Below are 72,089 nucleotides of genomic sequence, written 5' to 3' on the forward strand. Positions count from 1 at the left end.
GTTCCAGCCAGCCCATACGCTCACGGCCTACTCCGACACTGCAGCGGGTCGATGCGCTCGAGGTAATTCTTGTTTTACTCGTCGTAAATTAATATTCTCACACTTGAGTTAGATTTGCATTACTGAAATATTGGAGTGCAATATTGCAGGCCCAGAACAACGAGAAGACGGCGCAGATCACGGCCCTCACTGCTCGGCTGGAGGCTGAGCAGGCCGCTCGGGAGGCCCAGGAGGTCAGGATTGCAGAAATGATGCAAATCATGCAAGCTCTTGGGCAGAAGACGGGTGTGCCTGTGCAGATGTCAGCTCCTCCGCCTCAGGTGCCGCACGCGTTTGCAGCTACTCCTGTAAGCGTTAAAGTTCACTTCTCGCTTGTGTGACATAGAAACCCAGAGAACACTAGCTACTGATTTGCTTGTATGACATAGAAACCCAGACAACACTAGCTATAAAAAATTTGATAGGTTTCTGTCTAAATACTAAAACTGTAGTCCTAGAATAATTACTGCAATCTCACATAAGCATATAATTGTTTGTGCAGCCTCAGTCGGCGGGTTCCAATAACCCCCCTCGTGCGTCACCTGATTCTGGAGGCTTCGTTACACCACCCTCGATGCAGAGGCCAGACGGTTGGGAAGGTTGGTGACGCAGAGGCCAGACGGTTGGAGAGGTTGGCCAGCCTCAGTCGGATTTGAACTTGTGGACTTGACACTTGAGTTAGATTGTGGACTTATGGAATTGTTGAATTTGGACTTGTGATGATACATGTGATGATCTATGTGATATCTGTGAGATATATGTGATATTTGTGAGATATATGTGATGATTGTGATATTTGTGAGATATTTCTGCTGTTGAATATATATATATATTTTTTGTCTGCATGGAAAGCAAGAAACAGGTGGAATGTTGAAAATTTTCACTGGTCTTTGCCGAGGGCCTTGACCATAGCCCTCGGCAAAGAAATTCCCAGGAAAAATTAAAAACAGGTCTTTGCCGAGGGCCTTAACCATAGCCCTCGGCAAAGAAATTCCCAGGAAAAATTAAAAAGTAGGTCTTTGCCGAGGGTTTTGAACACAGCCCTCGGTAAAGAAATTCCGAGACAAAAATAAAAACGTAGGTCTTTGCCGAGGGCCTTCGATATAGCTCTCGGCAAAGAAATTCCGAGAAAAAAAAAGAAAATAGGTCTTTGCCGAGGGCCCTGCGGTATAGCTCTCGGCAAATAAATTCCAAAAAAAAAGCTCTTTGCCGAGGGCCTGTATGTCAGCCCTCGGCAAAGACGCCGTGGAAAATAACCGCGTACCTAACGGCTACTTTACTTTGCCGAGGGCCGCCGTTAGCCCTCGGCAAATACTTTGCCGAGTGCCCGATAAAAGGCCCTCGGCAAAGACTCCTTCGCCGACGTTTTTTTTCCCGAGGGTTCTTCACCGAGGGCTGCCCTCGGCAAATCCTTCGCCGACGGCTGAAGAGCCTTTCCCGAGGGCTTCAGGCCCTCGGCAAAGACCCTGCGTCCAGTAGTGCGTACATTGTACGGTTGTGATAGGCTACGTCATATGTATATATTTTGATTGAAAACGACGTCATATGTATATATGAGACTGTTCTAAACGATCATAGTCCCGTTCGTCAGTTGCTAAGTCCTCTCGTCTCTTCTCCTTTCCTCACTTCTCTTCTTCTATCTTCTACTACAAAGTCCAATTTGTCTCCCTCAATTACCATGGTCATCCGATTTTTCATCCTAAACTACAAAACCAATTTTTTTTACCCCTTCAACTTTTATAACCGTTTATTTTTGCATATGGGTGGTTTTGCTGATGTGGCGACACATCAAAGGGGGTAAATCAGACTAAGTTGAAATTTCAGGGAGGTAAATCGGACTATAATTTTTTTAAAAAATGTCCAAAACTTCATAAAAATACATTTGAAAAATTAGCTAAATATTTTTACATGAAAAATAATGCAATTAAAAATCCTATGTTTGGTTGGTTAATTGGTTCTTATATTTTATAGTTTAGTTGTGCAATTTGTAGGTCTTTGTAGCTTTGAAATGTTTCTGCATAAATGAATAATGACTATAAATAATTATGGAAATGTGCGTTCCACATGGTCTATAGTATTTTGTTTTTCTTTCCTTCTGGCCATTCATGACCAATTGATAAGGTTTGCTAAAAACCAGTGTGAATATATGATCAAAGGATTCACCAAGTGTGTGATACATTTTTCGTATAAAATAGGAGTGTTACTAATTGATTGAGCAAATTGATGAACTGAACCTCGGCATTTGCATCTGCATAAACATAGGTACGCTTTATTGTTGACCAAATACAAACTTCTATATCTTTTTTGCCTCCATTTTCCATAGAGAAGCACAGGTGAAAATTTCCGAACCTCTGGATTTTTCACAGCTACTCACTACTACATGAATGGTTTCTAGGGGCGGCTGGTGAGGCTTTGTAGAGGCGGCTCGGCCAGCCGCCTCTACCATACCATCTCTACAAATCATGTATTTGTAGGGACGGTTCCTAGACCGCCCTTACAAATCGATTTGTAGAGACGACTGGTGTTATCAGCCGCCCCTACAAATCAATTTATAGGGACGGCCGTAGTACCAGCCGCCCCTATAATACCTATTTGTAGGGGCGGTTCAGTCTAGAACCGCACCTACAGTACATTTTTCTGCAAAAAAAAATTAAATTTACAATTCAATTTCGACCAGAACATATATATATAATTCAAATCTGACCACAAGCACAAGAGCACAATGTGTTGGTACTGAGGATTTCTACCTAAGTGAATGTTACAAGTATGTATACAAACATATAAACTATTGAGGATTGTCGTATACGTCTTGATAATCGATATGAAGTAACTGGGCTTATGCACACTGGACAGCTCATGCACACCTGCAAAAATATAATTAACTGATTAACTTTACTTGTTAGTAAGCACACCTCCAAAATAACTGGGCTCATAACTTTTCTCATTTGCGGGATAGTTATGGCATTGTTGCCGAAAACACAAAATGTCCATGAGCTGTAGAAGCAAAAGGCATCAAAGCCCCTACATCATTTTAACTAATCCATCTGGGCACTTAAGTTTACACTACTCCCTAACCAATATGTAAAACAACAGGAAAGATAATAAACAAATGGTAGAATGGAATAATATGAATCCTTGACAAAAAAAAATATCATTCCTTTCCAAGCACTAATTTTATAATATATCATCATAATTTAATTATCAATAGTTGACATCTGAGGAGTGAGGCATTCGCATTTCCAAGATACAAAAGGATATGGTGCTGAGTGCCTTACCAGCTTAGCCAGCAACTGGGAGATGGCATGCACTGGCTGAGCACCATTATGGTCACTGACATAGAGTTCAATTCAGAGTCTAGGTATATCATCTCTTCAATCTGCAAGAAGGCAAGTTAAAGTAGTCATAGTGTAAGGTAGGATTTCTGAAACATAGTATAGCTAGAGTTCAATTCACAGAGTCCATTATATAAGTATCATTTCAAAGAGTAGTAAAACAATCCATTGCTGGCCGGATTTTAAAATAGTATCATGTGCATAGATATTTGAGATGTCTCAGATAGGGAAGTTCTAACAATCTTGAAATAGGATAGGAGATGTCATCCCAAGCATTATATTTGTTAAACCACTCATAAACATTTGTGCATGTACTCATTCACGCGACAACAGGATAAAAAATAAATCATGATCCGGATAAAAAAAATAAAGCATGACATTAGAATAAAAAAATTAAACAGTATAGCATATTTGGATGTTGCAGTCTAATGGATGAATCAAGAAACAAGGAACAAAATAGTAAGATTAAAAGTTGCAACTGAAAAACAAAGTTGCCAGGAGATCCTAAACTGAAAAACACATATATATTTCAATGATTAAAGAGCCAAGCAGAGTACATACATGTGCTATTTCAATGATTAAAGAGCCATGACATCTTTTTGGCTGTTGTATGCTGTCATTAAACTGAAAATGATACAAAAAGAAGATGAGACAGTTTAGGTGGGTAATTTTAGTCAGACTAAGGATGTAACAACAAAATGCAAACGAATTCAGTTTCAAAACCAATGTTCTTTTCTCCTTAAATCAACAAAATAAAATGACATGCACCATTGGTGGCCGGTCTGATTGTTAGTATGAAATAATAAGACTTAGATAGTACATAACTATTATCTCTCAATAAACATGCCATTAAGGAACATGACTGGTGCAATATAAAAATATTTAAGAATTAGTTTTCCCTAAACCTAGCTAGCAGACATGCGCTACATGAAGCTGTGGCAACCTGTCATACTCAATCAAATACCTTATGTTTCATGGGAGTGGGAAGAATGTGCAAATACTGCACAAGCAAGCAAGAGGAGCCACAAGAACCGACCAAAATGCTATCTCTGAACTTAGCCGAACCCCTCTCCTTTGTTCAGAAGCTCAGGACCTCGAACCTGCAATGGGACAACAAATAGTTAAGGTCAGTGCTCACATCAGCTAACAAAGCTAAATAGAAGTTCATACATATGACAACAGCTATATATATGAAAAAAAATATTCATTAGTGAGAGCCCACAACAGTTGGCAAGGCTAAATAAAAGTTCATACATGGTGGTAGGCTTAGAACCACATATGACAAGGCTCTCAAGTACTCTGTCTATACCAATCCAAAAGACAGAGAACCTAATATATTTACGGAGGTGGGGATGGTACATATTGGAAATATTTGGGATAAATATAGCATGCACCACCACTATACTATTTTGCTAAGCTATAAGAGTTATAAACATATATAGCTAATTAACTATAGAAAAGATATTTCCAGAAGAATGATGAGTGTAGGAAAAAACATTTAGACTATGGTTGTCTTAAAAAATATCAGAATAATACCATAGTTATTATTCAATAACACCGAGCGCCTAAGCAGGTGTGCACATGTGTCCCATCCTGCAAACACGAAGACAACCCCATAGAGGATCAGAACCATGCAAGCATTAGTTTACCAAGAACTCATACTGGATAACTAAGATCAATCCACCCACGAGCATATCCCCATTTGGAATCCAGCTGCGTTCCCATCAATAGTTTCCTTTTTTTTTTGCTTCTGATTTTACTATCAATCAGAAACTTTAAACTTCGGTGTCACTCAAGCTACCATGGAGTAAGTTTAACAAAATAAAAACGACAAAGAAGTATATCAGGTATGAGCATAGGTGAACCAACTTAACAATATTCGGAACCCAATTAACAACAGAAGGGGAAGAAGAGGGTAAGGTACCCGCCGAGGAAGAGGCCATGCGCAGACGGAGGCGTCGAAGACAGGCACCTAGGGTTTTGACGTTTCGTCGAGCCTAGGAACGCACGCGGACCGGTGGGAGGAAGTCGTGTCATGGTGGCAGCCACGGCAACGGCCACCTGCGGGGGCTCGCTAGCGCCCGTGCGCCGCCATCCCGCCCGCGCCGTTCGTTGGCCGGCGCGTCGCGGCATCGAGAGAGAGGGGGGGGAAGGTGAAAGCAGAGACGGAGGAGGGGGCCAGCACGCCGCCACATCAGGAGAGAGGGAGAGGGAGAGGAAGGGACGATGGGGGCGGAGGCGGCGAGAGCGGGAGCGATGTTGGCGGGGGTTGCGGGAGGCGCAGCCGCGCCTCATGAGAGAGCGAGAGAGGGAGAGGATGGGAGTTTTTTTTTTGCGGTGATGAGGGGGAGAGATGGCAGATATTTTTGTGGTCGGGGATTTTCGGACGACGTGGACGAACGGTGGCCATGGAAGGGAATTCCAGCGACGTGGCTCACTGGTGAATTCAGGGTGACGTGGGCGGTGGGAGCTGCGGGGGTGAAACATGGACACAGCAGGGGCGGTCGGTAATAGCCACCTCTACATACCAGCCGCCCCTATAAATCGACACATTTGTAGGGGCCCCTATAATTCAGGGTCTCGATCTTTATAAATAAAGAGAGATGCATCACTAGCAGAGGGCGTGAAGTCGAGCTGGCGAAGATACGTGGCAAACCGTTGGTGCCACGCATGAGGAGCTTTCTTCAGGCCGTAGTGGGACTTCTACAACAAACAAACATGATCAGGTATAGAGGGGCCGACGAAGCTAGGACGCTACTGGTAGTATACGGTCTCCTCAAGACTACCATGAAGAAAGACATTCTTGACGTCAAGCCGGTGAATCGGCCACGACCGTAAGGCTGCGATGCTAAGCACAAAGCGGATCGTGACTGGTTTGACAACTTGACGTAGTACACGCCGTGCTGCTGGGAGGAACCGTGAACGACCCAACGAGCCTTATGGCGGGCGAGCGACCTGTCGTTGTGATACTTATGCCTGTAGATCCACTTGCCGGTGATGACATTGGCGCGAGGAGGCCGGGGAATGAGACACCAAGTCCCGTTATTGATGTAGGCCCAATAGTCATCGGCCATGGTCGCACGCCACTGCGGGTTAGCTGGAGCAGTGAGATAGTTGGTGGGCAGGGGCGAGGCGACGGCGGTGGAGATGAAGGCGTTGCTATAGTCGATCGGCTAGATGGCGCTTATCTGGAGCCTCGCCACAGCCCGTCCCACTACCGGAGCTACAGAAGGCATAGGTGGCAGTGGTGGCGTCCCCAGCAGCACTGGGGGGCGCCAGTGGCGCACCCAAAGCCCTAACCGCTGGTGGTGTTGAAGGTGCTAGAGGTGTGGCGGCGATGTACGACGATGGTGCCGTGCCACATGTAGACATGGCCGAAATGACCCAGCGGTGGCTGCAGGGGCGGTGTTGGTGGTGCAAGCACAGTGGGAGGACCACTGGCGATCACTCTGGGGTCATCCCTGGGAGACACGCCATGGGGGAACCAAACAGGGGCATGAGACCATGCCCGCTGGGTGGGCATGGCACCCGTGAAGGGTGGGCGACCACGTCGTTGTCATTGAAAGTTAAGCGAAGCTAAGGTAGATGGGCCTATAAAGTTAGAGGAGAAGGGAAACGACATCTCATCGAACTCATAGCGAGAAATGATGATGCGGCGTGATGAGAGATCAAGGCAGCGATAGCCTTTGTGGGAAGAGGGGCGGTCGAGGAATACATGGGCAACTGATCGTGGAGCGAGCTTATGTGCGGAAGTGGCACTAAGGTTCAAGTAGCAGATGCACTCGAAGACACAAAGATGGGACAGGTCAGACTGTTGACCTAGAGGCGAGAGAAGGGGATCTCATTGTGTATGGCGGAGCATGGGCGACAATTAAGAAGATAGGTGGCTGTGGTCAAAGCTCGGGCCGAGTAGGCAGAAGACATGGAAGAATGGAGAAAGAGTGTGCACACTATATTGTTGATGGCGGTGCGTAGGCTGAGCTCGGCCTTGCCGTTATGAGCCCAGGTGTATGGACAGGAGAGACACAACAGGATGCCATTGTCTGCGAGGAAGCTAGCAGTGGCGTTGTGCACAAACTCAGTACCATTGTCAGCTTGAAGGCACTTGACGGGAAATGCGTGCTGCATGCGGCCAAAGGCACAAAATTGCATAAAGGTGCTAATGGACATCAGATTTCCGCCAAAGTGGAAAGGTCCAGCAACAATGAGTGTAGTCATCTAGGATAACCAAATAGTAAGAGTTGCAAATACTCAAAATGAGGGATGTCCACACATCACAATGTAGAAGTTCAAATGGAGCAGAAGTACATGATGATGATCTAGAGAAAGGTAGATGAACATGTTTGTACATGCATGATAGACATGAGTGACAACTTTATTACATGCATCCACCACCACTGCGCGAGGACGCTGACATGAGGACGTGGCCACATGAGGACGAAGAGGAGCTTGAGGTTCAAGGGCGCCTCCATGGTGCGCTCCTACGACCACGGCTCGCTCCAGCCCCACCGCACTTGCGTCGATGACACGGTGCAGCTCCACCCTCATCGGCCATGGACGCAAGTGGCAGGCTTTGACTCCTGTGGCTTACAAAACTAGCAAGGTTAGGATAGGTCAGGCAACCAAACTAGCCAGATTAGGACAGGCCATTATAAAAGTTTGTAATTGCCCACAAACCATTAAAAAAAGTTGAGTGGTCATATGTCTCGTTGGTCCGAACTTTTTTTTTCCTCTATGCCATTCCGTCCACTTTTGACTATAGTAGTATCAAACTGTTCTGGAAAAAGTCTAAAATACCCTCAGGCCTGCGGGTAGAAGTGTATGAGATCTTTTAATTAATCTTGGTCACAAATCAAGAGATGAACGGTGGAGATTTATTGCCACTATAAGTGTATTTCTAAAGTATTTCTGAATTTATTTTCCTAAAGGAAAACGGCTGTATAAGATTTGAGCATGACCTCACGGTGAGGTCATCAAGCTAGATCACATAGCTTGCCGAGCTCGGCGTTGCGGAGGCCTAGTGCGACGCGGAACACGCTGCCGACTGCGTCCGACAAGTGGTCCAGCCATGGCGCGAGCTCCTCGGTGCACCTCTCCACCTCCTGCGCCGCGCCGCGCACGGCCGCCTCGTCGTCGGTCCCGGCGTCCACCGCCGACGCGAGCCTCCGGAAGGCCGCCAGCCGCAAGTGACTCGTCGTGCGCAGGCGCACCGCCCCCGGGCGGACAGCGGCGCACCATTCCCCGGCGAGCAAAACCTTACCCAGGAGTCCGGAGACAGGGAGCCTCCGCCGCGGCGATAACCCAAATCCACCCCAGTACTGCCTCCTCCTTGCCGCCGTCGCCTTGCGCCCCCGCGCTAGCTCGTTCGCTGCGCCGTTGCGCACGTCAACGGCCGGACCTTCCGGTCCTTCGACGACGAAACGGCACCGTGCCACTGACGCGTCCGCCGCACGCGAAGTCGCGTTTCTATCTTCCTCCGCCGCCCCGCAGTTAGTGGCGCAGTTCCTAGCCGGAGGGAGGCCACTGGTCCATGTCCGTCGCGAAGCGGTTGGTGCTCAGCATGACAGCATCCCTCTCAGTTGGACCAAATAGGCGGTAGAGATCGACGAGTGTGTAACTTGGGCCGGCAAAGTTACGCGGGCAAGAATTGCAGTACGGCCCACGGGCCTCCATGCTGCGGCTTTCGCTGGCGCGGCTTCTCTCTACCATGCATGAGTTGCTAAAAAAAAAGCATGTCAGCATGTTCCTCATCAAAGAAGAAGAAAAAAAAAAGGGAGTGACTACACAACAATCGATTGATTATGTTTCATTCTATCAACCAGATTTTGAACCAATGAAAAACTGACACGTCACAACGCAATCAGAATAAAAATCTGGAAGATACGATGGAAAAAAAACAACCAGATTGCAGCGTTCAGGTTCTCTAGATTTCCTAGCGCTCAATAATTGGAGCCTGCAACCTTTGAACAAAACAAGAAAAGTTCATATCTCTATCCAAACCCCAGCAAGTTAGCAAATTCTAAAGCAGGAGCACTGAAAACAATCACAAGAAACGGAACCAAGAACATACTCAACCTGACTATTGAATGGACACAAATGTCCAATGTTCCATCAAATCGGCAAAAAAACGAACCAAACGTTACTCTAAATTACAGTCCCCACATTCCCCACCTCCTCTCTTCCAAATGAAGGCACCAAATCAAAATCAAAGAACTACTAGAACACCACACAATAGGGGTAATTACCACATAAAAGTAAGAGAATGAATACCCATTATGAAACAAAGAAAGCATTGCAGAATTCAGGCCCTCTAGATCTCCTAGCGCTCAATAATTGGAGCCAACAACCTTTGAACAAACAAGACTAGTTTGGATCTCTATTTATAGCAAGCTAGCAAAATAATTCGAAGTAGGGTCACCGGAAACAGAAGAGTAAAACAATTAGTAGACCGACGAGAGCAGGAACCAACAACATACTGAACCAAAAGGCATACACGCTGAATTACAGTTCACATTAGTACATTACCCACCCATGCACGCTGAATTACAGTTCACATTAGTACATTACCCACCCTCTCTCTTCGAAAATTGTAAGAGATGGATTTGGGAAGAATGACAGCAGCGCAGCTTCTATTACACTCGGTAGAGGTACAAATACAAATACAAAAACAAGAGCAGAGCTCTGGCCTGGCCAGCCAATCGTTAGTAAAATAGATCCTACAAACTAGGAGAGGTGGAGAACGTTGGCTGGCCTGTTATTACAACTGATAAACCGAAACTCTGAACTCACATAACTGATAACTGAAACACATGCAGTACAGAAAAAAAATAGTGGAAATTTCAGGTGGACTATGAAATGTGAGTCACACAAACACTGAATCTCTGAACTCATTAAACTGAAACTAATGAAAACATTTTAACTGAAACAAAGTTAATAAAAATAAAAAAAAACATAAATTGTAGGAGTGTGAAGCAGTTACCTCCTTTACTGTATTAAGATTTTTCTTGGAGAGATGATGTAGCTTGTTATCCTGAATCGATATCTATAAAAGGATAATAAGATAAAGATTGTGTGAACATATGTAAAAAAACATCTAAATGTTCTGACAATTATCGTTTTAAAAAATAACTTGACACACCTTCGATTTATAGAACTCAATAAATTCCTCCATTAGCTTCATATGTGCAGCAGAAAGAAAATCCTGCAAAAAAAAAGTAAATACTCATTTGAAAAAAAAAATGAAATCAAACATAGATTATTACTCAACATTACTGGAAAATACATTCTACTAAACTAAACTTGAACTTAAACTGTGAACCTCATTGCAAAACTGAACCAGAACCTTAACCCAAAAAACTAGACTAACACTACTAAACCAACACAAATTGGACCTCTCAGAAGCACTGTCACAAAAAGAAGAGTTGGAGCTGAATCTGAACTCTCTCAGTGAGCAGCATGGTGAATCCAAAAGCTTTTGGAGAAAATGAAAAACAGAAGATTCTCGAGCTTAAAAAACAAATACAGCCAATGCATGCAGCTGAAGAGACAAATCAACTTACAGCTAAAAGAAGCTGAGGCAAATGTCAAAGCTGCTGAGAAGAAAGGCTCGGACCTTGAGCAACAACTCAGTGAGATTGACAATAAAATAGTTGCATCAAGTGAAGCAATAGAGTTGCTGAAAAAAAGCGTACACAACAAGAAGCTGTTGTATTCAACAGAGAGAGGAATGCACCTTGAAGACACAATGACCAGTGTAGAGGGATACAAAAAAAAATAACAAGCTAAAAATCCTCCCTAGATTCCTCGGTGTCTAAAAAACAGCTACTTGAAAAAGAACTCAAGAAGCTGACTGAAAAAGGATGTAGCAATTACTCGGAGTCTAAAGAGCTGACTCAAATTAGCTCTTACTATGCGGCTTAACTGCTACTAACAAACAACAGAGAGGGCTGACAACATGCAGCGCATGATCAAATGGATCAGACTATTGGAGCTTCATCCTTCATGGACTCAAGAAAAGCCAAATAAAACGAAATGCTAGGAATAATGTATGTCTAATTTAAGAGCCCATATATAGATGAAGGTGACATGAGTATGAATCTACCAGCATGACCATGCATGCGACTAAAGCACAAAACAATTGATATATTTGCGAACGCTCAGCATGCAATTCTGTAGCAACAGCTAGCGATCATCCATGTGCATACAGTCTACTACTAGGTATTACTATATCACAGCACAGGCAGAGCAGAAACTGAAAACTGAAACTGATAATAAAATGAAAAAAAAACATGAATGACAACTATAACTGAGTACACGCAATCAAATAGCAATAATACTGAAACTGACTGCAATCTGTAACATGAGAAGACATCAACAATAAACTTAACCTGAAACTGAAATTCAACTGAAAATAGGGAGCAATAAAATTAAGCTGAACTTGAACAAATAACTGAAACTAATAGTACCATTTTAACTGAAACATCAGATAATGAGAACACAACACAATGAATTTCACACTAAATAAATAATCAATAATATCACAACTGAGGTGAGGGCGACGACCAAGCAGGCCCGTAGCTGCTACGAGTACCGAAAAGGAAAGGTAGAAGACGAAGATGAACATACCGCATCGGCCTCCGCATACGCCGCCACCGCCGACAAACCCACCTCCGACCCGGCTCCCGGCCCCCGCCTCCGCCTCCGCCTCCGCCTCCGGCTCCGGCGACACCAGAACCGGCACTCGCGTCGGCGGCTGCTACGGCTCCGTTTCCAGCGACAAACAGGCGCACTATCTAGCTTTGAAAAGGACAAAGCCCTTCTCTCCTCAGCCGAGTGCCGCAATAGACGAAAAAAAAAACTGAAATCTCATCAGAAACAAAAAAGCCCGCTCGCGGGGAAGTGACCCAAGAACAAAAACAGACACTCAGAATGCAAAAATCTCATCAGAAACACAGCCATAGAAAAATGAATGATTTAGAAACAAAATAACAACCGAATGATAAATAGAAATTCCCAAAAAAAAAATGCATGTCACCATGTACGCATGCATACCGAGATGGATGGAAATGGACTCGCGACTTCTTCCCATTTGCAATGCCTGCCTGACTGGTCAATCACTATACTCCCTCCATCATAAAAAAAACGTGTAATCTCGGCCTCCAAAAAGTCAATCATTTCTAAATTTATCTAAATATATAAAACATAGTAAACCTTTGGATACCAAATAAGTATTATTATATTATTTATGAAATGCATTTTTATGATACTATTTTTATTAATTTTTGTCAAATATATTAAAATCTAGACGCATACTCTTTTTGGGATCGGAGGGAATATGTAACTACTAGAAAGACATGCTTAGTTCATTATTCCGGTGAGAATTCTCAGAAATCTAGAGTTTTCAACTTACAATATATGTTGACCGTGAAAATTTACATAGCTAGTGATGAAATAATAATCCGATCCCAGGGTAATCATTCCGGTGACTTTAAAGAATAAATCCAAAGTGTGGTCTCAGGCCTCAACCACCAAATAAAGCATTTATCTCTTGCGCTGCATAGTCTTTCGTCACATGTCCCTCATAGTGCTGCTTTCTATGATGCTTAATAATTAGTTAGTGGATCCATGTAATGAACACTTACTTTTAGATTGTCACGCCATGAGATTTGTTTAGAGAATTCTTCAAGTGGTGTTTGCAACCACCAAAAGATGGTTTGGACTTATTTGGAGCGTGGTCTTAACAAGAAATGGAATGACAAATGCGATCTCACGCTAACATGCGAGGAAAGGCTATATTTTGGTCTATTTGAATTTATAGAATTGATGCAATCTTTTATAGATATAAAGATTATGCCCTTACTTATAGGTTGTTTTTAGAACCGCTAACTAGACTTGTCTCTAGAACATTCTTCAAAAAGAGAGAGTGAGCATGTCTAATGCTGGAGACCACGAGATCACATCCACGAAATTTTTTCACCAAGTATGGATTGTCGTCCTCTAGCAGGGTTAGATTGTAATAAGGTTTGGTTGTGTGCAAAACTCAACCAAACAAGTGGAGGATTAAATTGTAAGGAGAAATACAATTTCTTTTTTTTCCTAAAAAATTTAACATATGAGCTCTCTCACTTGTTTTCATTATATTTGAGGTTTTAACCATTCTTCACCATCAACTATTCATCCATCCCAAATTATAAGTCATTCAACTTTCTTGAGAGTCAAAGCATAATAATAACATGTATGATACCAAATAAGTATTATTAGATTCTTCATTAACTATATTTTTACAGTATACCTATTTTGTGTCATAAGTCTTTGTAATTCTCTCTACAACTTTGGTCCAACTTAAGATACTTTGACTCATCAAGAAAGTTGAAATAGTTTAATTTGGAATGGGGGGAGTATCATTTACCACAAATGTATTGCGGACCTAAAAGTTCCTGAAGAAGAACGTACAGGGTGTTCCGGCCTTTTTTTTCCCAATGTATACAACAAGCGTGCATCTTCGCCAAACACCTAGTCCAAAGCCAAAATAATAAGTTCTCTTTAGTTCAATTTGAGGGTGTTGACTGATCCAAGTAAATGAGGCTAGCCGCCGTACTGTTCAAGGAACAAACGTATGTTAACGAAGAGATTAACTACAAGTTTTACTCTGCAAAAGCTAGACAACAAAGATTGGAGTTCCAAAACTCGGCAAAGCTGAAGTCCGAAGAACGGGAGCTCATCTTGGATGCTGATGAATGAAGTTGCTGGTGGTAGACCATTTTTTTTTTTTTTTTGAGAGAGAGAGGGAGAGAGAAAGGTGGTGGACCAAATAGAGTTTTTTTTTTTTTTTAACTCATCAGGACCAAATAGAGATCGATGAGTGTGTGTAACTTGGGCCGGCAAACTTACGCCCGCAACGACAGGAATTGCAGTGCAGCCCACGGGCCTCCATGATGTAACTTTCGCTGGCGCGGCCTCCCTCTACCGTGTGCATGTCATGTACGCATGTTCCTCCAAAAAAAAAAAAGTCACCATGTACGCATGCATACCGTGATGGATGGAAATGGACTCGCGACTTCTTCCCATTTGCAATGGCTGCCTGACTGATCAATCACTATACTCCCTCCGACGTCATACAAAAACGTGTAATTCTTGGCCTCCAAGAAGTCAACAACTTTTAAATTTATCCAAACATATATGGAAAAAATAGTAACACCTATGGTATCACATAAATATTATTATATTATTTACAAAATATATATCTACCCATTCAAAGATATAAATATTGATAATATTTTTATTAATTCAATCAAATATAGTAAAATCTAGATGCTACGCGTACTCTTTTCGAGATCGGAGGGAGTATGTAACTACTAGAAAGACATGCATGACTCAAAATTTCGGTGAGAATTCACAGAAATCTAGCGTTTTTGACGTACAATATATGCTGACCGTGAAAAATTGCATGACTAGTGATCAAATAATCCTATTCCAGGTGACTACATACGATCGACATGGCTAACAGCTTGTTGTACCTACGACCGTACACAGTTTGGGTTTTGCGACCTAGAACAGGACCAGACCGGAGGAGGACGAACGGTGGTGATGTCATTGTCAGGTACACGACATCATTCGTACACGGGGAGAGAATGCCGTCCAAACTAGGTTGTCGTCCGCTTCGCTTATCAGTCGTACTAGCTTTTTCAGTGAAGGAACAGTGTTTTCCTCGCACCACAAATCAGCGAACAGTGTTTTTCAGCCTGACTTTTCAGCAAAGCGAACAGGACGGATGGATTGTTTGGCCGTTGGATGTACGTGTCATGCATGGAGCATGGGTGCATCCCACACGTGCGCGCAAGAGCGACCGAGCCAGGCAATCATCATGTACAAATATCATCCATCGAATCATTACGAGTTAATTAGTAATGGCTGGTCGGCTCATTATACTCTATAGTAGCCAAGCTATAACAAATTAGAGAAGATGTGTTTGCTTTGTAGGTGTGAAAATGTAATCTACAACCATGGTCAAAATTTGATCTTATTATCAGGTTTTTAAATTTTTGTCGGTGCATCTGCACCCACAAGCTACGATGTACCTTCGCCAATGCTAACCACTATCTTTGGCTCACAAAACTTCTTGTTTTAAAGTTTAAATCTCTAAAACTAAAAAAAGATTTGAGTTTTATTGGGCAAACGATGGTGTCTACCCCGGTCGGTCACCCACTGGCACAGTTTAATGACTCTTTTGGATCAATCTTCCCCTCAATCTCTCTCAATCTCTATAGAGAATTGTTGTATCGAAAAAAAACCTAAGGGAAAAAAATCGCCTATCCATCCAGTTTTCTCTACTCTCCACTACACATCTCCTCCCAACAAGCCGGTTTTCTCCCCAACACACCATCAAGCAGAATTGGGGAAAAACAGTTTCCGAACAAAAACTAGGAATAGAAAATCAGAAACAACCAACCAACAGTTTCTATTCATGGTAACAAACACGATCCTGTTCCACAAACCCTAGCGTAGGAGTGGGCAATCAGTTTAAACCAACAGTCTAGTTCGGTTTGTTCAATTTTCATAAAAACTTTGATTTTCAGAAATGAAGAGAGCCGAGCGAGCGGTTAGTTGCAAATCGAAAGACTGAAGAAAAAATTGGTGTCGATTTCCTTGGTTCGGTTTTTGCTTCAACTGAACATCTCACTGCTCGTTTCAGTGTGTTTTAAGTCTCATCTCAATCCAACTTATTTGAGATCCTTGAGTTCAAACATATCCAATTAATGAGACCACTTTTGTCTAGGTCTTGATGAGAGTAAGCCTCTTGTATATACCAAATGCTCTCATTTTAAAATTCTCTAAGACGCATGTCTTAACCCCCCCCCCCCCCCCCCCCCCCCACCCCACCCCCCACCCCCACCCCTAATGGTATAGTCAAAGTGAAAACAAAACACTAATACACATCATTATGTCAAAATTCACCCCAACTTACGCTTGACTTCATAGAGTACATAAGTCTTCACAAATACTGAGGCCGGCCGGTGCACCTCGGCGGCCGGCGGGCCAACAGGATGCCGTGCAGTCTAGGTCGTCTCGTCATTATGTACTGTTGGGAATTAAACGTACGTAGAGCAGGTACGTGTACGTGGCAACATTTAGAGAAGAAAGCTCTGCTAGCTTGCTCCGTGCATGCAGCATGGCTCCGAGTCCGGTCCACATCCATGAACGGAATTATTGGTCGCTGGACTTGGACGTGTCGTGCATGGCACACACACGTACGCACGAGAGCGACACGGCCGGCCGGAGCGGCCGTACGAGCCGGCAGCGACCGAATTCGAACCCGGTGCTATAGCCACACGATATATTAATCCAAGGACGACGATCCTCAAGTCCAATCATCGTGCATGCACATTGCACAAAATATCATCGACGGACCGACGATCAAATTAAATCCTTGGGAGTTAACGGTCGGACGGCGCATTATGTTCAATCCCGGCCAGCTAGCTGTGTTGGGTTGATCTCAGGAACGGTCAAATGACCGATTCCACATGGAAAAACCCCCACGTGCCAACTTGATCGGAGTTGCCAAATGAAACCCACGGTTGCGGCCCCCGTTACACAACGCTCATAAATAGAGGATCCCCTTCCCTCTCGTAACCTAACGGAACGAATGAGGTTAGCCATACAATCCTAAGCACCCGATCTATCTTGAGCAACGGAGTAAAGGGAAGGCCGTCGCCTGTGGCTCAGTGGAAGGAACTACGGCATCATCTTCACCGACCTAACTTCACCAACGCCTGCATCACGCAGGCACAGGTCATCGCTAATGGCTTCCTCATCCGCCAACGAAGGTAATACCCGAGATCTAATTCTAAGTTTAAGTCTAAGTAGGTGTCCTAATCGGAACTAGTAATCCTATATAAGTGTTTAACCCTAGATTAATATCTAACAATCTGGTCCGATCCTGATGAAGCTGGCCAATCAAGGAGTTGGCAGCCAGCGAGACGCTGGCGCCGGTGGAGACGACAGGGATGCCAAGATGAGGGTGCAGCAGCGTCAAGTACGTTGATCTTACTCAATCGGGTGGAGATGCTCTTATTAGGAATTGGGTATCATCTCCAAGAGTATGTAGATGCTGGCTCTTAGGGGGTGTTTGTGACTACTCCACAAACTCTGCTCGACAAACTCCACCGTGGAGCAGCTCCACCAGAAACTGGAGTTTATAAAGTACCTCTTTAGATGCTCTCACAACTCTACATTTTTTCCTCGAATAGAGCACAACTCTACCTTTTTTCCTCGAATAGAGTGTGTGGAGCTGAAACCGTTTGGCTAAAAAATATGGAGCGAAGCTGAAAAACTTAGAGCGGAGCAGCCCAAAACACCCCTTTAATGTTACATGCATCACCCCGAGCTTCTCTCCAACAGTGCATCTACTTGACAAGGAAGATTTTTTTTTAATTTTAACACTTTTTGAAAACTAATTTTAAATCTAATACTGTCTGTTTTTTTTAACTAACGCTTTTGGCCGCGCCTATTACCCTGACGTGGCCAAATGCCTGTGCCGCGCCATGCATGGTGGCGCGGCAGAGGGCTAACGTGGCGGCGACCGAAATAGCGATCGTTGACGTGGCAGGGCTCTGTCGCGCCACCGATCTTGGCGTGGCAGTGCCGCACCACGGCGCATGGCGCGGCAGGGCCAAATAAATATCGCGAGCGAGCCCGCCTGCCCGCACGCACGCCTGCCTGCCCGCCCGCCACACGCGCCCGCCGCCAGCCGCACGCCCCCCCCCCCCCCCGCCACGCAGCACCCGCACGCGCCCGCGCCATCCGCGCCCGCCCACTCCCCAAACAGCGCCCGCGCCGACCGCGTCACGAACGCCGGCGCGTCAAGGCCGTCTGCTCCTAAGGTACCTCCCTCTCGATTTCATGTTATTTTGATTATTATTGATTTAGGATAATTAGTGATTTAGTATAGTTAGTAATTTAGGCTAGTTAGGGTTTTATGATTGTTATTGATTTATGATAGTTAGTGATTTAGGATAGTTAGTGATTTAGGATAGTTAGGTTAGTGAATTTGTTTGTGATTTACGTAGGTAGTTTTTAGGTTTGAGGTTGTGTGTTCTAGTATAGTTAGGATTTTGGATTTAGGGATTAATTAGGTATTTATTATTTAGTTTATAGTTAGTTATTTAGTTAGAGATTTTTGGTATAGATACTAGTTTCCAAATGTCAGTACTTACTAGTGCGTGATACGTCGATTTTGATGACTTCATGAAGTTTCGTCAAATGCTTATATTCCTAGTGAAGTTGTTTATGTTACTAGTGCGTGATATGTCTGTTAATGTTACTTTGAATATATACATGTGCTTTTATATTGTGTTCGTATTGCATAACAAGTAGTTCAAATTTTGCAATACTACATAATGTTAATTTGAATACTCTAACGCTTTGTTTATCAATTTGTAACAGGATGGCCCCTTCCGCGTAGCACCCGTTGTACCCCATTCTTGAGGTGGAGTACGACGACCAGCATCGAGCACACATCTTGAGTGACAACGACGCAGATGTGGCCTTGCCTAGTTTGAGGCCCCACACGCACACTATGGCGCACCAGTGAGACGAGCGTTACACGCCGTACATACGGCGTGCCGGTTTCCTCGAGCTTGTCCGTGTTGTCAACCATAGTATTCCGCTCCTTGACCCAGCGCTACTTACTGCAGCTGTAGACATGTGCGAGTGCATTATTTGTACGTAAACTTTCTTGTAACAAATTTGAGGCAACTAACAGTCGTTCTATTCTTATAACAGGTGGAGGTCTGAGATCCACATGTTCCACTTACCTTGTGGCGAGATGACCTTGACAACGCATGACGTGAAGGCTATTTTTGGCCTTCGGTTGGGGGGACTTCAAGTGACAAGGATAGTTGATAACGATCACTAGAGGGAGCTGGTGGCTCAGTTTACTGGCTTTCTTCCACCGGACAACGAGGCTTCCAAGAAAAATAAGTGAGAAATTCAAGCCTATTTAATACTTGCATTGCTTTCCTACAGCCATCGGGTCTCATTTTCTTTGGCCAATTTCAGGAAAAGTTCTGGTGTTTCGTCGTCCTGGATCACAGAGCGCTTTGATTACTTGGACCCACAGACTGAGGAGGCTCTAATCGACAGGTTCGCTCGAGTGTGGCTCTGGCACTTTCTTGGTGCTTTCCTCTTTCTAGACGCCTCGGGCAACACCATCAGTTGGATCTTTCTTGACATACTACGCCAGCCGTGGGAGAACATAGCGGCATACAGCTGATGTAGCGTAGTCCTAGCATGGACGTATCGACAGCTATGCGTTGCCTGCCGTCGCACCTCAGGGTATGCGAACCTTGGGGGTTGCTCGTACCTATTCCAAGTTTGGTGTTGAGAACGTTGGCCCGTTGTGAGGCCCCTTAGTACTGGTTTACCGGTAAGTACTTCGGTTCATTATATTCTTCGATATGGTTACATATGATGAGTTTATTAATGGCTAATTCATTATCGTGTTCAATGCAGCAATGGAACAGGCAGGATACACTCTCTACAGCTCTGTTTATCTGGACGGAATCAGAGTTAGTTAGAGGGAATGCGAGGCGCAAGTACAGGGAGTACACGGACAGTCTCGACGTCCTGACACAGCACCAGGTTACGCTCTCTTTACTATCATACCCGTGTCTTGCTCGATGTATACTATATCACAGCCTAACTCAATTACGAAATGTTCAGGTGCATTGGTGTCCTTGGGATGCTCCGGAGCTCCAGTACTATCTCAGTCCTGTCACTAGGGACGAGTGAAAACTCTAGTTTAGTTTTGGTTAATTGATGAAACCCTAAGTGCTAACCTAGTTTATCAAAGTAATTATAAGATAGGTAGCACTACTCCAAGTGATGAAGCAACGACGAAGATCATAACGATGGTGATGGCATGGTGATAATCAAATGCTTGAACTTGGAAAAGAAGAAAGAGAAAAACAAAAGGCTCAAGACAAAGGTATAAAATGTAGGAGTCATTTGGTTTTAGTGATCAAGACACTTAGTGAGTATGATCACATTTAGGATTGATAACCGTACTATTAAGAGGAGTGAAACTCGTATCGAAATGCGGTTGTCAAAGTGCCACTAGATGCTCTAACTCATTGCATATGCATTTAGGATCTAGTGGAGTGCTAACACCCTTGACAATATTTGTGAAAATATGCTAACACATGTACACAAGGTGATACACTTGGTGGTTGACATATTTGAGCAAGGGTGAAGGAGATAGAGGTGAAAAGGGGTCGATCTCGCTGATCACAAAGTGACCGAACGCTGGTCTCAGAGGAACCGGCGCGTCCGGTCAGGCGTGGCAGTGAAGACTTGGCGTCGGTCATACGACCGGACGCTGGCTCTCGGACTGACCGGGCGCTGGAAGGCAGCGTTCGGTCAGAGCTGACGTAGCAGTTCCGAGATCAAGGAGACTGACCGGACGCTGGCAGCGTCCGGTCAAGGTCGACAAACCCTAGCCGTCTCTTTCCACTCTCCTCTCCTAAACCTGTTCGGAAACTGTTTTCCCAACACCCGCGGCTGCGCCTTGCCACGCGCCGGCGGATGCGGCCAGACCCACGCGCGGCAGCCACGCCTTGCTCCACGCCGACGAACGCACCAGGACCCACGCCGGCGGCCACGCCCTGTCCCGTGGCCGCGCACAGCGAATGCACTCAAACCCATGCCGGCGGCCGCGCCCAGCCCCGTGCCGGCGGCCGCTCCCTCGCCCCCGCGTCCCCACGGCCGCGCCCTTGCTCCCCGGCTGCGGCCGCGCCACGGCTCCTCGTTGGGCGGCGCTCCGGCACCACAGCGGGCCGCGCAAGCCGCGCCCCGACGCGCCTCCATCCCACGGCCGTGCTCTCTCTCTCTCTGCGCTGGGGCAACGGGAGTCTTTTTTTGCACAGTGGGCTCCACATGTGGGAGATAAAGCTAGGATAAGCTACTATTTTCAATTTTATATCAACTTGTGTCTTTGTGAGAGGAGAAAAACAGTTTTACCCATAAAACTATTTTGAAAATGAGTGTTTGGCAAAAAAAAAAACAGCTCATAAAGCTGGTGTAGCTGCTGTTGTGAGCTACACCAAACAAGCCCTTAAACTAGCCAGTAGCAGATCAATTATGAGCTTCCACGCACAAATTAATTAGACCAAATTGTTTTGGAGCTAGCCTACCGTGATCATCCAAGCCGAGCATGCATGCATGCATCTCAAGTTTAAACGTGCGCACGTCCGTCGTCGCTCCTGATGCCTCCACCTTGAGCATGACCTGTATACCGTCTAAAGTCTGCAGAGCTAGAGCTGCCAATACTGTTTGAAGATCCATTCGGTTCAGACCGGCCTCCACTCCTCCCAAACCTTATTAGATGCTGCCGTCTTTTTCTTTGTTTTTTTTTTTGTTTCTTTCTGTCGCGATGTGTTCTTGCATGCATCAGCTAGCATGGATAAGAATGGTAATCCTAATAACAAGCCCAACTAACAACGACTTTCTTGACTCCTTCCCAGCTCCTTTTTTTGTTTATAGCCCAACCAACTTCTAAAACAGATGCTACGCTACGCAGGATTATTGGTCCTAGCAGTACTACTAGTAAGCAGCACAGAGAAATATGTCATGGCGATTAGCTAGCTGGCCAAGTCAGTGTGAGCCAAGACTTTTGGACCAAGACCATCATGGTGAGCCAAGACCATGGTGAGATTTATTTGCGGAGCCCCAGTGCAGATCAACGACCGGACTTTTGGACCCTCCGCCCGTTCATACGGCGGCTCACCTGATGCAGCAGACATCGGCCAAGTCAGTGTGAGCCAAGACAAGCAGGAAGCTGGGCCAGCCAAAAAGTGGGTCAAACCTACTAATAACTAAAAAAGGCAAGTGACGTAGCATGTTGACGGAGACAGTGAGACAGTAGTCATTTTGGTTTTCTAATTAATATTTTAAGACCAATTTGATACTGTAGATGCTACAGATTTAAACTAAACGTCGAAGGCTCCATTCGTCACAGGGCTTGTTTAGATCCGAAAATTTTAGCAAAATGACACTGTAGCAGTTTTTGTTGTTATTTGGTAATTAGTATCCAATCATAGTCTAATTAGGCTTAAAAGATTCGTCTCGTGGATTTCGTCTAAACTGTGTAATTAGTTTTATTTTTTATTTATATTTAATGCTTCATGCATGCGTCCAAAGATTCGATGTGACGAGAAATCTTGAAAAATTTTGCAAAATTTTTTGCAACTAAACTGGACCACAGCTCCGCTTCACTGGTGAAGCATTTTTTTAGCTTTTAACCTTATGAGTAGCTCTACCGGTATGGCTGAAGCTGTGCCGATGCAAATAGGGCCCAAGAAAAAAACAAAAGTGAGAGAGCAATAGATCAGTACTTGTAACTTTGTGGTAGCTTGCAGTTTAAGCCCTATTTGAATACACAGTATTTTTTGGAGTTTTAGAAAAAAAAAATACGAGGTTTATGAAATATTATGGTTTCACAGTGTTACGAAGTATTTGGATGCAACAAACTCTATAGTTTTGAATACCATAGTTTTTCTACGGTCTTTTGGAGTTTTTAAAACTCCATTCTAGACGTATTCTTTTTAAACCACGCTTTTGCACATCAATAATTCTAAAACTGTTATTTTTTTAATACAACAACAACCAAACAAGGCCTTAGAATGAGATCGATCTTATGATCACCATAACATAGATGTGGAGAATTTTGATTTACTGATAAGTTAGGGGGGAAATGCCATTTACTGCCCTACGAGGAAGCAGCAGTTGAAAAAGGAGGAGTAAAAAAAATACGGAAACAAAACTTTATGCACACTTCCATCGTGACCTTGAGGGCTGAGGCTCCACAGTCCACACACCACACTCACTCTCACACTCTATAAAACCTCCCACGCCCACTTCCCAAAAGCAACCTCCGCCTCCGCAGTCCGCTCCGCTCGCCACCACCACCACCTATCCGCGCGCGTGCGAGCCCCACGCGCGACACGACCGCGCGCACTGCGAACGCCCGCACGAGAAGCAAGCAACCGCCGCTCTCCTCCCTCCGGGCTCCCATGACCGACGCGGGAGCCGCCAGGCCCAGGAGGGCGGCCAGCGGCGGCGGCGGGGGCGGGGACCTCCCGCTCCGGCCGCCGGAGCCGCCGCGGGACCCGCTGGAGTTCCTGTCCCGCTCCTGGAGCGCGTCCGCGGCCGACGTCTCCCGCGCGCTCGCCGCCGCGCCCGCGCCTGCAGTGGCCGCCATCTCCGAGGACGTCGCCGCGGAGCTCGACGCCGACTCCGCCGCCGGCGCCGGCGGGCCGCCGGCCTCCGGGACCTCCTTCTCCTTCGCGTCCGCGGCCACCTCGCAGCTCGTCTTGGACCGGATCATGGCGCCGTCGGTGCGTGCCTTCTCCGCCACTTTTTCCTCATTCTTTTAATAAACGAACAAAAATCCGGTCTTTTTTATATACAGAAATAAATTCAAGGCAGCCAGTGTTCTTCTTTGAAGCCACTTTGTCTATCTATTTCTATTCTGGTTGGCGCGATTCTGTCTTCTCGTCCTGAATGTTTGTTCCATTTCGCATCCCCCTCTTTGCTGTTGCTGCTCCCTCTTTTTAATTTAAATTTAATGCCACTATCAGATGTCTGGACTTTGCCTGTACTCCTGGAAGAGTCAGGTGAGGACAACAAGAACCAGACAAAAACTCACCATTTTTTTCTCCTCCTTCTCCACGAACAAACCGAAAACAGAAAGAACTGACAAACGTTTGATGTTCATGTTCAACTCCTGTTGCACGATCGATTCTTGTTTCCGACGACGACTGGTGTGCTGAATTTGAGGCTGACTAATTTTCTTGCTTCGCTTGGCTGAACCTGAACGTAGGAAGTGTCGCCGCTGACCTCAGGCCGGCTCTCCCACAGCAGCGGGCCTCTCAACGGCGGCGGGTCGCTCTCCGACAGCCCACCCGTCTCGCCTGAGATCGACGACACCAAGGTATCTCTTCTTCTCCGCCCCTGCACCACTAGCACGACCATTCTAATTCTTGGTTGTTACCTATAACTAATACCCAATTAGTTCTAGGAACCTGAATGGACGTGTTTGTTTCAGTTTAATATGAGACATTTGGTGTCACAAGACAAGGCACATGGTTTAATAGTAGCAGCACTTTACCAGATTATTGTTAATTGCTGCTTCCTCTGTGTGTTAGGCACTGCACTTTTTGTTTGGTACTTCTGCTAGCTTGGTCAGCTGGGTTCAGATATCCTGCATGCCTGCATCTTTTCTTTTCTTTTTTTGAGATGCTGCATGCCTGTATCAGTCTGATCGCTTCCTGGTTTTCTCAACCACGCAGTCTGTAGGTGCTGGTCATCTGGCTGATGTTTCCTCTGTTTGATGCTCTGTTTGCCTTAGGAAACACAGCACTTGTTTGTTTGCTTCTCTGGTTGTGCATTTGTGCAAGAAACTTGGTCAAAGACAGGTTTAGCAAAGTTGTAGATACAACAAGGATTATTAGCATAGAGTCCCTTGTGCAGCTGTGCTGGTAATTACCACGTACTGTAGGAGTATGTTCCTAGCATATTCAGCTTAGCAAATGCAGCTAGCTGGAGCAGAAGCACCGGCCTACAATGCCGATGCAGGCTCCGCAGCTTTTTTTTTCCCTTTCACAAAAATTCCTACACAGTGGAGGGATAACAATCAAAGGTTGAAAAGAGGAAGAACTTGGAGTCATGGACAATGCCCTTTCTCTCCATCCGATGAAACACACTTTACTTCCAATCCATGTCTCCGCGAGTTTCACAGATTTGGGCAAAGTGGCTGCATGTCAAAATCATTGGGCTATGCATTGGGGTAGAATTTACAGACAAGACATGTACAGTATATATTCGAATCCATGCCTTTTGCCTTCCCTCTAGCATTTTCCATGCCCCAATGCAAATTGTGAGTGAGGCCTTGCATTCTTGTGGCTGTAAAACCTGTGCAAACCAAACCATTTCACCTTCTCATTCCATGCTTGCTTGCTTCTTGCTTCTTGCTTCTTGCTCAGGCATGCCGTTGCCTTTCCGCCTTTGCTGCATTTCTCTCTTTGCCACTGCTGCAGCTGTTGCTTGTAGGAGCAGCGTGTGTGGGCACCTGTATGCAGTGTGCTCTCACAACAAATGATGGCTCATTTCCATCCACTTTTTGTGGTTCGTAGGCGTGTGTTACCTTTCCTTTCCTTTCCTTTCCTACCCGTGCTAGTCTTTGTGTGCAGCTCATCAACGACCCACGCAGCTTAAAGAACTGATGCGAAACAAAACAAGCACTAGGGTTATGAAATGAATTGGCAGCTTGGAGTAGAATAGAGTCTCCTTTTTGTTCAGACTTTAGACATGCCTGCCGGCCTGGGTCTTAGACTTTTATCATTGACCATTGCTTACCAGCAGTAAAGAGTTTTGCGTTGGCCTCACTAGAGAGCAGGTTCTGAAACCACATGGCGTCAAGCATGACTGCATGAGTTCATGGTCAAACGATACGGTCGGTCCCGCGTAGTATGTGTGACAGCTTGTAGTGTAGTGTAGTGTAGTGTAACCACATGATCCTCTGCCTCAATCTGCTCTGCTGCCGTGCCCATTTGAAACTGAAGAGAGCCAGGCTGTGGACTGATCCCGGCCACTACAGTGACCGGCAACGCTCCCATTTCCTTCTGTGCTGTGCTGGTGTGGTGTGGTGTGGTGTGGTCCGTGTATGTACAACAGTGGAAGTGGATGTGGTGATGCCCTCTGAACTGTATCTGACCATGGTCCATGGTGGTGGTGGGGTGGGATCTGCGTTCTGCGATGCGACGTGATGGGACCTGTTCGCTTGGGCTTTTTGTTTTATAAACCGTTTTCGATCAACGAATAATTTTTTTTTCACACCACATCAGCTAACGGTGAACTGAAGAAGCTCCAGCCTCCACGCTGCTGACCTGCTGCCCTGCCAGTCTGCCACTCCAGCAGCAGCAGCCCTGCAGCTGCAAGGCTGCGAGAGCTGCAGCCCTGTCCTGCCGGTCCCGGTCTCCTCCTCCCACAAGCAAACACTGCAGCAGCAGCAGCCAGCATCAAACACTGGGGCACTGAGCTCCTCGCCTCCTCACTCCCCGGCTGGGTGGGTACTAGGAGTACTCCTAGCTTGAAGAAAGCAAGAGGCTTGCAGTTGCAGGCCAGGCCTATGCAGTTCTTGCCTCATCACTTTGGCCTTTAGTTAAATGCTCCCTTTTCGCGCCTGTCATGGGCATCCTTCTTACCCCTAATCAAGTGTCACTGCCCCAGCTTTCACAGTCTTAACCTAATGATGCACTCTTTTCTACTGTGCCACCCCTGTCTGCTCCGAGGCTAATCACTGCGTCGTCTAATCTAATAAAATTGCTGACGCCTGGTACCTGTCTCCCCTCATGACTGTGCCATGTGTTGCTCCAATCCTGATCACACAGAGTGGTCAGGTCACTGGCGGATGCGTTGCGTTGCGTTGCGTTGGACAGACAAACACTGACACACCATGGCCATGGCGCATTGGCACGCCTCGGGATTCCATCAGCGTGCCCCTAGCAAGCCTAGAGTAACGCCATGGAAACACATCATATGCAGTGGTCAGGTAAAGTTTGGCCCTGTTCGTTCTGCCGGAACAGTACTTTTCTCTCGTAACAAATCAGCCGGAATCGTGTTTTAACTTTTTTTTTTTCAGCGAAGCGAACATGGCCATGTTGAGTGTACTAGCCGGTATCACTTGGCTTGTTGAGTTGTTGTTTGGATGAATCCTGTCAACTCATGATCTATTTAAAGTTTTTGAATACTCATGATCAATGTTCTGCAGCATAACTATATGCAATGGTCCATTTAGGGTTCAGTTCATTGGCCTTAAAACGTACTACATCCGTCCCAAAAATAATGCAAATATGGGTTACGTGCCACGTAAAGTAATTCACGTTTGATCAAGTTTTTAATAAATTATATTCACATTTATCACTCTAAATTAATTTATTATGAAAATACATTTAGTAATCTAATGGTATTTATTTGACATTATAAATATTGATACTTTTTATCTATAATTGGTCAAACTTAAGGTACTAAAACGTGACACTGTGTTAAAATTGCATTCTTTCTAGGACGGTGGGAGTATGTAGCATAAAACTACTATTTGCAGAATGGTATTTCAGTTTACGTGTCACAATCACTTCGAAGTTTTGTCTGATTTTTTGGATGAGCAGGAGCAATTGTCAAATCCTTTGCAAGAATTTTTAGATTTACTGCCTGTCTGAGTGTAGAGATGACTAGGATTATATTATTTGGATGAATCCTGTGAAGTGTGAACTCATGCTCTATTCATTAATCCTATAGCTTAACTATCTGCGATGGTTCGTTACTCATTAGTTAATCAAGATGTTAACAATTCAGTTCATTTGCCTAACTGTAGGGTTTTTTGCAGAGCAAGTAGGATAACTTGAGCAGGGGGGACTGTCAACGGGGAAAAAATCCATCTTTGATGCGCTGAACAGTATCTAACAAATTGTAACTGAACGATTGCCGTTGTTGTTGGTGGTGAAAAATTCTTTGCAGTTCTGCAGAGCGGTGAGCACGCCGAAGCCGCAGCCGTACGCCCGCGGCGGGAGCAAGACGGTGGGGCGGTGGCTCAAGGACCGCAAGGAGAGGAGGAAGGAGGAGACGCGGGCGCACAACGCGCAGGTGCACGCCGCCGTGTCCGTGGCGGCCGTGGCCGCGGCCGTGGCCGCCGTGGCGGCCGCCACCGCCGCGGCCTCGTCGTCGGGCAAGGACGGCCGCGGCGCGCGCACGGACATGGCGGTGGCGTCGGCCGCGACGCTGGTGGCCGCGCAGTGCGTGGAGGCCGCGGAGGACCTGGGCGCCGACCGCGAGCACCTGGCGGCCGCCGTGGGGTCGGCGGTTAACGTCAGGACCCCCGGCGACGTCGCTACCATCACGGCCGCCGCCGCCACAGGTTCGGCACTGCAAACCGAGCCCGTACAGCGTTCCGATCGATCTCTGGCGGGGAATGGAACATCAGAGTGACGCGACCGCATGGCGGCGTTTGCTTGGTCTTTTTCTTTGGCAGCGCTGCGCGGCGCGGCGACGCTCAGGGCCAGGGCGCTGAAGGAGGTGTGGAACGTCGCGGCGGTGATCCCCGTGGAGAAGGGCGCGGTGGGCGGAGGTGGTGGGCAGCATCTCCAGCACTGCGGCCACAAGCACGACGGCCAGCCGAAGCAGCAGCAGCAGCAGAGGGAGGTGGAGAGCAGCAACAGCAGCAGCAGCTGCTTCAGCGACGAGCTGGTGTTGGGCGAGGAGAACAACTTCCTGGGCATCTGCACGCAGGACCTGCTCGCGCGCGGCACCGAGCTCCTCAAGCGCACCCGCAAAGGTACCCCTGTCACTCTGTGCTCGTGTGCAGTTTCCATTGACGAACGAACCTTGGCGTCGCGCTCGCGCAACGTTTCTGATGAGGATGCTGGTCTGGTCGTGTCTGTACAGGATCGTTGCATTGGAAGGTTGTCTCTGTGTACATCAACCGGGCGGGCCTGGTACGAATCGAACCAAATCGAATCTCGTGTTCTTCAGCCGCAACTCATTCTTTTAGCATCGCCCAATCGAGTCTCACGTCCTTCAGTATCAGTCGCAACTCATCTTTTGAGCATCGCCAAACTGAATTGGGTCCCCGCCTGCCATTTCTGCAGGTGATGCTGAAGATGAAGAGCAAGCATGTCGGTGGCACCATCACGAAGAAGAAGAAGAGTAAGTGTGCAAGCTGTTGCAAACCGTCCGTACAGCTACAAGTTGTAGGCGTGGTGAACGCTGACGCAGCTGGCTGAGTGCATTGCATGCAGGCGTGGTGGTGGACGTGTGCCGGGACGTGGCGGCGTGGCCGGGGCGGCACCTGCTGGAGGGCGGTGAGCAGCGGCGCTACTTCGGGCTGCGCACGGCGGAGCAGCGGGTGATCGAGTTCGAGTGCGGCAGCCAGCGGGAGTACGAGATGTGGACCAAGGGCGTCGCGCGCCTCCTCGCCATCGTCCACGCCCAGAAGCGCTGACCGCTAAGTGTCAGACACCGACAGTAGAGATGTAGCTAAAGCTTTAGGCAGGGCGTGTGTCGCGGCTGCTGTAAGAGCATGCATGCAGAGATGATGTCGTGTCATGTGTGTGATCGATGGCGTCCCATCGTCATGGTGATTGGTGATTATCACTTTATCAGTGACAGTGACAAGAGGAATGTTACCTGTTCATCTCACTTGTTGCTGCCTCTAGTTAAGCTGCGGTCCTGTTGCTGAACTGAATGTTCAGTTCCCATCGTTGTAGAGGAAGATAGCTAAGCTGCGGTCCTGTTGCACTGCTTTTGTTATGTGGCGTTTGCACTAATTTAGTCCTGCTTGGCACTGCGTGTTCATCCCTGTTTTGCTCTAACGAATTCTTGGAAAGAAGAGCAATGCTGGCTTGGTCAACAAATTCATTTATCCACGCATCCAACTCAAACCATGCAATCTCCTCCCTGCATCCAGCAAGCTTGACGAATGACGATGGTAGCATGGATGTTCAGGACTCGTCTGTCTAAAGTTCCAGACTGCAACTTGACTTTGTCTCTCACAGCTTCATCAATTGTTGATGATGGGTCACTGCGACGGTATCCCGGAAGCAAGTTCTCGACATCTTCTGAAGCTCTGAAGAACAAAAGGCGTTCACAGGTCATAACATGATTGTGCAAAAGTAGAGTACATTTGGAATGTAAAGTCATGGTGTCGTGGTGGTGATGTATCACCGTCTCTGGGTGACGTTGATAGCCATCCCAAGATTGAGGTCTTCGTCGTCCAGAGGAACGTGGAGCTCGCCACGTTTAGAGCAGACCTCTCCCTCGTTCTCGTCGCACTTGTTGGTGGAGACCAGCCAGCCGTTACGTCGGAGGAGTTCCAAGCACACCTTTCCTCGAGGTTCCGTATGTCTGTAGGCGCGGCCAGGGTCTGTGCTTGGCTTGGGGGCCCCTTTGCACACGTGTGTCAGCTAGACGACCACTCTAGCGTCGCTATGCAGGGAGGCAAAATGCAGATACAAGCGGTGCACCGTGAGCCTGAGCTCGTAGTGGACCGTTGCTCGGAGATTCAGCGTTGGGACTTTCGATCCCATGCTGGTTGAGGTGGAGGCATGTCTAACCAAAAGGCCACATCAGGTAGGTCCCACGAGCCAGGTCGTGTCGGAGGTGGCCCAAGCGGTGGATCTGTGTCTTTCGGGCCCAGACGAGTGCGACTCAAACCAAACATCACCAAGGCCCTCGCTCTTGGTGCCGGAGCAGGCTAGGGGATCCCCACCCCCGGTCTAGGTCGACTTCCCCGCCAACAAGGTAGGTGCAGACGGAGGCGGGCCAGCCACACCGGCTGTTGATGGCAGTGCGCCTGACACGATGGCCGTAACTTCGACCAATGACTTCATCACTGTATTCAAGAAGCCTCTCACGATGCCTGTCTTGTCGTCGCCTCCACGACTACGGCTAACCCGGGCGACCAGAGCGCGGGCGGGGGAGCTGGACGACTCGGAGCTCGTCCCCAAGAGGAGCGCTAGGCTTGCCGCCAAGAGCAGGCACAGGGAACAGAAGCCGGAGGCTCAAGCGCGGAAGGTGATGATGAAACGTCTGGGGCTCGAGATGGAGACTGAGCTACCTGACGAAGCCTCCTTTGAGGAATTCCAGACCGCCTTCAAACTCCTGGCGTCGACGCGGGAAGCCATGCAGGTCCTCTTCCCAGGTAGGAACCCGTGGGTCTAGACACTCGCTTTTGTCTTGCTGATTTGGTCGCAAAACACCTTTACTATGTAAATTTTTCTAAGTGTATCCAATAACTAGGTGGTAAGGTGTGTTGTGTCACGAAGGCTCCTCGCTTGCGTGATCGCGCATGAGTATACTAATAGTTATTTTCCTCTTAATGGAAAACGGGTGAATGGCCCTATCGCGAAAAAATGGTGTCGTGGTGATACTTACTGGTTAGTACTGCTCGAATGTGTTCGCAGTAGCAGAGAAGCAGCTTTGCCTAGACCATGCTGGTACTCCATTGTGTAACCTGCATCTGTTGCCGGCGGCGGGTTGCGTCATGCTCAATGCTCATGGCGGGTACGGTGGGCGACAAGGCGGCGGCGCAGCCGGCAGCCACGAAGGTAGGCACCGCGGCGCGGCCGCGCGGGCGACGGATTTGTTTCCCTTCCCGGCTTGATTCGCTTTTCCGTCGTTGTTTCCGTGCTGTTGCTTTTCCCTCCGCGCACCGCCGGCAGCTGCTTTTCTCGCGTGGCCAGGGCCCTGGGCACACATCAGGCGGCGTACGGACCACAAGGGTTCATGACCACGGCCCGCCCGGGCCCGGCCTGTTGATCTGATGCCCACTCCGATAGTAGCAGCGGATTTATATTCCAGGCCCAAATGTGTTTCACGTGTACTTATATAAATAAATATATTCCCCTAAAAAATATAAATAAATATATAGGCCACAATCAGTATGTTGTTTGGCCATCCGAGTGCATTGCATTTTTTAAAGAAAAAGGTCCAATTTTTTCCCAATCAATTATCGTAAAAGTCAGCATTTTCTCCATCAACTATAAAATTGGACACATCTCTTCCCACATCTCCCAAATCGTGACCCCATAGTTGTTTCCCTCGTTGTTTTTTCTCATTTTCTTTTATGTTTATTATCTCTGAATCTTTAAAAAATTATAATAAATCATAGTAAAATCATAAAATGGAAAGTCTTGTTTTGTTGGACTTCACTTGAGTATATCTACACAGTGAATATATGGTATGGTATGCTTTAGTACAAAATTTTTGATGTAGATTTAGATCTATGTTTTTCTGTTATTAATTCGTTCAATTGTGATAAAATTTTTATGGTGGGTTAATCATTGCATATTTGTGTTGTATTAAAAATTTAATGCTCTGAGTTATAGGTTTCATGCTTGAGCCGTAGTAAAAAGAAGAGAAGGCAGGTCATGACAATATGTGACCCCGTGGTCCCTCATGAGGCATCGGAACCATCTACCACGAAAGCTGGGCTGACCTTCACTGTGGAACTGGGGTGGCCATTTGTCGGCAAGGTGTCATGGTCACGGGTTGTCTCCATCTCTACATCTTCAACATCTCGTTCTTCCCCAGATCTGGTCGTTAAGAACCTCCCGCGGTGCCACCCACCCATCCGCCCTTAATTTTACTTTAATTTTAACCTTTTTTTAATTTAATTTTAAATCTAACACTGTCGGTTTTTTTTAAACTAACACTTTTGGCCGTGCCTATTGTCCTGGCGCGGCCAAATGCCTATGCCGCGCCATGCATGGCGGCGCGGCAGAGGGCTGACGTGGCGGAGACCAGAAGCGATGACCGATGACGTGGCAGGGCTCTGCCGCGCCACCGATCTTGGCGCGGCAGTGCCGCGCCCTGATTCGTGGCGCGGCAGAGGGGGGTATAACCCATGCCGCGGCCCGCTTGCCCGAGTAGCAAAACCGTTCCGCGAGCAGCGCAGCCACGCAGCCTGGGCGCCGCCACCGCCTTCGCCCGCGCCTGTTCGCCGCCGTGCACGCTGTCCGCCACGGCCGCGTCCGCCCACGCCAGCCAGCCCGCCTGCGGCAGCTAGCGAGCCGCGCCCGCAATAGTAGCAATGCAGCCGCGCCAGGCAGCCTGGCCGCCGGCCGCCCGGTGCATCCGCCGCGTCGGCACGCTGGCGTGCCTCCCCCTCCGGCCAGAACCTCCGGTCACGCCCGGCGGCTGCCCGCCTAGGTCTGCGCCCGCGCCTCCCGGCCCGGTCTTGCGCGCTGCAGCGAGGTAGTCCACTAATATTGTTAACGCAGTTAATAAAGTTAGTAAAATTATTAAAGTATAGTTAGTATAATTATTTAGTTTTGTTCGTATACGTAATATAATAGGGACAATTGGCCACGGGACATGCCAAATGAGCACCGACGGCTGGTGGACACCCCGAATCCGCAAAGTTGCTGCTGGACACTGTGTTTCCACTTTGAATTGCCAGAAGACACCGCGCCCTGGTTTCAGCCAAGAAAAGTGATGATTTGCCCAAATTGCCCTTGGCCCAACTGGTCAGCCCATTCCATCCGCCGCGACGCGGTCCTCGTCAGCGAGCCAGACAGCCTCCCAGACGAACCCACCCTCGCTGCCGCCGGCCGTCGAGCTCACGCCGTCGCCCCGCTGCTGCGCCCTTCCTCCGTACGACCGCACCATGCCTCCCTATCGGCGCATCGCAGCTCCCGCGCCTCTCCTCCCCGGTCATCGCCGCCGGTGCTAGCCCGTCGTGGCGAGGACGCGGTCGCAGCCGCCAGTGCCTGTGGCCGCCGGACCACCTCCAGCCGAGCCGAGCAGCTCTGCGGGAGCACGCTGCCCGCTCCCGAACTGGCCGCGCCGCGCGCCGCCGTTGAGCTGGCCACGCATGGCGGCGCTCGCGAGCAGCAGCTCCGCCGTGGCCTCGCGGGCGCATGCGAGCAGCCGCTCCGCCACGGCCTCGCCGGCGCGCGCGACCAGCCGGTCCGTCGCGGCCATCGCGGGCACGCGCGCGAGTAGCAGCTCCGCCGCGTCCTCGCGGGCGCACGAGCAGCAGCTTCGCCGTGGCCTCGTGGGCAGGCACGCGAGGCAGCAGCTCCGCCACGGCCTCGCCGGCATGGGCGAGCAGCCGGTCCGCACGGCCTCATGGGCACGCGTGCGAGCTGCGGCTCCGCCATGGCCTCGCCGGCGCGCGTGAGCAGCAGCTCCGCTGCGGCCTCATGGGCACGCGTGCGAGCTGCGGCTCCGCCATGGCCTCATGGGCGCATGTGTGCGCCACCGTGGCCGGGAAGCCTCCTCCGGCCGGGAACAGCGTGCTCCAGCGCCTCCTTCGCCCCAAATTCATGACGCGTCCGCGCGGAGCTCGCCTTGCTGCCGGCGCCCTCTCCTCCGTTTCTCCTTCAACGGTGGGAGGCCGGCGGCCGGCACAGAGAAAGAAAGGGGGAGGAAGAAGAATGGGCTGACCAGTTGGGCCAAGGGCAATTTGGGCAAATCATCACCTTTCTTGGCTGAAACCGGGCGCGGTGTCTTCTGGCAATTCAAAGTGGAAACACAGTGTCCAGCAGCAACTTTGCGGATTTGGGGTGTCCACCAGCCGTCGGTGCTCATTTGGCATGTCCCGTGGCCAATTGTCCCAATATAATAAGTTAGCCTTGTAGAGATGTAAATATTTGATTAGTTAGTATAGTTATAGTTAGAAAATGTATTAATGTTAGTATGGACATTAGGTACGATCACTGTTCGCCTAAATGGTCGTTTAGCCCGTTTAAACACCGTGTAAACGCTATACGGTGGTGTTCTGTTTTCGTTTAATCGTCCGTTTACCTCGTTTAATTGTCCGTTTAGCCTGTTTAATGGGCTATTTAGCCCAAATAAATGCTAAATGGTAGGTGACCGACTGTTTAGCGTTTAGCGTTTACGAAAACATTGGGTACGATGATTTCGACGACTTAATGAAGTGTCTTGAAATGGTTTTGCAGATGGATTGCTCTGTTAGAGTTTTGTACGGAGAAAGTGTTAGGAGAGAAGATGGTATGTTTGAGGATATGGAAGAAGAATTGGAATGGTTTGATGAACCTCCTGGCTTCAACGACCTTTGTGTCCGTTTGAATGCAAAGTTTGGCGGTGATTTCACACTGAAGGGGAGGTTTGATACTGGGAAGACTAGGGCACACTATGTCCTCATGCCCTTGCGCGATCCTGCTCACTAGTCCCGCTACACTAGGGTTATCCAAGGTTCTAATGTGCCCATGGCTGAGGTGGTGGTGGAGAATGGGTACAGGATGCATGGTGTTCAGGACAGCCCGTCCATTTATGGTTTTAGAGGCAATGAACAAGAATTAGGGGTCGAAGAGGAAGCAACTCAGGAAAACATGGATTTGGACGGTCAGTTGATGCAGGAGTAGTTTCATTCAACTGCAGTAGGCTGTATAAGCAATGACTTCGATGTGAATGAGTTTGAACGGGAAGAGGAGGAGCAGGAGGAGGAGGACAGGATCGGTGATGTAGTTAGCAGTGATTCAGACGATTCTGATGATGACCAAGGAGGTACAGATGCCGTGGCAACACCGGCTGATGCCATGCCAGTACCAATTCAAACTATGCCTTTACCAGTACCAACTGAGGTTTTGTATGGTGTCCATATTCAGGGTAGACTAGTCATGGATTTGGCTGTAGATGATAACCCCTATGATTCATGGGCCAGAATTAGTGAAGCGCAGCAGTATGTTCCACCACCACCTTACACAGCGACTGAGCTTGAGCAACTAAGGTCCAAGAACGTACCTTTCAGGGGCGTTCCAAACTATAGGGATGTCAGCATGACGGATATGGCAGTTTGTGATACCGGTCTCCAGCTATGTAGGAATTCATTGTATAACCATGAGAAAGAACTCCTTAGGAAGGGGATGATATTCAACACAATGTCAGAGATGAAACTCTTCCTTCAGGACTATGCTATGTACCACCATAGACCGTACACTATCACTCATTCGAACCAGGAGTTGAGGTACCACTTGATATGCAAAAATGGTTGTCTGTGGAGGTTAAATGCACGAAGGAGACAGAGTGATGGCAAGTGGAGGATAACAAAAGTTGTTGAACCCCACACTTGCCTAGACAATAGAGGAAGGAAAATCATCAGCAGCTCATTGCACGTTACCTTGCCCGTCGTATATTGGGGCTCGTTGATGACAATAACAACATCTCGGTGTCTTCTTTACAACATTCCATATCTGGATTCGTTAGGTATGATGTGTCATACGGAAAGACTTGGCGTGCTAAGCAAATTGCTTTGGCGATTCGATGGGGTACTTGGGAGGAAGCATACAACAGGGTGCCCCGCATCTTATGTGCAATGCATTATTACAACCCTGGCTTGAAATGGTTTGTGGACACCGGAGGGATGGTTTTTCGGGACCCATTGAGGCATGTCCTCTATCGTGTGTTCTGGTCATTCGCGCAAACAGAACATGCATTTCAGTTTTGTCGGCTAGTCATACTTGTTGATGGCACTTTTCTGACAGGAAAGTACAGGGACACCTTGATGATGGCTGCTGCTGTTGATCCTGAGGACCAGATAGTACCCGTAGCTTTTGCTTTGGCAGAGGGAGAGAACAATGAATCGTGGTCATGGTTCATGTGGCTTCTACGTGTGCAAGTGCTTGGCTCAACTCGCATTATATGTTTGATCTCCGACCGTCACGTAGGGCTTCTTAATGCTGTAGCTGAGCATATAGATGGGTTCCCGCCTCTAGTACATAGATGGTGCATGAGACACTTTGCCGCAAATTTCTGGCGGCATCAGCGGAAGAAGGAGGTATGTGACAAAGTAAAGGTTCTATGTTGTGTACGTACAGAGCACGAGTTCAAGGAGATAAAGAGAGAACTAGACAAGATGATAAATGCAGCGGGAAAGGCCTGGTTAGAGGCGCAGATGGAACAGAAGGCTTAGTGGATGTTAGCATATGACGAGGGGGGTTTCAGGTATGGCATCATGACTACTAACTCCTCGGAGTCCTTCAACCGTGTATTCAGCGGAGTTCGATCGTTGCCTATGTCTGGAATTGTTGAGTTCTCCTTTCATAAGTGCAACGAATATTTTGTGAAGAGGTGGGAACTTGCACAGAGGAATATAGCTGAGCAGGGGCGTTTTGGAAAGGCCGGAGCTGAACATTTGAAGGAGGCCGAGGAATTAGCCAAGCAGCACACCGCCGAGCCGTATGGACCCCGTCGTCATATCTTTAGTGTACGGGGCAAGGGTGGCACAAGCTTGGGCAGCGAACGTTATGGTGGACGAAACTACCGAGTTGATCTTGAAAAGTTAGAGTGCAGTTGCAACGTCCCTCAGATCATGCATGCCCCTTGCTCTCATATGATCACGGCCTGCAGGGTTCGCGGGTACAACTATGAGGATCTACCATATATGTCACCCTTGTATCTCCGTTCGAACACCGTTAGTATTTGGGAGATGAGCTTCGAGCCATACCTTAACCCAACACAGTGGCCACCTTATAATGGTTATGACTACGCGCCGTATCCGGATCTAATGAAGGTAGGGAAGGATAGGAGGAAGAAGAAGTGACTGAAGGGGGACATGTACGCTATGAGAGGGTACGGGGAAGACATGTACGGCGGGGGAGACTTCAACGAGACCCGTGGCAGGAATCTTTGCTCCGTTTGCAAACAATCTGGCCACAAGGCTAGCCGGCATAGAAGACAGCAGGTGATGTCATATTGTTTTCGTATTGCATAACATGTAGTTCAAATTTTACAATGCTACATAATGTTAATCTGAAAATTGTTAATTCGAATACTCTAACCCTTTGTTTATCATTTTGTAACAGGATGGCCCCTCCCACGCCGCACCAGCTGATCCCTCTTCTTGATGTGGAGTACGACGACCCCCTTCATGTCGTGGGACTTAGTTCATTACGTCGAACTTATATCGAACGAATATTGTCGTCGAAAACTTGTAGACTCATAAACAATGAAAATGTTGTATTGCAACTTGTCGTCAATTTATTCGCGTTATGTTCGTTTTGTGCCGCACTTATAGTTTTATACAGCACCGACAACAACTCAATTGTAGATGGCCGTGGTCTCGCTGCGTCACTGACGCGCCGTGGGATCTGGCGCGGCACTGACGCGCCATGTACCATGGCGCGGCACTGACGCAGAACCATGCCTATGTAGCACCAGAACCTGGGCTATGGCGCGGCAAATAATTTCGTTCGCTTTAGAAATTTTAAGCGCATGATAAAAAAAGATGTGATCACTTAAGATCGATCATGGGTAATAGAATTTATAGTACATAGCTACATTGATCATTAATAAAGCATGGAACTAACAGGGGGGTGGAACCCACCGCTTGAAGCGCTCACAGGGATTTCTCTTTCTAAACCAATCGTCGAAAAGGAGGTACCTAGGATCAAACTTGTCTGCACCGTCGATCCACTGAAAGAAAAAGCACCTCTCATGATCCTATAAAACAAAAATTCAACAAAATATTAGTAATCTAGTAATACAAATGAAGAAAAAAAAATAGTAGAAACAATTACTTACATTAAAACAACTGCACGTGTAGAAGCAACGAGCCGCTGTGTCGGGATGTCTCGATTGAAACACGTCGACCGAACGACCACAGTCACAATTAGGGACAGGGAGTTCAGGACGGACGGGGGCATCTTTGCTAGACTCGTCGGGGTACATTTCTCTAGGACGACCCCGTTTTCGCCATAACTGCTCCCGAAACATGTCTTCCATATAATAAAACGGTTCAAATTAAACATCAATCAAAACAACGCAAATTATTGGAAAATGTAATCATTTGCAATGCAACTAAAATATTATAAAGAACAATTATAGCAACAAAAATATACATGACAAACATAATCATAACTAAATAATTAACCTTAACATTGATAAAATCAAACTAATATTTTCACCATAGTTCCCAAACATAATTTTCCTACTGATCTTAACTCCCATTCATAATATCCTATTCACCATTCAAACGAAAATAAAATGTGCGTCATTACCTTGAACTAGGACGAGGAGGGAGGGAGGCGGCCGAGGAATGGAAGGGAAGGGACGGAGGCGGCAATGGAGGGCCGGGCTGCCGCCGTACGTGGCGCAGCGGCCGGCGTGGTTGGCGACAGGCGGGTGCGGGAGCGACGCCTAGGCGGCTTTGCTGCTCGGGCAAGCGGGCCGCGGCGTGGGTTATACCCCCCTCTGCCGCGTCACGGATTAGGGCGCGGCACTGCCGCGCCAAGATCGGTGGCGCGGCAGAGCCCTGCCACGTCATCGGTCATCGCTTCTGGTCTCCGCCACGTCAGCCCTCTGCCGCGCCGCCATGCATGGCGCGGCACAGGCATTTGGCCGCGCCAGGGAAATAGGCGCGGCCAAAAGTGTTAGTTTTTTTTAAAAAAAACCAACAATGTTAGATTTAAAATTAAATTCGAAAAAGGTTAAAATTAAAAAAAATTTCTCTGCCTATGGGGCCGACACCTCCGCCCCTTTGGCCATGGGTGGCGTGAAGGCATGAGCAGAGCAGAGGTTGGGAGCCAGGGCGTGGATCTGCATAGTCCGGTGGAGAGGCTGGCGCGGATGTAACTTTTTATTATCCTCTTGTTTATCTTTTAAGTGTTCCATCAACATTCTTGGACCGACTAAGCGCCAAGTGACTGAAAATGGGATTAATACCTGTCTCTAAAAATACATTATGTAGTAGTGATCTTCAACGTGCTGCTAAGATATATAGGGAAACAAAAATTATGTGACAACCCATAAAGAAATCAAGGGCAATAATGCACATGCCATCAGTTCTCAGTCTATAACTTATATAGTATTTTATTCTAGAAAGTAGGAGCCAATCCATGAGGCTAGATACCATGTATTGGACTTCCTATTAGTGCATGCACGACCAGAACAAACGACATATGCAAGATGCACAAGGCCTGTCAACTGCACTGTCGTCTATGCATAGACATCAAGTCCCCGCTTCTTGAACACGACCACGAAAGGGGAGTCACTTGTCGCCAGCCATGTTTTCCCCTCGGATTCATACAGGCCGAGATCTTTGCAGGGCTTCATTTCCCCATCGTGGCACCACACCAGCTTGTACCCCTTGGTTGCGCCGGCGACGTGCCTCTCGACGCGGAACACAAATCCAGGTGGTTTCTTAATAAGGTATTCCGGGATGGAGACAAGTTGACGCGGCTCCGACGATGGCAGCGACCAGCTTCTTGTGACATACCAATACAGTGATTCGACGCGGGTTGTGATGATGGCGAAGATGATCTTGGTGTCGGTTGAAAGACGAGTTTTCCCATCAGAAGATGCACTAAGCGGGCTGAACTTTACAGGGTCGCCATGGTCAGCCTCACTTCGTGCCTGGATCACGAAGGACGCCAAGGGAGCCAAAGAATTTAGTTTGAGGCCGCCGCCGCCGGTCCCCTTTTGTGCTGGGAGAATGTAGTATGCTGAAAGGCTAGTCAGTTGATGTCCATCTGTGTCGTAGATTAGTTGGGTCGCATTCGCATCACCAGTGGCAGTGATACGAGGGAGGGAGATGGCGAAGAGCAGAACAAGGGGAAGGAGATGTTTCATCATGGATGAAATGTTTGGGTTTTGCTGTTTGTGGCCTCAATCTATCAATGTCATGGGTGGGCTTTTATATATAGATAGTCGCCATGCATGCTAAGCATTTTTTAAATGTCCTCTAAAAGTTTCGGTACTAGCTAGTTGTATTTGTGGGCCAAGGTTTTTTGTATACCTTAGAAGATAGATTATATCTTCAGGAGAATATTATATCTAGATAGCATACTTTAAAGATTTTGTATATCTTGTTGCCTCAAACTATCAAGGGCAATGTTTTTTTATTATCGATATACGTAGCTATCATGCTAGACATAATTTCCGTAGCTTTTTTTAATTCATTAAGAGTATATCCATTTTCATAGTGAATGTTGTAGACAGTATTTGGGGAATATAATTTGGCGACTACAATATAATAACTAAATATATCAAAGCAAAGAGATCTGCCACAAATATTTATTTTCTATAATAATCAATAAGGTGCATTCACCCAGTCCATCAATCTACTAGAGCTAGAAATTAAAGAATAATATATAGATTATATCCTAATGATTTATTAGATGAGCAAAATTCACCGCCGGTCCCTGAACTTGGCCGGCGGTGTCATCCAGGTCTCTGAACTTCGAAAATGATATTTGTGAGTCCTTAAACTTGGCAGACGGTGTCATTCAGGTCCCTAAACTTTCAAGGTGACCACCGCAGGTCCTTAAATTTAGCTGGCGGTGTCATCCCGGTCCCTGAACATTTCAAGGTGATCACTGCAGGTCCCTAAACTTGGCAAGCGGTGTTATCCCGGTCTAAATATAATAATATTAAAAGTTACCTATAGTATTAAAAGTTTTCTCTGTTAAAAGTCAGTTCTAATTTTAGTATTATTTTAAAAGTTTTAATAGTAGTATTATAGAAGTAACTTTTCTCTGTTATTATATAACATAATTATTAAAAACTTTTAATACTATAATATTATTACTAAAAACTCTAGTACTATAATACTACTATTAAAAATGCTTTACATGCATTTACATGCATAGAGCATATTTTACATGCATAGAGCATATTTTAGAGTCGCAAGTTTCATGGTTTGCACAAACTGGTGGCACAATGTATTCATGATATTTTTGTTGGTTAAATAAAGACATTCCTTACTAAGTTAATTAAGACTATCCATGGTGCAGCAGTAGATATCTTAGAGCATCTCCGAGAGTATCCAATAATCCTTTCCCATCCATGATTTTTGGGGAGAATGAAAAAAACTCACCTCATAATCTTTTAGCACTTGAGAAAAAAGCCCCTTTGCGCGTAAAGATGCGCGGACTCGCGCCCCTATAGTATGGCCGATCTAAAGGTGAAAGGATGGAAAAAGAATAAAGAGTAGAAAAAAGATCCTGATGCAAATATACAAGAGAGAAGTAATATATAAAAGTGGTTAGGATAATTTAGATATAGTATAGGATTTCTGATGTAAAATTGTCTTCTATATTTTAGCAGTGAGTTATTAAGAGCATCTTCAAGAGACTTTCTAAATCTCACTCTCTAAATCATCATTTGGAGAGCCATTTGCTTAAAAATTGCTTTCTATATCTTTTTATTCTCCAACAGTTTTTCTATATCTTATGCGCACTCTAGAGAGCCATTCTCGTCTTCTATATTTGGCTAGCGAAAAATCCGGAGTAGAATATAGCTATATTTGGATGACCATTTAGAGAAGCTGTTGAAAGATAGTTTTTCACTGAAATCTCTATTCCTACTCCCTCCGTCCCATTGAGTTTATCGCTCGGGAACCGGGATTGTGAGGGGGGCATGGTTTTCCAACGACAAACTCAATGGGATGGAGGGAGTATCATTTAGGAAGGACATGGAGACTCTCTAGGAGATGCTCTAAAAATTGTTGGGCTTTTTTCCTCCCAATACATTTTTGGGGTTGTAAAACTATATGTTTTAGGAAGAAAAAATAGGATACTCTTGCCGATGCTCTAGAGCAGAGATTTTGTAAAATAGATCTCAAAAAAACACAATTTAGAGGATCTCTAGAATAGATAGCTTTCTAAATACTGGAACACCACTACAGCTTCTTTAATCCACACTCTCCAATCCAAATTTCTAATGGGCCACATCAACAAGATTCGTTTATATCTATGGCAACATGCATGGGAAAGGGCAGGCGCTCGCGCGGGAAGGTGCTTGCATGCACTTTTGCTGGCGAGCTACGCCCCCTCATCAATTCTCCCGACCAAGAATCACGGAATAGAGCACTCACCACTTTAGAAAACCAGGTAGTGAAGCTGTTGGACATAGGTTTTTCGAGAAAACCACTAAATCGGGCATCACGAGAGCATATACAGAGTCTCTTGGAGCAGTACTACCTAACAGGAGCTCTACTCTATTTTTAGGTTGTTGAGCTAAAAAAAACAGCTCAGGTAGACTATCTACTGGAGCCCCTACTTTTTTAGCACGGAGCCCCTACATTTTTTTAGCACAGAGCCCCTACTTTTGGTCTTCTCCTATTTTTCCCCTCCCACTATTCATTTTTATTGGCCCCATACTTGCGCCACCCAAATAAATTATTGTCCCATCTGGTTTCTCCCTCGCTTGACTGTTCGTCCATTCAAGTGCTCGATCTACCGCCTCCACGCCGCTGGGGAGTTGCCACTGCCGCCAGGGAGCCGCTGCAGGGGAGTTGTCGTAGGCTGCGTATTCGGCAAGACAAGTTCCGTGTGTCTTGAGCCGGCTGCTCCTCCCCCTCCGTGGGTCGTGCCACCCTATCGCACCTCTTCCTCCCCTGGTGGTGCCCCTCCCTAGCGCGACCCCATTCTCCGATGACGGCCCTCCTACGGCGACTCCCCTCCCCGCGGTGTGACCCCTTCTTCGGCGACTCCCTTCCCCGTGGCGTGACCCCTTCTCCGGCGAAGGCTCCAACATCTCTAACAGGTTCTCGGTAACATCTCCTCCTCCCCCTCCTTCCTTCATATCTTATATGAATGCAAATTTGTGTGAATTTGTTCTGTAAGGGACTGTGACGCCTAAGAGGAGGGTGAATTAGGCAACTTAAAAATCTATTTCTAACTATAGCCTCTAATTCCACCTAGTCAAAACTTATGCAAGAAAGTAATATATCTAGATGTGCAACTACGGTTTTGCTAGGTGTGTTACTATCTCTACCGCAAAGAGTTATGCAACCTAGGTTACAATTCTATCAACTAGCCTATCAACTAAACTAGGAAAGTAAAGCAGTCAACCAAGGCAGCAATGTAAATGCGGAAGGTAAAGATGAGGTAGAGATGCAAACTCCCGTCGACCACTCTGGTATTTTTACCGATGTATCAAGAAGCGCTCAAGCTTCCCCCTAGTCCTCGTTGGAGCCCCTCGCCAGAAATCCCTCGCAAGGGCCAAGCTCCCGATCGGGTAACTCCGTGGATAGCCCTTTGCCTTCCCCACGCACAAGTGGGCCTCTAGTGTGTCTTCCGGCAAGCCTCTTATTTGTCTTGGGTGTGTCCTTACACGCCTTCTTATTTGTCTTGGGTGTGGGTTTGTTTGGACAAACTTCCATAAAGTGCCCCAATTCTTCGCATCCATAGCATCATTTCTTTCTTTGCTCATTTCTTTGACTGGTGAAAATGAAATCTTGAATTTAGATGGGCACACCCTTGACGTTGAGCCTTTGGATCATCTTCTCCACCTTGTTGATAAGTTTGATTGATTCTTCATCAAGGTCGAAGGTGGAGGAGGAAGATTGATCATCATCACTTGATTCTTCATCATCATCATCCGCATCTTCTTCTTCTTCTTCACCTGAGGAGCTTGGGCTTGAACTTGTCTCAACTTGCTTGCCCTTCATCTTCTTGTGCTCACTACAAGCGAGAGCTTTGCCTTTGCTTGATGAAGAGGCTTCTTCATGACCCATCTTACGTGACATCTCAAATGCCACTATCTTGTCAATGACTATGGTCGGGGTCATGGTGCTCAAATCCTCCATATTATGAAGGATGGTGATGATGCTTGTATATTTCTTTTGTGGTAGCACGGAGATGATCTTCCTCATGATGTCCGCATCACCTAGCTTTGTTAATCCTATAAAATTGAGCTCATCGATAATTAGATTCAAACGAGAAAACATATCACGAACAAGCTTATCATCATTCATATCAAAAGAATCATAACTTTATTGAGCTAGGCAATATTTTTGCTCATGGACATTACTTGCGCCATCATGGAGCTCTTGTAATTTTAACCAAATTTCATGTGTCGTATTGAAAGTGGACACTTGGTTAAACACATCCATGCTAAAAGATTCAAACAAGCAATTTTTAGCTCTAGCATTGAATTGAATTTATTTTTCTTCACTCTTTGTGGGTTTATTGGGATTTTTAATGGGTTTTATCCCGTCACGAGTGACTCTCCAAACACCCAAATCTACCGCCTCAAGATGACAAGCCATTCTAGCTTTACAGTAGAGGAAGTTAGTGCCGTCAAAGTGCGGAGGCCTAGAGGTATCCATCCCAACCACTCTGAATAGCGTTGGCTCAACGGCGGTAAAGTCAAAGGTCCAAATTGAGCCAACCGGCTCTGATGCCACTTGTAGGGGACTGTGACGCCTAAGAGGAGGATGAATTAGACAACTTAAAAATCTACTTCTAACTCTGACCTCTAATTCCACCTAGTTAAAATCTATGCAAGAAAGTAATCTATCTAGATGTGCAACAACGGTTTTGCTACGTGTGTTGCTATCTCTATCGCAAAAGAGTTATACAACCTAGATTCCAATCATATCAACTAGCCTATCAACTAAACTAGGAAAGTAAAGCAGTCAACCAAGGTAGCAATATAAATCCAGAAGGTAAAGATGAGGTAGGGATGCAAACTCCCGTTGATGACTCTGGTATTTTTACCGATGTATCAAGAAGCGCTCAAGCTTCCCCCTAGTCCTCGTTGGAGCCCCTTGCAAGGAATCTCTCACAACGGCCAAGCTCCCGATCGGGTAACTCCGTGGATAGCCCCGGGCCTTCCCCATGCGCAAGTGGGTCTCCGGTGTGCCTTCCAGCAAGCCTCTCCAGGACCGCTCCCCGCCGTCTTCACTATTAAGCTTCTGGTCGAACCGTCGCGGGCCTTGTTCCCTTCGGTACACGGTGGCGGCCACACCACAAACGCAGTTGGTGTGATCTCACAAGACTACAAGCCTCTCCAATGTACAACAATGGTGCGCGCAAGCACCTAGTAATAAGAGGTGTGCAAACCTAACTAAACACTAGGACTAAACCTAGAGCAAGCGCATAAGCGATGGTCTAATCAACCTAAGCACTTCACAAAAGCACCTACGTTAATTACCTAATGAATCACTAAGCACTATACAAGTGGAGATCACTAAAATGGTGTATCAACACCCTTGTTATGTTTCCTCAGCTCTCCACACCTGTTGGCGCTCACTGCTGATCGGACTCTCTGGCGAGTCCGGTCGCTTACCATCTGACGCGTCCGGTCAACGTTTCGTCGCTCTGGAACCTCTCTGTACTCGATCATACGCTACTTCTTGGTGCATCCGGTCGTCCTGCCGTCGTGTCTGGTGACACTGAGAACGTTGCCGTGACGATGAACAGTGTCACTTGTGCGTCCTGTCACTGCTTCGCTCAACATCCGGTCACCGCGTCAGTCACTGTGGTTGCACAGGCAACGATCGGACGCGTCCAAGTCACGTCTTGCACCCTATTGAACTACGAAACCATTACTTGCAAATTCATTAGTCCAATTTGTTGTGTTGATCATCAAACACCAAAATCTAAACTAAAATGGTGTATCAACACTCTTGGTATGTTTTCTCAGCTCTCCACACCTCAATTGGTCGGTTGGGGTCTATTTATAAGTCCCACGGAGAAAGTAGCCGTTGGGGACGAAACCTAGCTTTCTGCCATTGACCGGACATGCAGGTCGTCCTGATTGGACGCGTCCAGTCGTCTCGACCGTTGAAGCCGACCGTTGGCGCTCACTGTTGATCGGACTCTCTGGCGAGTCTGGTCGCTTATCATCTAACGCGTCCGGTCAACGTTTCGCCGCTCTGGAACCTCTCTGGACTCGATCAGACGCTACTTCTTGGTGCATCTGGTCGTCCTGCCGTCGAGTCCTGTCACACGGAGAACGTTGCCGTGATGATGAACAGTGTCACCTATGCGTCCGGTCACTGCTTCGCTCAGCATCCGATCACTGCGTCGGTCACTGCGGTTGCACGGGCAACGATCGGACGCGTCCGGTGCCTTCGTGGCAGCGTCCGGTCGTCTCTGCTGAGCCCCTTCTTCATTCGTTTCTTCGCGATCCTTGCATCCGGCTTGGTTGCCATCTTCGTGCTTGGACTTTGCTTGATATCTTGGGTCTTCTCTTGTGCTTCTAGGGTCTTGCTTAGGGTGTTGATCGTCGGATCATCATGTCGTCTTCGTCCAAGTCACGTCGTGCACCCTATTGCACTACAAAACAATTACTTGCAAATTGATTAGTCCAATTTATTGTGTTGGTCGTCAAACACCAAAATCCAAAGTAAATGGACCTAGGGTCCATTTTCCTTACAAGTTCGATGTGGCTATCTACACTTTAATCTTTTTTTTGCTGGGGGTAAAACAGTCATTTCACCTATCCCTTAACACTGTTAAGTGCCTACACTAATGGAAAGGCCATATAGGTAACTGAATTTAATTTCGGACCTCATAAGGGAGTTAACATAAAAAAGGACCACGAAAGGAAGCTGGATTTTTTTTTTGAGCCTCATGGGTAATTTTCTCAAAATTTATATAGGTTGTTTCCTATTCGTTTTGGACTCCGGTGTCTCGTGGGAAGCAGGCCTGGCCCTGAGGGAATCGAGGACTGCGGCCGCTCGAAGCCCACGAGTCGTAGAGGGCCCTCCCAGTCCCAGGTTCCTACTTAAATAGGCCTGATCCAATTAGAAGCCTGTAGCGTAGGCCGGCACTCTCGTTTTAATTTAAAATCTCCGTTTATCACATTATTATGGGCCCCCATCAGGCTAGTTGCAGATGCAAAGATAGCCTTTATTTGTCACTCCAGCTGCAGTTTCGATTCCAGTGATAAGAACGTAGCTGTCACAGCCCATCTCGCTGGAGGCCCAAACAAGAGCACCTACGACGGCCCACGGTGGACTGTGCAGACGAACACGATTCCTTACACTAACAGTGCACGCGCATGCGAACGAGACCATGTGTTTGACGGGCCACTGGGCCAGAGACGACGGACGGCAGCCAGCGGTGGCGTCGGATCCGCCCGGCCGGACAGCGGTGTGTCCACGCCGGAGGAGATAGAGAGAGAGAGAGAAAGCGCGTCGATCTCGCTGTCAGTTCTCACGTGAGGCCGTACGGGCCCACGTGCCGCTGTCGGCAGTAGTACGGCGGGGTTGGGAGCCAAAGTCAACTGCATCTGCCAGTGCCACCGCGGCACAGCTGGCCCTGCCTCTGCCGCGGCGCTCTGGCTCTGCTGCGCGCACGGAGGCCGGAGCGTCTTGCATGGCCGCCGCCAGCGACCGTCCAGAAACCTTCCCATTTTTTTTCCTTTTTTGGTTGGAAAAAAGGGGGATTATGTCGTCGACCTGTGGGTCCATGATCCCCCATCCGCCACCCTATTCCCATTCCATGCATCCACGAAGGGCTGGTTTAGTTGCCTAAAGTTGGCGCTGCTGGGTTCACTGTAGCATACTGTAGCATTTCGTTTATATTTGGTAATAATTGTCCCATCGTTGACTAATTAGGCTCAAAACGTTCGTCTCGCAAAGTACGACCTAACTGTGTAATTAGTTTTTGATTTCGTCAACATTTAGTACTCCATGTATGTACCGTAAGTTTGATGTGACGGAGAATCTTCTTTTTGCATAGTGTCAAAGTTGGGATTTTGGTGGGAACTAAACAACCCCCCAAAGTGTAAAAGCGCAGGTCCCCAAAGTAACGGGTAAAGATGGCAACGGGCGTGGTGCCCGCGGATACTACCTTCTTACGCCCGCGCCCGCCAGCTAAATCTCTTGCCCGCGCCCGCGTCCGCGGCCCGCCACGGGCAACAAACCACGCCCGCGCCCTCTATCCGCGGGCATTTCATGCCCGCGGGCATGCCCGTGTGCCCGCCAGGTTGAGCATATATCTAAATCATAGTGCATTACAAGAGATACGAAGATACATATTCACAACAAATTGTGTATATATACATATATTTGCTTGTAGGTCCCACATGTCAGACCTATGGAGCGGGTCTGGCGGATAAGCAGGCGAGGATAGCAAATTTCTTTGCCCGCGAAGAACTATCCTGTTCAGGATGGTGCCCGCGCCCGTGCCCGCGGGCAAGAAGTGATGCCCGTATCCTTGCCCATCAGGTTCTATGCCCGCGGGCATGCGGGCATTCTGTGCCCGTTGCCATCTTTAGTAACGGGTCGCCGCCGCCGCGTCCGCCGGGACGTCAAGCACTCGGGCTCGCTCGGCTCCCCTATCCTCCGCCGTCCCCGTCCCACGGTGTGGGTGCGTGCTCGCCTGCTCGGCGAACGGCCGCCGCCTGCCTCCTGCTGCTGCTGCTTTGGGACTTGGGACTTGGGAGTGCGGACTGGACCCGTTCCACTCCACGTACGGCAGCACGCGCAGGCCGTGAGGGGGACGGATCGAGCTGGTGTCGTTGGACGGTTGGAGCGTGCGTGCATCCCGTAGCCGTCGGGGTTGCGTACGGCGCCTATGGAGACGGCCAGGTCGCAGGCCGGCACGGATCGGAGTCGGAGTCGGATGAGCCACAGCCATGTGCCTTCGTCGGTGTCACCGGGCGTCATTCCTTGCCTCACACGTCATCATCGGTCATCCTACGTAGCCAGTCCCAGTCAGTAAGTGAGATAATGCGTGGACCCGACCGTCCCATCGCTTTCGTTTCGTCGTCCGATCCCCGTACGTTCAGTTACTCGGCCCTGTTTAGTTCACGAAATTTGGATTTTGAGGCTACTGTAGCACGTTCGTTTTTATTTGGCAAATAATGTTCAAACATGGACTAATTAGGCTCAAAACGTTCGTCTCGTAATTTCCCACCAAACTGTGCAATTAGTTTTTATTTTCGTCTACATTTAATGCTTCATGCATGTGCCGCAAACATTCGATGTGACAGGTACTGTAGCAACTTTTTGGAAGTTGGACACCAACTAAACAAGGCGTCGATCGATCGAACGAACAAGTAAACCCACCGATCTGAGCAGAAGAGGACTGCATCCGTTAGGCTGATCGAGTCAGCTTCAGCTCCGACTGGCTGCATGCGGACGTGGTAGTAGCTAGCAGCCACGCTTTAAACGTACACCAGACTTCCAATTTCTTTTTACCGCAACCCATCCAATCGCCCAACTTAAAATGAAGAGATTTTTCCATGTCTCCTGTATTTCCTTTTCTCAAAATAAACTAATTTGTATAAAATTTCTAGGACACGTCCTTATTAGTTTGGGTAGCATTTGGTTAGAAGACAAGCTAAAGTGATTACATCGGTCTCTTGTTTCAGAGATGGGACGATTCCATCTAGTGCTGCTTGGTTGAGTGAGAATATGATTGTCCTGTTTGTTTCGTTTGCCTCAAAGACAGTAAAAGTGGGATCAACCACCTGACATGTGGGACCAACCTATCGGTCTTATTTCTTCTTCTTCCTTTTTCTTTCTTCTTCCTCCCCGTCTCCCATTTCTCATGTATGCCACAAAAAGCAAAGCCCGTGCGGAGGGGCGTACCCTGCCTGCGCGGTGGGGCCGTGGCGGACCTCGCAGGGGCCAAGTACGCGGCGTGCGGCGAGGCCAGGGGTGAAGCCTGCCCGCATGGCGGCCCGTGGCAATGCCAGGGCCGGAGCTCGCCAGGGCGGGGCATGGCGGCGTGCGATGAGGCATGGGGCGAAGCCTACTCACACGGCAGCACACGGCAAGGCCGAGGGCGGAGTCCACGCAAGCCACCGTCTCTCCTCCCCTACGTCGCATGTGCTTCGCTATTTGTCTATACACGCGTAGAAGCCCGTGTACCAGGTGGGACGGGCAAATCAACTAAAATTTGGAGGACGGGGTTGCCCCGGATCTCAAAGAAATATTCCCTTGAGGCATGACTCACGGGAATATTCCCTTGAGGTATGTTTCATTTTTGGAGTATAGTTTTGTCGAATTCCAGTCGTCGACTTTCGATTATGTAGGTGTCGTTTTCAACATTTCCGTAATATCGACGTCGTTCTGTTTTTGACGATATCGTGTCATTTTTGTTTTTGGCAAATAGTTGTGAAATTGAAAGTGATGGAGCCTTCTTCCGATCGTTTTCGATCGATTTCACCCCTACTCGTGAGGCTCAAGCTATGTTGCGACGTGCATGAATCCGGGTTCAGCAAGCGGGACCAGTTTTGCAACTCCAAACGACCAGACCGAGGAATGAAAGAAGAGAGGTAAGAGTGAGAGGCGATCCTAAAAGCGAGAAGATGGGGGAGTGAGTGATGGAACTATGGAAGAAGATCGAGGAATGGAAGAAGAGGCGTATGTGTGAGAGGCAATCCTAAAGATGAGAAGAGTGGAGGAGTTAGTGATGGAAGAAGACCGAGGAATGAAAGAAGAGGGATAAGAGTGAGAGACGAATCTAAAAGTGAGAAGAATGGGGGAGTAAAAAGAAGCTATTTTGGACTGGACAGTGACAAGGTCTTCAAAGTATAACTTTGACTTCTTATTTTTATAAAAATATTTATTAAAAAGGTGATGTATGTATATTTTTATGAGAGTATTTTTCAAGACAATTATATTCATATGGTTTTTTATATTTCCAAACTCAACAACTTAAAAGTTATTCATGATTTATATTCCTAAAACGTTTGCCTTGTCCAAAACGATTTCTTTTAGGAACTTGGAGTAAGTAAGAAGAGATGTCAAAGATAAGGGGCAATAGATCAATTGAAAAGGTTTTTTGCTTTTTAATATCAGTTTTAGATATAGATATAAATATAAATATGATTGACTGAGAAAGAATTTTTTTTATACTCTTTAATACCGTATTAGATTGGTCCTGCAGAGCAGCGAGTGGAGGCACAACACGCTTTGACGAAACGAACCTTCTCGTACCTGGCTGATGTCAATAATGCATTTGAAATCAGAGAGAGAGGAACTGTGTACCTTCTTCCATCCAGACTAAACACATTTTCCCCATCTATTCGTAACCGTAATAACGTTCTGTCGTCGATGTTTGTCTAAACGACTAAACGGCATCTCCTCGTCTATTTAGCAATAAATAAAAACCACCATTACATTAGGCTGCCCATATTATACTAAGCATTTCCTGCTCCATAAGCTAGCGACGCCCTACATTTGAAATGGAGCATGCAACAAAAGAAAGACACCGGCGGGCTGGAGGTAGGAGGAAGAAGGCGGGCGGAGAGGGGAATCCGTGGGTGTACGCGTCGAAGCAGACACCTCATCTCCCCTGTCGCCCTACACACGCCGCCCCTCCAGCTGTGCCCAGCTCGGTCGCACGCCATGGCCATTGGACTCCTTCACCTCACCTTGCATCAGTTTCCATGGGGACGCGCTCCATTCCACTTCCAGCTCCAGGATTAATATCATAATTAACAAACAGCTAAACAATTGCAGAATTTTGCGATGCTGTCTCATGTCAAACAGCTAAGCATGCAGTACACTCCCACACGCTATTATACTACTGCTCCAAGGCCGGTCCCAATAAGGACATCCGGCCGGGCATTTTCTATATGCCAACAATTCAAGCCGTGAGAGGACGAAATTTGCTCCCGTGCATTCAGTCTAGTCGTCGTACCACCCTCCATTTGCAAAATATTGCAATCCATCAGCCTGTTCGGCTGGGCTTATACGATCGTATATGATCGTGGACTATAAGCTGGAACAGTATTTTTCTCTCACATCAAACCAGTCAGCAGTAAATAATTTACGATCGTTTACGACGAAACGAACAGGCTACATGTATTTGTCTGAAAGTTTCTCAGAATCGTCTGGAGAGCTAGGAGAGTGGAGATCCTATCCTATATCTCTGAAATGCATACGGTTTGTCGAGACGGTGTCGGAGCGGTGCTGCTCGTGCTCACTGCTCAGGGCAGGAGGGAGGTGGGTTAGGGTTTTAGGATTTGGATTGCTGGCAGCGCGCGGCAGGTTCGAATTTGAGGGGGGACATAAACAAGCCTCAAAACATCATGGGAAGACAAAACACTGTATCATGGCTGATAAGCATGGCTCAAGCGAACAGGGTGTGGCAGAGCAGGCAAATCTGGCACAGCAAGGAAACAAGGATATGGTTCCGCTCGTGGGAAGGCAAAACAAGTGGAGGCTGGGCTTGACCGTATGAGGAGGAAGACATGGCACTACTGCATGAAATTTACAAACGTCTCTCTTTTAGTGTACAAGAGACGGCTCTATAAAAAAGTTTCTTAGAAATTGATTTTCGCCTTTCTAAAAATCGAGGATATTTTTAGAGCCGAGTGCGTTTTTCAGCTGCCTCTAGAAACCATAAATGTAGCCATTTCTAAATACGGGCGGAAATTCCACCTATCTCATAGTAACTCTTTCAAATGAAATTGGGTAAAGACAAACTTTTATATCAAAGTTGCAGTACTCGATTGGCTACCTTTTGCATTGAAAACATTTAAGGTCCGACAATTTTATTTCAAAATTTCATAATATGAAATTCAACTTTTTTTAAGTTTTTGAAATGACCTCAGATGGACAAACAACCTAAACCAAAATCGTAGTACATGATGAGATTTTTCAACTTTATAGCTGACTACTTTTAAATCGTGTCCTAATTGTTTAGATTTTCAAATTTCCTTTATTTGATTTTTTAAAATAACCTCAGATGGTGAAACTACTTACACTAAAGTTATATTGCTCGAGAGATATGCAACTTTATTGTTGATGAAATTTTAATTTGAATTCAATTAGGACATTCAAAGTTTGAAATTCATTTTTTTTTGTTTTTTTCAATTGACTTTAGATTAAGATACTAGTTAAATCAAAATTATAGTACTCGAAGAGATTTGCAACTTTGTTGTTGATGAATTTTTAATTTGAAAACATTTACGGCCCGAGAATTATGTTTTACATGCATAGATTTTGATATTCATATTTTAAGATTTTTTTTTTCAAATGGCCTCGGATAGAGGAACGATCTACACTAAACTTTTAGTACTGAAAGAGATCTTAAATTTTCCAATTCAAAATTTTCATTTGAATTCTTTTATGATCTCAAATATGCATTACAATATTTACTAAAATGAATACAAAAGGATTGTATCAACCGCCAGGCGCGGTGGTAAGGAAGGAATAAGAAGAGTGAGGTCTTCAGCTTGATCCAGACGCCTCAAATATGCACTACAATATTTTACATGCATAGATTGTGCTATCTTCATCCTAAAAATAATGTAACTATGGATTACGTGTCACGTAAAGTGGTTCATGTTTGACCAAGTTTCTATTAATGATGTTCATATTTATGGCTCTACATTAATTTATTATAAAAATATATTTCATAATTAATGTAATGATATTTATTTGGTATCATAAATATTGATATTTTTTTATCTATAATTAGTCAAACTTAAGGTCATTCTTTTGAGAACGGAGGGAGTACTATCAAACTTGTGTGTGATCTCTTATGCAAAATAGAAATAACCTAGAAAATAAAAATGCAATCCAAAGGAGCCTTGTTTTAGGGGTGGACTACAAAGATCTAGAGACTCTTCGCTACAAGGGTCGAAGTTTAGTCAGACGACGTGAACACGAACGGCGCATACTAGTATATGTGTCAATGTGTGAACACGAACGGCGCATACTAGTATAGCATACTTGTTTTAGGGGTGTTTGGTTCGAGCTAGCTACTAAATGGTTTAGTCACTTTTAGTAACTTCAAAGTTACTAGAGAGAACTAAAGTTCTTTTAGTAGCTTTTAATCATAACGTTTGGTTAAAAAGTTACTAAAATAACTAAAAGCTATTAAATTTAGTAGCTACTAGACGAACCAAACAGGCCCTAAGTGAGTGGTAGGTAGTACACACGTTTTTGGCTTACTGTATTATCCACAGCATTTGACACGAAACACACGGACGCAAATGACTTTTACTTTACACTTGAGAGGATTAATTCTTCGACCCGACCGTGTTAACCGATCTTCTTCAAAGCTTTCCTCTTTTGTGTTTGTTGATCGAGTTTCTTTGGTCGTCATTTGATCTTGATGCTCGTATTTTCGTGCACTTTCTTGCCGTTGACCGCATTTCGCTAGCCCATTTATGCAGGCGAAGAAAAGAATATACACGCTAATCTGCATTTTGACCAAGTCCGTAAATATACGGGCACGGCGGGGCCCACCGAGGAGATGAAAAGTCAATGGCATGCCAGCTCCTCTTGTCCCCTTCCACCTGCTGACTCTGTATAAATCGCCCGCCCACCCACCTCCTCCGCTGCACTAAACCCAAGCAAGCCCGACCTGAAGCCTCCCCTCCCCTGCCACTTCGCCGGCGCCACCGCAGCACAGTCAGACGAGAGGACAGGATATGGATCTGCTGAACCCTGAGAAGATCTCGGAGTTCCGCGAGGCGTTCGCGTTCTTCGACAAGGACGGCGACGGGTGCATCACGGTGGAGGAGCTGGCGACTGTGATGGGTTCCCTGCAGGGGCATCGCCCCAGCGAGGACGAGCTGGGCGAGATGATCCGCGACGCCGACGCCGACGGCAACGGCACCATCGACTTCGCCGAGTTCCTGGCCCTCATGGCGCGCAAGACCGCCGCCGGGTCGTCTGCGGGGGCCGGCGGCGGCGACTGCGACGACCCCGACGAGGAGCTCCGCGAGGCGTTCAAGGTGTTCGACAAGGACCAGAACGGGTACATCTCCGCTACCGAGCTCCGCCACGTCATGATCAACCTCGGCGAGAAGCTCACCGACGAGGAGGTCGAGCAGATGATCCGCGAGGCTGACCTCGATGGCGACGGCCAGGTCAACTACGACGAGTTCGTCAGGATGATGATGCTCTCCGATGGCGCCGGCGCAGGCCACGCCGGTCACCACCAATGAATCCGTCCGTCCGTCCGTCTCTCCACCGTGTAGCTACCAGGCTAGCTTTTTCCATCACGTACGTCCATCCATCTCCATTTTCTCCGATGGAGTGGCGGATGATCCCTTCGTTCGTCTCATCTCTGCACTTCTGCTGCTTCCTTTCTTTTTCACCCAAAAAGATTAGTATCCGTCTCTGTACTGTACTGTAATGTAACTGATCAAATATTCAGCCAACAATTTAATTTGATTTTTGAATGATTGGATGAATTCATCAAAGGACGACGAACAACCATCGATCGATAGACAAGAACGTACGTATACCATCTTCATTCAAAATCAAAACTGCATCGCTGAATTTGATTTGGGATTTGGTTTGACCCACCCACCGACAGATACATGATGCCAGTTGGAAGAGGCTTTTTTTTTTTGTTTTGTCCACTCCTCGGCGGCTCTCCTCTCCTGAAGTAGGATCTACCATTTTTTTTTAACCATACCATGGCTGCTGTTGGTGGCGGTGATGTACACATGGCATGAGACCATGGGTCAGTGAGAACGGTGAGATCATTCTTGTGGACATTTTCACCGGTTTACACCTCTAGCTTGCTTTAGTTTGTGCCCACCACATGCACTCCTCTGCCTGATGGTGTCCTTGTAGACGCATGTCAACTGAGGGCTAATTGGAAATTACACAAGTAAAGGTATGGTGGTACTCTGTTTTCTTCCTTCCACGGAGGCAACAAACTCTGTTTTACCTTGGGGACTCTGACCAGAAATTGTTACCCCGTCTATAGAGGCAGGCAGTTTCCAACCACATTTCTGAGCATGCTGTGGTAGCCTACCGATTGAATGGTAACATGGGAGTATCCTTGTAGTAGATGACATGACAAAATGCAGTCAGCTTAGGGTGATTAGAAAATTGCGCGAGTAAATGGCGGCACTCTGTTATCTACCTTTTGGTCCAGACAACAGATATAAACTCGAATTTACTTGAGGCTTTGACGAGAAATCGTTAGCCTGCAGTTTCCAACCACATTTCTCGTTAACCGCTGTTGGCCAGACTTTGCAGATGTTCTCGGTGAAAGTCTCGGTGAAAAAATATTGTTACTGAAATGTGCATGGAGGTCCCACAGTATAAAATATTTACTCACATAATGAGATGTTCTCGTTGAAAAAATGCACAATGAATATTATCTTCAAATATTACAAAACAAGAATACAAAAATTGCACATTTCAAATAGTGCAAATACTACATATTATTATTGTAATTATACTGTATATGTATATAAATACATAATCTACCTCAATAAATCACTAGGTAACTAAATAGCTTGGACGACATTACACCACTAATCCAACCAGCTTATCAATGTGGGCCCTAAGAATGATTACATCACCAATGAAAAGACCATAGTTTAATTAGTGTCTGTTTAGTTCCCAAAATTTTGCAATTTTTTTTTTAAGATTCCCCGTCACATCGAATCTTTGGACGCATGCATGAAGCATTAAATATAAATAAAAATAAAACTAATTACACAGTTTAGACGAAATTCATGAGACGAATCTTTTAAGCCTAATTAGACTATGATTGGACACTAATTACCAAATAACAACGAAAAGTGCTACAGTACCATTTCCCAAAAAAATTCACTAACTAAACAAGGCCTTAGTACAAATCAATAAGTCGTGAGGATTCCCTAAGTACTAATGGAAAATTAGTAGGGAAAGTGCTGAGCTTACATGGAGTACTAAATGGCCTCTCGAGCTGTGGTCGTAGGCAAGAATGCATCGACAACAACCTCTTTGTTCTCATTTTTGTTGTCTAGGATATATCGCTAAGGAAGCTTATACCTGTAGATATGATTGTCCCAAATATAATTGAGCATGTGTAGTAAGACGACAGTAGATGAATTAAGCAGGACACAGTCTTCAAAAAAGCGCTTGATCTCTTGTAGGCGGTGAGGAGACAGCTCACTGATATAGTTGTAGTGACGGCATTTAGGATCATCGGCAGTCTGCTATTATCTTGTCATATTTTTCACCCTGACAACGCCCAACAGATACCCATAGTTAGAAACGAAGTAAAAGCAGGGTTGTTCTTTTCCCTCTACCTCAAATAGTGTCTAACGTGAAATACCTGGTCAATCATGGGCATAAGGCCAATTGCTCTTCCTCAGAGAGGAACGAACCAGGAATAACAGGCTCCTGCATGAGATAAATCATCACAATGTCATGACACTCCTCGTATGATATCACAAAATTCGTTCACAAATAACTGCAATTGACTCAACTATAGAGCAGCTAGTCAGTCTGACTGTCTAAGAATGTGTCAAAAAGAGAACTAATGTTAGTTATCCTTGAATAGAAACAAGGACCTTGTAATCCAAAGAGTGAATATTGTTAGAGTATATTAGGCAACTCCGGATATGGTTAGTTTAGGATTGATTGTAATCCTGGGATAACCTTCCTTATCTCTTGGAGAGGCTACTTGCCCTCCAAGCCATGTACTCCTATATAATCAGCCCAAGGGGCTCAAGTAATACATCCACGTATTATACACCAATCTTACATGGTATCACGAGTCTAGGTTCTAACCCTAGGCTTTGGGCTTCCGCTGCCCTCGCGCCGCCCCCAGGGAGATCGATCTCCACCGGGGGCAGCACCCTCGTAGGATGCGCGATCGATCCTTCTGATCCGACGCGTCGTCGTGGTCAACCAACAACAGAAGGACCTACCTCTCCCATCACTGCCTGGATCCGCCGCGAGTGCTGCCGTCTTCACCGCCCCTGTCGAGCGTCGATCTCCCCGGGGGCGGCACGTTGGTGGGTTGCCGCACCGTGGGGGCTTCGCGCCCATCTCGCTGCCCCCTGCTACTTGGCCGCTAGACGACCGGTTCCTCCTGTCCCTGATTTCTATTCCCCTTTGTCCGTGTTGACCTGGAAAGAGATAAGAGAGGGGATGGGGCACTGCTAGGGGCATCCGAGATTGTACCCCAAGGTTCGTCTTGCTGCTGCTGTTTTTTTCTTTTTCCCGATTAGAGATCGGGTTGTGTCGCCCTGCCGTTCGTCATCGCTTCATCCTCGACACTCCCGATGACGAGGTTGTCATTGTGCCCTTCAGGCTGCTGCGGCAACGCTCGTGATCCAGCCATCCTCGCCGGCGACGCCGCCTTTTCAGGCGGTGGCGCCACCCATGCTGATGGTCCTCGTCACGCTGGCTCTCGGTCTGAGTCCGCGCCTATTGCCGCACGCTCGCGGACACCGCCACCGATATTGTTGAAGGAAGATGCAGTTGCGCTCTCTAGCTGCACCATCTACCATCGCAGTCGGTTTATCATCCTGCTGACCCTGTCGGCAAGAAGCTGCTGATTTTGTGTATTCGGGCGCCTTCGCTGACGCTTCAGACCCGCGCCCTCCTCCACGGCTTCGATCACGTCCACCTCAACCTCGGCTACTTCGGCACTAAGGGGCTACCATCTGCTTGACAAGCCTCTTCGGCTCTCATTCCAGCCACAACATCTGTGGCACATCGACGGTTGCGACTGCGGGGGGATGTCATCTCTTTGGCTTATTCTCGAGTCTCATCGTCTGCGCGCTCCCGTTGTGACCGCGGGGGATGTTAGAGTATATTAGGCAACTCCGGATATGGTTAGTTTAGGATTGATTGTAATCCTGGGATAACCTTCCTTATCTTTAGGAGAGGCTACTTGCCCTCCAAGCCATGTACTCCTATATAATCAGCCTAAGGGGCTCAAGCAATACATCCACGCATTATACACCAATTTTACAAATACTCTACATTCTTCACAAATGCCCCCACAAGACAAAGACAAGTGGAAGAAGGAAGACTAACATGCATCAGAACCAACACTTTCATTGGGTCATTGTCTTCACAAAGAGTCCTCGGAATGAAACCATAATTGTGAGGGTATACAACTGATGAGTACATGACTCGATCAACCTACCAAATTATAGCACATGTCAGAAAGAAAGAAAAATAAATTAAACTATTACATTTCATCAGTGCAGGACTCAATCATCCTGTACTAGCAAATTTCTAAAATGTGTCGGGACAAATCACAACTAACAATTTTTTTTCTATAGGAAGATAAATATCTAGAAATCTAGCAGATCTATGACAAGCACCGAAGATAAATGTCTAAAATCTCTAACAGCCTCCTACCAAGAATTAGTTAAATTATTATTGAGGGATGTAGCACGAAATATCTGAAACATGGTAGTAAACTATATGTAAAGCGCAGGTTAGCTTTGCATACGGCTACAGAACTTAAACGACACAGCAACAGCAATGCTGAAGGACACTTCTGCCTCTGCTATCAACTTTGAAGAGCTAAATACTGAGCATTGCCGTGCAAGTGCAGCTTCAGTAATGAAAGGGAGAAATGATTTGTCTCTGGCTATTAGAAAAGTTCTAGTATTATTACTAATTTAACTATGGTGTGGGCTAGCATAAATCACAATAAACAAAGAAAAAGTTATGGCCCAGTAAGACATTACACAATTGTAGAAAATGTGGAAAACAGACAAACTATGAATCACAATCCGCTCAGTTCAACTATACCATGTACAACCCACTACACAAAACCCAGATCAAAAAAGTTGGAAGGATTCTCGTGGAAGAATGATTTCCTTACTAATAGTCAACCCCTGAAAGTAAAAAGGGACATATTGCATATCCTCAACACTAAAATTGCAGTGCTCAATAATTGCAATTTACAGCATTGCTGGTTGCAATTATTAAGTAACTGAATGTTTTATTTGTTTTTTCGTGAATAGAACAGATTAATAGGAACAGAGCACTACGACTATTATGGACAAGAATAATAAACGCCACTAATCCATTAATGGATAGGCCTGAGGAGATACTATGTGTTCAGAGCATCTATAGCAGTCTATTCACATGCTCGGGAGCATGCAACAGCAGCAGCAGAGCGCGGCCAAGCTGTAGATCAGACACACTGACAGAGAAGATTTTAGGATTTTGAGTAAATCAACACAAACAAAAAAACAATGCATATAGGAGGGTAGAAGTTTATAGGAATTCTGTCAAGGTACTTCTCTCTGATCCGGTTAGCTGCAGACTGCCTCTTCTCTGTAACAAAAGGTCTAACAGATCAAGGGTTCAGTTATGTAACATGTTAATAGATTTCAAGATGTGTTAGCATAAATCACAAGTGACAATTTTTTTCTATGAAAGGACAAGGACAAATGGTGTGTGTTGGCATAAATCATAATTAACAAAGTTCAAGATGTGTTAGCACAAATCACAAGAGATAATTTTTTTTCTATGAAAGGACAAGGACAAATAAGAGGTGTGTGTTGGCACAAATCACAATTAACAAAGTTCAAGATGTGTTAGCACAAATCACAAAAGATAATTTTTTCTATGAAAGGACAAGGACAAATAACAGATGTGTGCTAGCACAAATCACAATCAACAGAATTCAAGATGTGTTAGCACAAATCACAAGTGATAATTTTTTCTATGAAAGGATAAGAACAAATAAGATGTGTGTGCTAGCACAAATCACAATTAACAAAGTTTAATATATGTTACCACAAATCACAACAAACATTTTTTTTCTATAAAAAGATAAGGACAAAAAATAAGGTGTGAGCTGGCACAAATCTATAAAAAGACAAGGCCAATTTTGAAGTTCCATCATACATGTTAGGCTTAAAATCTATTATTATCTCAAAGATCTGGTAAAGAATCAAATACTAGTCTCATGACAAGTAAACTTACCCAGAATAGAGAAAAATATCATGAAACCAGCTGATATATGCACTACCCTTCAGCATTTTCACTGCAGTTAAGGAAACAATTGTCGTATCAAGCCAAAAGATCTATTCCTTAAAGAGAAGAGTTGTATTAAAATAGAAATTATATGCACTCCATAAAAATGTAGTGTCTGATGCTTACACTGAAACATAAGACCCATTTCTAGTCCCAAATAGCCATACAGAAGAATATCGATGCCCTAAAGCAAGAACAATTGCATGCTCTAAGTTAACTAAAATAGTGACAGAGTTATTTATAAAAGACCAGATATTGCACATGTTACACACCATAATTGCAGTAGTTGAAGTGTGCAATTTACTACTAATAAATGTGCAATCAACAAAATGGTGCTTCTACATAAATGAATAGAATAAAATCACGGTTCAGTAGAATTCTAATGCAGTTTACAGTAGAAATTCATCATTCTCCATGGCTACATGTAGGTCAAAAAATTGCCTAGCTCAAAAAACTTATGCTGGACTACTGAAGCAACCTCATATTCACAATTAAGTTCATACCAGTTCACAGTTTAGACAAGTTAAACTTAAGTTCACAGAAAAATACACTCAAATAAGAGGTGTGTTGGCACAAATCACAAAGAACAGATTCCAACATGTTCTAGCACAGATTACTATGTTGCTATCCAAAACCTAACTAGACTAGTAGTAGACTAGATTTATACATTTGCATGCATGCTGGTCTCACATGAATTGGTGCAAATTAAAGTCCAACTAGAAGAAAAGCACGACATAGTAAGAAAAAGATCTAGCTATCACACTCCCATCTAAACTTTTGTTTTCCCATGAGTCCCCATCCCCTGTCCTCAATCAACCACAAATACGACTAGAATGCCATTGGTGCAAAAAGAAGATCTAGCTATCACAGTTAGCTTGTCCATCTTTACATAGTTTCCACCAATGCTCTTCTTCCTGGACAGCTAGCAAATTCATAGGAATCCGAGCACAGGTATCAAGGCAAGAGCCAAGGTTGACATCGAGCCGATCACAATGCCATTCAGAAAGTGTGATGTCTTGTTGTTATTGATTGGAGAAAAATCTACTTCAACCAAAAACAAATAACTCCACCAGTCAGTCACACACATTGCATCTGCACCAAAATTATGAAAAAAGAGTTCAACACTATAACACGAATAGAAATGAAAGACTTGCCAGCTGAAGAGAGCGGATCGGAGTGCGGTAGCATAGCAGGAAAGTCGAGGGTTCCACGGCAACCCTTCTGGATGGATAGGACACAAAGTTCCAGATTTTCAACGAACCTGCATCACGTGAGCAAATACACAACAACAATAAATACAACTATCCAACATCATAACTAGGAACAAGCAGGTAAAGAAGGGACAAAGGTGCTTACGAGCTGTTTTTGAAGGCCCTGAGGGCACCAACATTTGGGATCTCTCGGGAGAAGAAATTAGTAGACAGGTTCCTAGGAGATGCATGGTAAGTATGTGCTCTCTCTCAGTTTTTTACTTTTAAATCATCAGCACTATTATTTATGCGTTTCCAACAAGGGCACAAGAAAAACTTACAGAAAGCTATGGTGAGTGAGGCTTCCAATCAAGCCCGGTATTGTGCTTCTCAACAGATTACTTGACAGGTCCCTACAATTTGAACACATCAGATAGAAATAATAATAATAACATTGTTAAATCACAATTAGACAATGAGTGATGCTAATGTGAAGGACGATACAAGATTGTGAGGTGCACGAGCTCGCCAATCTCTGAAGGGATACCTCCTTGTAGGTAGTTGTCTCTCTGGTAACTGAACATACACACACAATAAAAAAAAATAAGAAGAAGCAAACATTTGAATACTCTGCCGAGTTAGCTGAACAAATCAACAAGACTAGACTAGTCAAATATTAGTAGTAATCAAATACTGGAGGGATTGGGCTATGCAAGCTGTTCTGCTACAGACCTCTGAAAAGGAAAATGGCCCATCCGTCAACACTCAACAGGCAAGCTGCAGCTGCTCGGTGCCTGTCCTGCTCCCGGTGAGCAGATCTCCGTCCATGTCCCCGTGCAGTCCTGCAAGGCCAAGTCCTGTTTAGCTTGGCCGGTGAGATAGCCACTACTGCTACCTAGCGCTGAGCGCAGCAGCAGAGCAGCGCGGTCGGTCTTAATCCCGCTCGCAACAGCGCCCTATGGCTCATCGGCTGCCGCGGCCGCGAAGGAGCGACGGCACCCACGACCCGCTTGCATGTTCGCTCCCCACATCATCCACCGCAGGCTGCAGCAGCACACGCTCTGCTCCCCACGCCGGCACGCCCGAGCCCCGAGTCGAGTCCCCTACCTCATCAATCCCCGCCACCCGCCTACATCTCAAAATCTCCCACCCAAATCTCCATCTTTCTGCCGTCATCAAAATACACAGATCCACGAAATCTACTCCACATGACGAAATGGAATCCAACATACACAAGAGCAAAGGAGCAACAAACAAGGGAAAAAACAGTGGCCAGAGCACGACGAGGATCTCGTAAAATACCTTCGCCAGCACTCCGCGACGGGGAAGCACGAGTTCGCCGGAGCAATCGCCGCAGCGCCGACGAAATCGCCTTGGGAGCGCGTCGCGGGGTAGAGCATCGAGGGGAAGAAGAGGAAGAGGAAATGCGCTAAAAAATGGATAGCAATTTTCAACGGACAACGGTACAGACAAATTGGGCCCTCCAAATCAGAGAAAGAAATGGCGCGGTGGCAAGGAGACACACGATACCCATCCAATGAACACAAAATCCATGTGCCAAGACAAGATAAAACACACACGTGTCCTTTAGCATTTCTAAAAAAAAAGGTTTTATGCATGTTGTACTATTGAGGGGATACCAATTTATAGTCTTGTAGGTGTCTCTGTGCTATATATCATTTGACCAAACCAATAGAGAGATAGATGAGAAAACAAGGACACTTGGAAAATTTAGTAGGCATCCCCCAACAAGCTATCAAATACCTACCGAACAATATTTGTTATACTATCTTGAAGAAAGAGAGTAGAAGAAATAGACTCGCTAGCGAGGACCGGAGCGCTAGACTCGCACGTCTTCCAAGAAAACATGTGTTTCAAGTCGCTTCATTCTCAAAACTCCGGCATTTACCCTTGGATCTCCAATCTCGACTCTCTGCCATCCCCTAGGCAGCAGTCAATATCCACTTTCCCCAAGTCTCCCACCGCCGGCGACCAACCCGGCCGCCACCGGTCACCAACCACTCCCCAGCCCCACGCCGGTTGCCACTCCGGTGCCAGCGTCCACCCCAGCCGCCATGGAGTTCGGTTCTCCCTCTCACCGTTCCTGGGCCGATGAGGTCGAGGAGGCCGACTCGCTGGCTCCCTCTTCGTCGCCACCCCTCAACGCCAACGCTGAGCCTTTCGTCCCGAGCTCGTCGCCGACTGTTTCGTGGTTCAGTCGGGGGGAGAGACTCTGCTTCTCCGACTTCGAGGCCTCTCTTGGTTCTACGGCCCCCTCGCCGGCCAACATCACTGAGGATGGGGAGATCCGGGAGCGTCGCAGGCGACCACGGCGTTGGCGTCATCATCAACGCCGCGCTGCGCAGGATGCCTCCGCTCACCAGGCTGCCACGGCCTCTCCTCCGCCCATGGCTAGGCTGCGCTTGGTCGCGGTCCACCCAGCCAGGCTTTCGGCTAAGCTGGACGACGACGGCTTCCGTGAGGTTCACAGCCGCCGGCGTTGGCACCGCAGGCCATCGCCTACCCTTGCAAGGCCAGTTCCGCCGGATCTGGTTGGCCTTTGCTTCAACTGCCTATGTGATGACCACATCCGGGCGAACTGTCATTTCCCTCCGCGCTGCCGTACCTATCGCCAAGAGGGCCACCTTTGTCATCAGGGCCAAGCGAGGCCACTCGCCAGGCATTGCTCGTCGTGCCCCCGCTCGGAGGCGCCATTCCCCTGAGCGCTGGAGGCCGCCTCGAGATGACACGGTCTCGGCCCGCTCTGTGTCCACTGGCCGCTCACCGTCGGTACCACGTTGCTGTGCGCCTCCCAGCCCTATAGCTGTGGATCAGTCGGCCTCTGCTGATGCTACTGTTGCACCGGCGCTCGCCGCGGTGGCTTCTGGGGGCCTCGGTTCTGACCACACTGAGCGACCGGCAGCGCCGTAGGCCCAGGCGCCGCCGGATGGGGGCCGGTCGTCGCGACCGTGTCTACAGCTCTGGTGTGGCAGCCGCTGGCGCCTTCAGCCTGTTCAACGCCTGGCGGTTGAGTTGGTCATCGTCCCGCGCACTGCGGAGATTCAAGCCGCGGAGGACGCCTTGTCGCTCGCTCTGGTGGCCTTGGTTGGCGGTACCAGGCCGCCGGTGACCCCCGCTATGGTGCGCGAGCACCTTCGTGACCAGTTCAACATCGAGGACGATGCGATGTCGGTTCTGCGGCACGCCCCAGAGCACTTCATCGTTCGTTTCTGCAGTCGGGATGACCTCGAGCACGTCCTCAACTCCAGGCCACCACCGGTGGCAGCTTCGCCGTTCGTGTTGCTCTGGCGACGCTGGTCTCGCCTTTCATCGGCGATGGCCGGTGCATTCACCTACAAGGTCCTGGTTGGGATTAAGGGCGTTCCTGCCCATGCCCTCAGCGAGGATGTGGCTGCGCACCTCCTTGGGTCTTCCTGCACCCAGGTCGAGATCGCCATGGCCGATGCTGATGGGGTTGACGACGACGACGCGCGTGAACTATTCGTCGCTGCCTGGTGCCTTCACCCGCTCTTGGTGCCGGAGCAGAAGCTCCTTGTCATCCTAGAACCACAGGAGCCGCATGACCCGGGCATTCTGTTTCTCCAGGAACACGAGATCATTCACTCCGAGCAGCCCATCCTGCATTACCTCGCTCAGATGCGTGTCGTCGAATATCAGGATTGGGACCCTTCAAGCTCTTCTGATGATGGTGGCTTCCGGGGCGCTGACGACTGCGACGACTGCGGTGACAGTAATTACAATGGATATCACCCTGGTCTGGAGGATGGCCCGTCGCGTACTCGGTCGTTTGGCCCGGCCACCTTCCGCCCGGGTGGGAGGGACGGCCCGTCGCTGGGGCGTGGCTCCGGTCCGGCATTCTAGCCACGATGCCATGCCGTCGAAGTTGCGGACGACGTACGCGCATGCATAAGTGGTTCAGGGTGGGTCCCTCATCTGCAAGGGCTTCTACATGAGGGCCAATTGTGGCTCGGGGGCAGGGCATAGTCCTGGTGCGGGACGCGTTGCTTCGGTGCTGGTCCCTGGGTGCGCGAGATAGCGGATGTCGCGTCGCCGCGGAAGCAAGACCGAGAAAAGTCTACAACTGTTGCTGTTGGTGCTCAGATGTCAGGCACGCCTACGGGCGTTGGCAGCCCTGACGCGCGGTCATTGGTTTGGGAAGTTGACTTCCAGGCCAGGGACGCCGACAACCCCATTCACCTTGGGGTAGAGGAGGATCCGATGCTGATTGAGGCCGGGATTGTGACGAGGCCTTCTGTGATGGCTTGCCATGGGTCGTTCTCTTCGCCGGAGCTGGCACCTGTGCATCTGGCCCAGCCCATGTTGGCGAGTCATTTTATTGCTGATCACTTCGATTGCAGCCCGGGCGTTCGCGTGGGTATCAGTGGGCTCCTTGCCTTGGTTGGGCCAGAAGATGCCGACGCCTCCGAGCAGGACGATTGCAGCTTGGGCGTTCGCGTGGGTAGCAGTGGGCTCCTTGCCTTGCTTGGGCCGGATGATGCCGACGCATCTGAGCAGGACGTCGCTGCGACTATCGCATCACCGACTACCCCCGCAGACAAATCCGGGCATGTCGCCCAGGCCGGGACTGCTACACCCGCTGTCGTCGATACTACTCCCCCCGCTGAACAAGCAGAGCCGTGCGTGGAGGCGGAGCCTGACGAAGCTGCCGTTCAGAAACAGCTCGAGGACATGATCTGCGTCCCCTTGTAGTCCCCCCTCATTCGTAGCAGGCCACGCCTTCGTCGTTCCCGCACACCGATCTCCGTTGGCTCCCTACGCCGCAGCGGCCGGCTTGCGGCAAAGCCGCGGGCGACGAACGCCACCAGGCAAGCACAGATTGTGCTACTTAAGAAGCTCGGGGTGCATGTGGATACCAGCGCACCAGACCTGGAGATCGAGCGGAAGTTCAAGGCCACGTTCCGTGGGGGCAACATGTCGGCCAACAAGCAGCAGGCACTGCAGATCCTTTTTAATAGCGACTTCGACCTAATGGCCATGGGCCTTGACATAGCTGAGTTGGACGCTGTTGAGACGTAGTCTCCGGCGTCCCATGTTTCTACCGTCGCACAACTATTTCTTTATGTCGTCTTTACCCACATGCTTCGTCTGGAACGTGCGCGGACTAAACGGTCGCGCACGCCGCAATGTCGTGAGGGAATTCTTGGTCCAGGAAAGGGCCACCCTCGTCTGTATCCAGGAGACGAAGATCTCCGTCATGTGTAACTCCATAGCTAATGAAACGCACACAGCCGCATCGGCTTATGGTGTGATGTTCTTGGGCTTATCGATGCCGCTCGGCGCCAAACAAATTTGGAAGACCTCTGCCCCACTGAGGGTGCGTTTCTTCTTCTGGTTGGTCATGCATGGACGATGTTGGACGGCCGGGCGGAGGTTTCGGCATGGATTGCAATACTCCGCCACTTGCATTATCTGCGATCAAGGAATTGAGACGATGGAACACGTCTTGCTTGGCTGTTGCTTCAGCCGAGAAGTTTGGGATCATTGGCTCAGGAAGCTTCATCTTCAGGAAGTTATTGTCGTACAGGAGGAGCCGGTTATGCAGTGGTGGCTGCGTTGCAGAAAACTGGTCCCTAAGGCCGCTCGCCGTGGTTTCGACTCCATCTTCTTTCTCATCGGATGGTTGATTTGAAAGGAGAGAAACGCGAGGACTTTCGGCAGGGATACTACATCGCCGGCAGGGCTGCAGGTGGTCATTCAGGAGGAGATACACGCCTGGTGCTTGGCTACAAGCACCTAAGGACCCTGATGGCGGCGACTTGATCCCAGAGTAGCTCTTCTTTGTTGCAAAATTCATGATTGTGTAATCACACTCGCGTGTTCTGCTTTGCTTGTGTAGCTTCTGGCTTCGGTAACCTTGGATTACCGTGGCCATAAGGATTGTAACAAAACTCATTTCTGCTTAATGAAAAACGTGCTTCGGCACGATCGCTAAAAAAAAACATGTGTTTGCATCTCTCTTCTATGCATGCTGCATAGCTTGGTATTTTCTCTCTTTTTTATTTGATCAGTCGTGAGGACTGATGCTGCAAGCAAGCAACAAATTCACCGTTTTTTTAAGGACAGCAAAAGGTTTGTCCCGATTTGTATTAGATGAAAAAAATATAAAACAAGTGACAGTCTAGTTTTTTTAAGTAAACTAGACCTAAAAACCACGTATAACTAGCAGGAGTGCTTCACTGTTTCAATTGACGCATAATCACAAGGGGCTTGATTGGTTCACTTCCCAGCAAAGCCCGGCTCATAGCAGGGATGCTTTGCCGCTGCTGGCCAGGCTTTGCCGCTGCAACTGAATTTTTGTTCCCGTTTGCGTGCAATCAGGCCATGGAGAAACTTGTTTGGTCTGCATGCGTGATGCGTCCAGGTCCAGCTGCTTTCGCTGTCTCAAGAACCTGTCCAGCCAGGTTCCGCAGACATGAGGGGAAAAAATTCCGTATTCCGTGAGCCAGGCTTGAAGGGATGTTTTGCATTGCAAAGAGTAGGCACAATTCGCATTCCAGGCAACCAATTGAGTTGTGGGTGTATCCAGCCGGTCTGGCTAAGGTAAATCCAGGAAACCGGCCATGCCTAACAGCATCTTCAACAAATTACTTATCTTATCCATAATATACTAAAAATACATACGGAGTATTATATTGTATTATAGTTACTCCAACAGATTATTCATCATATCCAATACTTAAAAGCTTCAAGTAACTATACTTAAAATCAACAACATCTCCCTCAAATATAGGTGATCCACTCGCTCTCCGCTATCTCCTTTAGAGGTATTGGTAATCTGTTGGGAAAGAAGAAGAAAACGCTACACTGCTAATAATAGGAGATCACCTGTAAAAACTTTTAGAGATAAATAATGTGTTGGGCATACTCTAAGACGACTTAGTAGGTTACCTCTAATACAATGAGTATGTTGATGCTACCTTTTATCTGGTTATAAATATTGCCACGTAATATTATATATGATGTGTTTGGATGATTTAACAAATACCTACTAGAATAGGTTGTCGTTAACTCTACATCTCAGAGTCATAGTAATTCTATGATCCCTTAGTATGTGCATGAAACAAAGAAATGTTGCATTGCATGATCAACAACTTGTGAAACGTTGCATGATTAGTTCATAGTCCTATTTTTTTTATTGCTTTGTGAAACAATACTCTCTCTCTCTCTCTCTCTCTCTCTCTCTCTCTCTCTCTCTCTCTCTCTCTCTCTCTCTCTCTCTCTCTCTCTCTCTCTCTCTGTGTGTGTGTGTGTGTGTGTGTGTGTGTGTGTGTGTGTGAAACAATACTCTCTCTCTCACTCACTCTCTCTCCTTCACATCATAAAGAAATTCCTTTGTTGCATTGCCTGAGATGACCTATGTATTGTGTTTCAATTAGTTTTCTCAGAATATACTCTATAATTCATAATTTGTGCATAGAGAAAACAATGTTCATTGCTGAGTGGCACATACATTGCTCTATAATTCATAAGTGATGTGGCACATACGTAGCATGCAGTCCCACATGTCATCAGTTTTGGGCATGTAACATTTTTATTGAACATTTGACCTCCTAAATAAATATAATGTTGTCAAATGAAAAAAACAACTGGAAAATTTTATAAGTCACGATGAGAGTTGTGCATAGTTTCTTCATCTGAGGTGGTTTGAAAAAATTCAAAACTTTGAATTCAAAATTTGATGACCTGAAACAATTATTTGGGCCACCAAACGATCTCAACTCAATACAAAGTTGTAGACCACGTTAGGAGTTACAAGTTTGGCATAGACATTATCAACCTCTGAGGCCGTTTCAAAAAATTCTAAAATGTTGTCAAATGAAAAAAACAACTGGAAAATTTTATAAGTCACGATGAGAGTTGTGCATAGTTTCTTCATCTGAGGTGGTTTGAAAAAATTCAAAACTTTGAATTCAAAATTTGATGACCTGAAACAATTATTTGGGCCACCAAACGATCTCAACTCAATACAAAGTTGTAGATCACGTTAGGAGTTACAAGTTCGGCATAGACATTATCAACCTCTGAGGCCGTTTCAAAAAATTCTAAATTCTAAATTTAAAATGTCAACATCAGATGTCATTTGAAAAAGAATTAATATCAAAATATGGTAACTTGAAATGAATATTTGACTATCTAAACTATCTCGGATAAAAAGTTTGTCAATTATAAAGTTGCAGACCGCATCGAGGTTTACATTTTTTTTGTAAGTTTAAGTGTGTATGTTCTTTGATATTCATCCATGGGAGGTAAAAAAAAAGGCAAAATTGGCTAGCGGACACTGAAAGTGGAGGTCATTTGCTGACGGACATCCAAAATGGAGTTATCTGCTGAAAGATATTCTCGTTGCTGACAATTATGCTACTGAACACCGCACCTCTTATTTTATTTATTTCCATTTGTTGAGGAGAGAGGAAGGTGGTTAAATGTCATTCTTGCCCTTGTCTTTTTCTTCTTCCCCTCTTTTTTTTTTTTGGGTAAAGTACACTTTCCAACCTCCAACCTGCACTGAAGTTCGATTTTCAACCTTCAACTATAAAACTGGGTAACAAACACCCTCCAACTATCAAAACCGGACAAATTTGGTCCTTGTCTGGTTTCAAAAGCGATTTTCTATTTTCGGGAGGCGCCGAAAATTTATATTAATTTTTGAGCCTCTTAATGTCCTCAAATGAAAAAACTCAAAACTACAAAGTTGTAGATCTCATTGAGAGCTACACATTTGGTATAAAAAGTATCTTCATTTGACTCCATATAAAAATATATTATTTTTTTAATGCGGCAAGCGCTATTATGATGCTGAAATTTTATATTATTTTTTGAGCAAATTAACGTCCTCAAATTTAAAAACTTAAAACTAGAAAGTTGTAGATATCATCGAGATCTACAATTTTTATATAAAAATCATCTTCATTCGACGTCGTATTAGTTCATTTTTATATAAAACAAGCTTTTTCATTTTTGAAATTTGTTTTGTCGCATGAGAAAATGATTTTTATATAAAAATGAACTAATACGACGTCGGATGGAGATAATTTTTATATAAAAATTGTAGATCTCGATGATATCTACAACTTTCTAGTTTTAAGTTTTTTAATTTGAGGACGTTAAGTTGCTCAAAAAATAATATAAAATTTCAGCATCATAATAGCGCTTGCCGCATTAGAAAAATAATATATTTTTTGTATGGAGTCAAATGAAGATACTTTTTATACCAAAGTTGTAGCTCTCAATGAGATCTACAACTTTGTAGTTTTGAGTTTTTTCATTTGAGGACGTTAAGAGGCTCAAAAAAATAATATAAAATTTTGGCGCCTCCCGAAAATAGAAAACCGCTTTTGAAACCAGCCGAGGACCAAATTTGTCCGGTTTTGATAGTCGGAGGGTGTTTGTTATCCGGTTTGATAGTTGAAGGTTGAAAATCGAACTTCAGTGCAAGTTGAAGGTTGAAAAGTGTACTTTACCCTTTTTTTTTTCTTGTGTGGCGTCACGAGCAGGCAGGACATGCTAAGCCGGACCCGTGCTGCC

At 46.6% G+C, this 72,089-nt stretch overlaps 3 protein-coding genes and 1 long non-coding RNA gene across 4 annotated transcripts; 3 read left to right on the forward strand and 1 right to left on the reverse strand.

The window, feature by feature from the left end:
• On the forward strand, positions 1-834 carry LOC136532408 (uncharacterized). The gene is made up of 3 exons (XR_010778236.1): positions 1-62; positions 150-347; positions 542-834. It is a non-coding gene; the product is annotated as an uncharacterized lncRNA (long non-coding RNA).
• A 22,476-nt stretch (positions 835-23,310) lies between these two features.
• LOC136532416 (VAN3-binding protein-like) lies at positions 23,311-29,613 on the forward strand. The gene is made up of 7 exons (XM_066525016.1): positions 23,311-23,761; positions 24,247-24,357; positions 27,942-28,338; positions 28,453-28,755; positions 28,866-28,915; positions 29,069-29,126; positions 29,219-29,613. The coding sequence occupies exons 1-7, from the start codon at positions 23,438-23,440 to the stop codon at positions 29,419-29,421; spliced, it is 1,446 nt and encodes a 481-aa protein (XP_066381113.1). The 5' UTR covers positions 23,311-23,437; the 3' UTR covers positions 29,422-29,613.
• A 10,265-nt stretch (positions 29,614-39,878) lies between these two features.
• Positions 39,879-40,514, reverse strand: LOC136532413 (alpha-amylase/subtilisin inhibitor-like). Its single transcript, XM_066525014.1, has one exon. The coding sequence runs from the start codon at positions 40,512-40,514 to the stop codon at positions 39,879-39,881; it is 636 nt and encodes a 211-aa protein (XP_066381111.1).
• Positions 40,515-54,944: 14,430 nt separating this feature from the next.
• LOC136532411 (calmodulin-like protein 5) lies at positions 54,945-55,740 on the forward strand. The gene has a single exon (XM_066525013.1). It carries the CDS (start codon positions 55,017-55,019, stop codon positions 55,533-55,535), a length of 519 nt encoding a protein of 172 aa, XP_066381110.1. The 5' UTR covers positions 54,945-55,016; the 3' UTR covers positions 55,536-55,740.
• The last annotated feature ends 16,349 nt before the right edge of the window (positions 55,741-72,089 follow it).

Source organism: Miscanthus floridulus, unplaced genomic scaffold (assembly GCF_019320115.1).
Source record: "Miscanthus floridulus cultivar M001 unplaced genomic scaffold, ASM1932011v1 fs_613_1, whole genome shotgun sequence".
Classification (NCBI taxonomy): domain Eukaryota; kingdom Viridiplantae; phylum Streptophyta; class Magnoliopsida; order Poales; family Poaceae; genus Miscanthus; species Miscanthus floridulus.

What these genes read in the sequence shown, in the direction of transcription:
- LOC136532413 (XM_066525014.1), bottom strand. Translation starts at nt 40,514, where the DNA reads ATGATGAAACATCTCCTTCCCCTTGTTCTGCTCTTCGCCATCTCCCTC.
- LOC136532416 (XM_066525016.1), top strand. Translation starts at nt 23,438, where the DNA reads ATGACCGACGCGGGAGCCGCCAGGCCCAGGAGGGCGGCCAGCGGCGGC. An exon ending in CTGAGATCGACGACACCAAG is followed by an intron (nt 24,358 to 27,941) that starts GTATCTCTTCTT and finishes AATTCTTTGCAG; the next exon opens with TTCTGCAGAGCGGTGAGCAC. An exon ending in CATCACGAAGAAGAAGAAGA is followed by an intron (nt 29,127 to 29,218) that starts GTAAGTGTGCAA and finishes CATTGCATGCAG; the next exon opens with GCGTGGTGGTGGACGTGTGC.
- LOC136532411 (XM_066525013.1), top strand. Translation starts at nt 55,017, where the DNA reads ATGGATCTGCTGAACCCTGAGAAGATCTCGGAGTTCCGCGAGGCGTTC.